This window comes from Phacochoerus africanus, unplaced genomic scaffold (assembly GCF_016906955.1).
Source record: "Phacochoerus africanus isolate WHEZ1 unplaced genomic scaffold, ROS_Pafr_v1 Scaffold_129, whole genome shotgun sequence".
NCBI lineage: Eukaryota > Metazoa > Chordata > Mammalia > Artiodactyla > Suidae > Phacochoerus > Phacochoerus africanus.
Genome location: NW_025927321.1, coordinates 1 through 70,448, shown reverse-complemented (window position 1 = coordinate 70,448; position 70,448 = coordinate 1). Strand labels below are relative to the sequence as shown.

Sequence of the window (70,448 nt, the reverse complement as noted above, 5' to 3'; positions counted from 1 at the left end):
CACATTCTGGGTGGCGATGGCTTCTCCCTTGTCCTTCATGCACGGATGTCATCTCAAAGTCACAAAAGGGCCAGATACATGCGCCCTCATTGGACCATGAACTGTTTCCATACTCGCAGAAAATTTTATTTATGTCATTCTTTCAGAAAAATATGACTTTTCAATTTTTTGAGAATTTTCCAGTTGAGTATGGATGTCCTTTTACCTGAAGAAATTTGAATCTTGATTGTGAACAGAGATTAAGAATATTCATGGCAGGCAGAATTTCTCCTATGAACAAACAAATGTTTAATCAACATTTTGATTGAAGGGAAAGTTTTAAATTTTGGATGAATTGTTTAGATTAAAAAAAATACTATTTGAGTTTTACCAATCAAATTGAAATAGTGAAACAGCCTTTGCCATGTTTTGATTCTCAACTAGTTATAATATCTGGTTTTCATTCCATATTGTTGAACTTTGGGTTTCTTGGAGGATGAAGAATAATTTTGTATACATACTCTATTGTTTTGATTAAATCATTTGTGAAAAAGCCAGTCAAGTCATTACTGGTACAGGCAAATACTCTCTGAGGTAAGGGCAAAGGTCTGGAAACACTTTATCTACATTTAACTGCAGCACATATTATTGAGTCATTCATTTGGGGCATCTACAAGGGTGATCATTATCTAATTAAATTCTTAGGGACCTTAGTCATAATTTTGAAGGTAGACTCTTTATCTCCAGATATGCCACTATGATAATCACCTTATATAATAGGACTTACAAAAAATTATAAAAGAATAACTAGAGGTCAGATCACCAAAAGGGAAAAGCCCAGCCTGGGTAGAAATGAAATATGTACAAATTTTCTTATTTAAATCATTACCCTCAAAATAGGCAAAACTGTTTAAAAATTGTCTCTGCAGATGACATCTGACCTCATTTCCAGAAGATTATGAATGCAAACTTCAGAACAAATCATTTAAAACTTGTTTCTAATGCAGATAAAGTCTGTCACAAAATTTGCCCCAGATTTTCAAGTGGCATGTTGATAGAATTTGTGTTTATGTAGGAGTGGAGATAGAGAAACATTTGTGGGACTAATTGTATTTATCTCAATGTGCTTCTTATGAAGGATTCACAAAAAAAACCCTATATATATATATATATATATATATATATACACACACACACACATTATATATACACACACACACACACATATATATATATGCCACAAAAGATGTTGCAATACATTTCAAAGGACTTAAACCATACAGACTATCTATCTATAGAGATAGATGTATAGATATATAATATAGAAAATGTAATTCAACTAGAAATTGCTAACAAAAATATAATATTTTCCAAATATATGCAAATTAAGCAACACAAGTCTAATTTAACCATGAACATTTTGAAAAATAAAATTTCAAGAGAAATATAATGGTATACATATATACAAGATATATTAAAGATATTGATGAATTATATGTATAAACTACATACAATTTGTGTTACATATTATATATGTAATATTAACTAGGTGCAGCTAAAGGAGTGGCTAGAGAGACATTTACAGCTTTAAAATCAAGTATTAGAAAACAAGAAATATTACAAGAAATGACCTAAGCTTCTATGTCAAAAAGCTAGAAAAGGAAAATAAAATAAGTATAGAAAACATTATAGCATAGAAATAGGATATAGGAGAAATAAATCATTGAAATAAGTATTGATTGAGGAGTTCCTGTGGTGCCTCAGCAGCAATGAACCCAACTAGTATCCATGAGGACATGGGTTCAATCCCTGGCCTCACTCAGTGGGTTAAGGATTCAGCATTGCTGTGGGCTGTAGTGGAGGTCACAGACGTGGCTCAGATCTGGCATTGCTATAGCTGTGGCAACTACAACTTTGATTTCTTCCCTAGGCCAGGAACTTCCATATGCCACAGGCATGGCCCTAAAAAGACTCTCTCTCTATCTGTCTCTCTCTCTATATATAAAACATATGAAGATATATGTAAAACATACGAATATGTTTATATCCCTATATAAACACACACACGCACACACATATATATAATATGTTTATATCTATAAAACATATGAATCCAGGAATTGGTTCAATGAAAGTTTGATAAAATTGGTAAGCTTCTAGCAAAGTGGATTTAGAAGAATACAGAAAAAATAAATTATCAATCAAGAATCAAGAAAATGTCATCACTGCAGATCGTACAGAACTTAAAAAGATACTAAAGCATATGATAAATGAATTTATGATAAAATACTTCTCAACTAAGTAAATTGTCACTGCTTTGAAACACACAACCTTCTAAATAAACACACTAATAAAATGATGTAAAGCTAAAATAATCTACTACCCAATACAATCAATTATTTGGAATCCTTCCTTTCCCTAAACAGAATTCTATTCCCATAGAGCTTTACTAATGAATTCTATACAAAAATTAAACAAGAAATAGTACCAATCCTACCTAAATAATTTTAGAAATGGGAGGAAATTATTATGTACCCCAACTCATCTTATGCACCCAGCATAACCTTTATACTAGAATGAAACAAGGGATCAAAACAAAAATAATCAAATTGATATCCCACATCAATATAAACACAAAATTCTAAACATAATACTTATGAGTTTTTTTGGATGTTTTATTTTGGGATTTTTTTGTTGTTGTAATGGTTTATGAGGCAGGTCTGGAGCAGTGCTTGGTCAGGGGCTAATTATGTACCACTACTGATGCAAAATCTTTCTAATATTCAGCCCATTGCAATGGCCCTGTGAACCACACATTTTTCTAGCTGGTGAGAATAGGCACCATTCCTGGTCCAATGTGAGCATCAGGGACCCTTCTCTCTAATCCAACTCAGTAAAACTTTCATCAGCCTCTAGCAGTTTCCTCAAATCCATGAATTGCTGGGGATCCTCTCCAGATCTCCAACATCCCCTCCCTCAATCTCTCTTAATCTCTCTCTCAACCCTCCAAGTATGGCCTATGTAATACTCTACCATCAGAATTCTAGCTGCCTTGGTTCATTGGTTTCCTCAGACACTCAACACCATCTCAACTCAGAAAGTCTACCAGGATCTTCTGAGGTATCTCTCACTGTATCAAAACTTAGAAACATTTTAAAGGTAATAAAGTGGAAAAATCCTAGAGCCCTACTTGTTTGTTTCCCATTGCTCAATGTTCACTGGAAATTGCTTCTGGCATCCAGTGTTTTGAAAATCATCATTTCATATTATTTGTTTCCTTGGTTTTACAAAAACCTATACATGAATATTTATAGCAGTTTTATTCACAATCTCAAATAGCTAGAAACTATCTCTTAATAGAGAAAAGTATAAACACTGATACAGGGGATACAGTTTAGACTACTACTCAACAATGAAATTAACTACTGGTAAATATAATAATATGTATAAATTTCAAATGCAGGATACTAGGAACAAGAAGCCAGATTTAAAAGACAAAATACTGGGCATGACCTTACATACAGAAAATGCAAAAAAAAAAAAGAAAAAAGAAAAAGAAAAAGAGAAAAAAACCTCACCAAAAATTGTTAGAACTAATAACCAAATTCAACAAAGCTACAAGATACAAAAATCAACAAAAAATAATTTCATTTATATACTTCTATATGAATCATTGGAAAAGCAATTTCATTTTAATTTTGCAAATAGTCCCATTTACAATGGAAACAAAAAAAATAAAATGATTAGGTATTCACGTGAGTTGAGGGATATATAAGTTAATTTGACTGTGGTAATCATTTCACAGTATGTATATATATATGTAAAGTCATGACATCATACACCTTAAATACATACAATTATTTTAGTGGCCACAACCATGGCATACGGAGATTCCCCAGGCAGGTATTGAATCCAAGCCCTAGCTGAGAACTATGCCACAGCTATGGCAAGGGCAGTTTCTTTAACCCACTGTGCCAGGCCTGGAATGGAACCTGTGCCTCTACAGCAACCCTAGTCACTGCAGTTGATTTGTAACCAATCACAACACAGAAGGAACTCCAAATATATGCAATTTTAATTTCTCAATTATACTTCAATAAAGCTGGAAGACAAAAAGACAAAACTGTTAGAATGGAAATGAGTCAGTGTTTTCCAAGACAAGTGTTTTCCAAGGTACAGGCAGGAGGTGATACAAAGAGGCATGGGGAGATACTTGTGGTGATAAAATATTTTGCATATTGATTAATATGGTGAGTACACTACTATATGTATTTGTTAATACTTGCAGAACTTTCACTAAAAATGATGAATGGTATACTGTGATGATTGTAACTTAATACACATGTTACACAGCCACTGACACTGGCCCCAAGTTAATGATGGTCCCTAGTGTTGGTATAAGTGCAAAAGCTCTGCAGTGTCCTGTGGGCAGGAACAGAGCACGACTGTGATACACACCCCCCCAAGAGGTGCTGGACACCTGGGGAGGTGGGCCAAGGGACAGTGGGACAAGGCCAGGCCTCCTGGGGGAGATCACTTTGGTCACAGGACCCTCCCCCGAAGGCAAGAGCTTTCAGGTAAAGGGCTCGGGGCTGATGCCGACCAATGAGATGGGCCCTCATGGATGGAATGGCAGTGACATCATAGTTCCGATGCTGCCTGGCACCCACTCTGCTTCGTGTCCGAAGGCAGTTGGGAGCTCTTGTGGTCTCTGACCTGCTCTGGAGCTTGCTTGTCTGTCCTGTTCTGACCCACCATCCCCCTCATCCACCTTGCCATTGTTTCTAGAGGAGAGGCGCACCTCCAACAGCGAGAGCTCAGAAAGGTGAGCAAGAGAGGCACCCTCATCCCTAATGGGCACCTTGGGCACAGAGGCCACTTGGCAGGTGACCTTCCCCATGAGCTGTGGCTGAGCTGACACCAACACTGGAGCACAGAAGGTGAGCCAGAGGGATGCAGCCCCTCAGGGAGCCGAGGGGTGCCACCTGCAGCCACAGCGCTCAGGCTCATGAAGGTGGCCAAGGTCAGAGCTAAGATTTCTGGAGTGGGGAAGGGGGGTAGGTGAAAGGAAAATGAGGATGAAGAGAAATGGAAGTGGGAGGATGGGGGCAGGAGGAGGTGATGCAGGGGAGAAGGAGGAAAGATGAACAGTGAAGGAACAGGGCAAGAAGGATGAGCAGGAGGAGAACCAGCACAGAAAAGAGGAGCAGGAGGACAGGAGGCCAAGACCAGCCCAAGCCAGCTCCTTGAGGGTCATGTTGGGGTCCCTGCAAATGTTTTACTTGAGTGATCCCTTGGTTTGATGCTCAGACGTGGGGAACCTCAAGGTACTGATTGAGGCCTGAGGGGAAACCACTGGCCTGATTCAAGACTAACCACAACAGCTTACTGTTCACATCAGTATCCTCCTGACACTGCTAACAAGCAGTGGGAGAGGAGGAGTGAAGGAAGGTCAGGGTTCAGGGACAGCTGGTTGTGAGGGTCCAGGTGCCCAGGTCCATCCCATCCCAGTCACCCTCCCCTGCATGGAGAGATGACCCTCCCCCTAAGGAAAGTCAAATTTCAGGCCAACGGTTCAGGGCTGCTCCTGGCCAATGGGGTGGGCTCCACTGTGGGTGGAATGGCAGTGACCCCAGAGTTCTGTCTGTTGCCTGGCACCCACTCTGCTTCCTGTGCCCAGGCAGTTGGAGGCCCTTGTGGTTGCTGACCTGCTCTGAAGCTCGCTCGCCTGCCTGCCCTGCTCTGACCCACCTGATTCCCACACCTTCCTGGTTGACTTGTTATCATTTTGAGAGGAGAGGCCCACATCCAACAGCGAGAGTCAGAAAGGTGAGCATAAGCTGCACCCTTGACCTTACCAACACCTCAAGGAAGGAGAGGCGACTGGTTGGTGTGTGGACCACTCAGGTCTGGGCCTGAGGTGACAGGGACCTCCAGCACCAAGCCCCTGAGCATGTAGCCCACTCAGGGCTCTGGGGGGTGTGGGCTGCTGCCAGAGATGCCTGAGTCCCTGTCAGGAGCCTGAGGTGAGAGCTCAGAACCCAGGCCCAGTAAAGGAGGAGTGGGAGAAGGAAGGAGGAGAGATGATGCAGGAAGAGGAAGAGGAGAATGTGGAGGAAGAGCGGTCTAGCCAAGGAGAGATGAAAGTAGGAGGAAGGGTGGATACAGGAGGTGAATTAAGAGGAGTTAAAAAGACAGGAGTGAGAGCAAGAAGAGTAAGGATGAAGGAATTAGAGCAGGTAGATGGAAGAGGACTAGATGAAGGAGGGGGAGAACTAAGCAGGAGAAGATGGGTGGATGGAAGTAATGGATAGAAGAGGAAGAAGGAGAGATGGAGGAGGGGGAGGAGGGGAAATAGGGGGCCCAGGCCAGCCCAGAGCAGGTGGTACTGCAATCCAGATGGGGTTGCTTCAGTGGTGTAGTGAGCCCCAGGTTTGATGCTTGGACCCTGGGTACCTCAGGGAGCTGTGTGAGGCCTGGGTGGAAAGTCTCTGGCCTGATTTAAGTCCATTGGCAAGGGATTAGTGGCCCCATCACTACTGTCCTGGAACCCCTAATAGGGAGGGGGAGAGGAGGAGTGAAGAAAGGTCATGGTCGGGGGACCAAGTGTTTCTGAGGGGCCCTGTGCCCGGGTTCATTGCCTGCCACACTACAGCTGGCCCAGTCACCTTCCACTGCCAGCTGACTGTCCTGTCCCTGGAGGGGATGACCTCCTTGGTTATGGATTCAGTGCTAACACTGACCTCTGACCTTGGTCCTATTTTGGGTGGAATGGCAGCAACCCCCAAGTTCCACCCTCTGCATAGCACCCTCTCTGCTTTGTGTCCCCAGGCAGTTGGAGGCCCTTGTGGTCTCTGACCTGCTCTGACACTCGCCTGCCCTCCATGTTCTGACCCACCGACCTGAACCTGGGTCCATTTATACAGCAGAGACCAGCTCTAACAGCAAGAGGTCAGAAAGGTAAGAAAAACCTGCACTGCACACTGACTCTTGGGGACAGGGGCAAGCGGGTCGGTGACTCAGTCCTCCCTGGTCTCGGCCAAGATGATGCCAAACCCAGCCCTGACCATGAGCCAGCTGCGTGCAGTCTCTTGTGTCTCCAAGGGGTGAAGGCTGCTGCCCACAGTGCCTGATTCCATGTGAGGGGCCCAAGGTCAGAATTCAGAAAACTGACTCCAGGTGGGGGGCACGGTGGGAAGAAGATTAGACAGAGAGGTTTCAGGAGGAGATGAAGTGGAGGAAAGAGGGAGGGGAAGGGGAGGAAGGAACAAAGGAGCAGGAGGAAAAGTGTAGCAGGAGGAGGACAAAGGAGCAGGAGGAGATGGATGGATGGAGGCAGAGCAGGGGGTCCAGGCCAGCCCAGAGCCAGCTCTATGGGTTCCAGGAAGGGTCCCTGCAAAAGCCATGCCTGAATGAGCCCCTGGTTTGATGGTTGGACCTCAGGAACCTCAGGGAGCTGGGTGAGGAGGAGGTGGGAAATCATTGGCCTGATGCCAGTCCAACTGCAAGGGCTTAGTGTCCACATCCGTATCCACCTGGCACTGCTGACAAGCAGTGGGAGAGGAGGAGTTAAAGAAGGGCAGGGTTGGAGGACCAGCTGGTCATGAGAGTCCAGGTGCCCATTTCCAGTTCAGCCAGGCTCCACCTGCCCCTGGTCCCACTCCCCTGTGTGGAGAGAGGATCTCATACCAAAGGGAAGTCATTTTATAGGTCAACAGTTCAATGCTGCTCCTGGCCAATGGGATGGCCCATTTCCACTGTGAGTGGAAAGGCAGGGACCCCAGAGTTCTGTGCTCTGCCCTGTACCCACTCTGCTTCATGTCACCAGGCTACTGGAGTCTCTCAGAGTTTCTGATCTGCTCTGACACTCACTCGCCTGCCCACCCTGCTCTGACCCACCTGATCCACACACCCGCCTGGTTACCTTTTTACCGTTTTGAGAGGAGAGGCCCAAGTCCAACAGTGAGAGTCAGAAAGGTGAGCTTGAACTTCTCCCTCACCCACTACCAACACCTCAAGGACAGAGGCCACTGGTGGGTGCCTGCACCACTCAGGTCTGGGGCTGAGGTGACAAGGACTGCCAGCACCAACCACTGAGCATGCAGCACCCCTCAGGGCCAGAATGCCCAAGTCCCTTTGAGGAGCCTGAGGTGACAGCTCAGACTCCTGGCCCAGAAAGGAAGAGGGGGAGGAGGAAGGAGGGGAGAGAATCCAGGTGCTGGAGGAGGAAGAGGGGAAGGATGGGGAGGAAGGAAGGTCTAGCTGGACCAGAATTGGATGGAGAAAGGAGGAAGGACGAGGTGATTGAAGAGGAGTATAAAATACAGGAGGGTGAGGTAGTAAAAGACAGATGGTTGGGGGGAGGGGAATAGCAGGAGGAAGGAAGCGGAGAAGAAGTGGGGAGATGGAGGTGGATGGAAGAGAATGAAGGTGAGATGGAGAGGGGAGTGAAAGAGAAGCAGGGTGTCCAGACCAGCCCAGGGTCTGCTGTATTGAGTTCCAAATGGTGTTTCTTAAAAGTTGTACCTGAGGGAACACCTTGTTTGATGCTGTGACCCAGGGAACCTCAGGCAGCTGCGTGAGGCCTGGGTGGGAAATCTCTGTCCTGATTCAAATCCAAAGGCAAAAATGTAGGGTCCACATCACTATCCTCCCAGAAACCTCTAAGATGGAGGAGTGAAGGAAGGTCAGGGTTAGGAGACCAAGTGTTCCTGAGGGTTGATATGCCCAAGTCCATTGCCTGCCAGGCTACAGCTGCCCCAGTCACCTTCTCCTGAGAGCCTTGTACCTGGAGAGGAGGACTTCCCTGGTTATGCCCTCAATGTTGACCCTGATCTCTGCCATCAACTCTACTGTGGGGGGAATGACAGGGAACTCACAATTCTGCCTGCTGTCTGACAGCCACTCTGCTTTGTGTCCCCAGGCAGTTGGAGGCCCTCGTGGTCACTGACCTGCTCTGACGCCTGCTCATCTGTCTGCCCAACCTTCTCTGACCCACTTGATTCCCCCACCTGACTGGTTATCTTGTTACCGTTTTGTGAGGAGAGGCCCATATCCAACTGTGAGAGTGAGAAAGGTGAGAGTGAGAAAGGTGAGCAGGAGCTGCACCCTCACCCCATACCAACACCTCAAGAACAGAGGTCACTGGTGGGTACCCAGACCACTCAGGGCTGGGGGGGAGGTGACAATGACCTCCAGCACCAACCACTGAGCATGCACCCCCCTCAGGGATCCCTGCAGTGCAGGCTGCTACCAGAGGTGCCTGAGTCCCTGTCAGGAGCCTGAGGTCAGAGCAAAAGACACCTGGCCCAGAAAAGGAAGGTTCAGAGTAGGAGGGAGGGAAGCAGATGCAGGAGAGGAGAAGGATGGGAGGAAGGAAGGTCCAGCTACACCAGAGTTGGATGTAGGTGAGGGAGGAGGTGGTGAGTGAGGACAAGAAATGAAGACAGGAGTGAGAGAAAGAAGAAAAAAGATGGATGAAGTGTTAGGCAATTGATGGAGGAGGAGGAGTTAGAGGAAGGGGAGGACTGAGCAGGAGGAGATGGATGGTGCAAGAAGTGGATGGAAGAGGATGAAGCAGAGATGGAAGAGGATGTGGAGGAGAAGCAGGGGGTCCAGGCCAGCCCTGAGAGTTGGTCTTGGGTTCCAAGTTGAGTTGCTAGAGAGTACACTTGATTTACATCCTGATTTAATGCTGCAAACTCACTAGCCACAGGGAGCTGGGGGAGGCCTGGGTGGGAAATTGCTGGTCTAATTCTAGTCCAATGGCAATGACTTAGGGTTCACCATGGAACCCCTAGGATGGAGGGGAGAGGAGGAGTGAAGGAAGAGCAGGGTTAGGGAGCAGGTGTTCCTGAGTTTTCATGTGCCCGAGTCTATCACCTGTCAGGCTACACCTGTCTGTGGTCATCCTCCCCTGCTGGGTTACAGCCCTGTCCCTGAAAAGGATGACCTCCTTCATTTTGGGCTCAGTACTGACCCTTACGTCTGACCTTAGCCCAATATTGTGTGGAATTAGAATGAACTTGCAGTTATGCCAGCTGCCTGGAACCCACTCTGCTTCATGTCCCCAGGCAGGTGGAGGTTCTTGCGGTCACTGACCTGCTCTGAAGCTCGCTCATCTTCTGGCCCTGATCGAACCCACCTGATCTCCACACCCACCTGCTTACCTTCTTACCATCTTGAGAGGAGAGGCCCACATCCAACAGGGAGTGTCAGAAAGGTGGGCTTGAGCTGCACCCTCATCCTCTACCAATATCTCAAGGGAAGAGGACTGTGGTGGGTGCCTGGAGCACGTGGTTCTGAGGTCGAGGTGACAAGGACCTCTAGCACCAATCCCTGAGCATGAAGCCCCTTCTGGGTTCCATGAACTACGGGCTGCTGCCAGAGGTGCCTGACGACCTGGAGGAGCCCAAGGTTAGAGGTCAGACTCTTGGCCAGAAAAGGAAGAGAGGGAGAAGGATGGACATGTGAGGCTGAAGGAGGTGCAGGAGGGGAGAGGATGCAGGAGGAGGAGGAGGATGGGAAGAAAGGAAGGAAGGTCTAGCAAGAGGAAAGATGGATTCAGGAGAAAAGGTGGATGCAGCAGGATGGAGGGAGGAGGTGAATGAGGATAAGAAATAGGGACAAGAGTGAGAAGAAGAGGAGAAAACATGAATGGAGGTGAGGAGGAGGATGCAAGGAAGATGGATCAGGAAGAGCATGAAGAGCAGGAGGAGGAAGAGGAATAGATAGAGGAGGGGGAGGAAAGGACTGAGTAGGAGGAGATGGATGGATGGAAGAGGTTGAAGGACAGATGGAAGAGGGGGGAGGGGAAGCAGGGGGTCCAGGCCATCCCAGAGCAGGTGGTATTGGGAGCATGTGTGGGGTCTCTTAAAGGGTGTACCTGAGTGAGCTCCTGGCTTGATGCTTGGACCTGGTGAAATCCAGCAGTGTGGTGCGGCCTGGGTGGCACATTGCTGGCCTGAGTCAAGTCAAACTGCAAGGGCTTAGAGTCCACATGAGTACTTTCTTGGAAACCCTAAGTAGGAGGGGAGAGGAGGAATGAATGAAGGTCAGAGTTGGGGTCCAAATGTTAGTGAAGGCCTATTTTCCCAGGTCCCTCACCTGCCAGCTGACACCTGCTCCTGTCAACTTCTCCTGCCATGTTACAGCCCTGTCCCTGGAGAGGATAACCTCCTTGGTTATGTGCTTAATACTGACCCAGACATCTGACCTTTGTCCTAGATGGATGGATGGAGCGGGGAGCAGGGGGTCCATGCCAGCCCAGAACCAGCTCTATTGGGATCTGGATGGGGTCCCTGCAATGCTTGTACCCTACTGAGACCCTGGGTTGATGCTAAGTCCCAGGGACCTCAGGAAGCTGGGTGAGGACAAGGTCGTATGAAATAGCTGGCCTGATTCAAGTCCAACGGCAAGGGCTTAGGGTCCACATCAGAATCCTCCTGGCACTGCTATCAGGCAGGGGAGAGGAGGAGTGCAAGAAGGGTTGGTGGACCAGCTGGTTGCAAGTTTCCAGCACAGCCAGTCTCCATCTCCCCCTGCTGATGCTCCCCTGTGTGGACAGAGGACCCTCCCAGAAAAGAAAGTCACTTTTCAGGTCAAGAAGTCAGTGATGCTCCTGGCCAGTGGGATGGGCACCATATTGGTTGGAATGGCAGAGACCCCAGAGTTGTATCTGCTGCTCTGAACCCATTCTGATTCCTGTCCCCAGGCAGTTGGAGGCCCTCGTGGTCACTGACCTGCTCTGACGCTCACTCACCTGCCTGCCCTGCTCTGACCCACCTGATCCCCACACCCGCCTGGTTACCTCGTTACCATCTTGAGGAGAGGCCCACATCCAACAGCGAGAGTCAGAAAGGTGAGCAAGAGCTGTACCCTCAGCCCCTACTGACACTTCAAGTAAAGAAGCCCATGGTGGGTGCCTGGACCACTCTGGTCTGAGGTTGAGGTGACAAGGACATCCAGCACCAACCACCATGTGTGTAGCCCCCTTAGGTCTCTGTGAAATGTGGGCTGCTGACAGAGGTGCCTCAGTCCCTGTCAGGAGCCTGAGGTCAGAGCTCAGAATCCTGGACCAGAAGTGGAAGGGGGGGAATAGGAGGGAGGGCAGAGGTTGTAGGAGGAGGAGGAGGGGAGAGGATGCAGGCACAGGAGGAGAAGGAGGATGGGGAGGAAGGAAGGTCAAGTCAGAGGAGAGTTGGATGTAGGAGAAAAGGTGGATGCAGGAGGATGGAGAAAGCAGGTGAGTGATGAGGAGCATTAAAGACAGGACTGTGAGGAAGAAAATAAAATTTTGATGGATGGGGAGGGGGATGATGGAGGAAATGTAGATGGAGGAGGGAGAGTGGGAGGACCATGCACTGAGGAGATGGAGGAGTGGGAGGTGGATGGAAGAGAATGAAGGTGAGATGGAGAAGGGGCTGAAGTACACTTTCAGGTCCAGGCCAGCCAACAGCCTCATCTACTGGGATCCAGGTGGTGTCACTTAAAAGTGTACCCATGTGAGCCACTGGTTTGATGCTCAGACCCAGAGAAATCTGGGAGCTGCTTTTACCTGGGTGGTCCATCGCTGGCCTGAGTCATGTCAAACCCAGGAGCTTAGAGTCCATGTCATTATCTTCCCTGAATTCCTAAGACGGAATGGAGAGAGGAAGAGTGAGGAAGGTGAGGGTTGGGGGACCAAGCCTTCCTGAGTTTCCATGTGCCTGGGTCCATCACCTGACAGGTTACAGCTTCCCCTGTCATCTTCCCCTGCCATCTTGTCCTGCTGGGTTACAGCCCTGCCCCTGGAGATGATGAGTCTTTAGTTATGGGCTCAGCATGAACTGTGACCTCTGCCTTCAGCCCTATTGTTGTTGGAATAACAGTGACCCAAGAGTTCTGTCTTCTGCCTGGCACTCACTTTTATCTTGTCCCCAGGCAGTTGGAGGCCCTGTGGTCTCTGACCTGCTCTGACGCTCGTCCATTTCTCCACCTCTCCCACCCCGTCCCTGGGTGCATTTCCACCAAAGAGGCACAGCTCCAGCAGCGAGAGGACACAAAGGTAAGTGTGACTTGCTCCCTCACCACATACTGACACTAGGGGACAGGGGCCTCTGGTGGGAGCCTGGACCACTCTGGTCTGTAGCCAATGTGACAAGGATCTACAGCACCAACCACTGAGGATGCAGCCTGCTCAGGGCTCCATGGGGTGTGGGATGCTTCCAGAGGTGCCTGAATACCTGTGAGGAACCTGAGGTCTGAGCTCAGACCCCTGGCCCAGAAAAGGAAGGTGGGGAGGAGTAGTGAGGAGAGAGGATGCAGGAGGAGGAGGAAGAGGTGGACTTACAAAGAAGCTGGATCAGGTGGAGAGATGGATGTAGGAGGTAGAAGGATGAATGGCTGGTGGAGGAGCCATGGATGGGGAGGAGGAACGTGGAGGACTGTTGCGGAGGTGGATGGAGGAGACACGGGCCCTGGGGAATGGGCAGAATGTAGCATTGAGACCACTGTGGATGAGTGTGGATGTTGGAGGAATGTGGAAAAGTGGTGGTGGGAGGCGGGCATTAGGGAGACAGAGGAGGAAGAGGTCGAGAGGCATGAATGGAAGGACGAGGAGCAACATGGGGCAATTGCAGAGGAGGAGGTCTGAGTTCAGGCAACTCTCCAGGTCCCAATGGTCCCTCCAAGCCTCTTCTTTGGCCTGGATCCTGGAGGTTTCCCATCCAACCCACTGAGATCAGGGACACCAGCTGGGTGAGCATGTGTGGCCTGTGGGCTGGGGACATAAGAGCCTCACCCAGTTCAGCATCCTGTCCCCCATTGCTCCATGTGTCATCTGACCCACAGACTCCAGCTGTGTTCCTCATTGGCTAGACCCTCTTTGTGTTGTCCCAGAACAGATGTGTCCCACCATGTGAACAGGGAAAATGAGGCCCTTCCCCCTGTGACTTGTTCAGAACTGTGAACCTAGGGATGATCTCATAGCACAGAGGCTGCCTATGGTCAAATATATTATCCTTTTACCAATTCCACCACCCCCCCAATGGGCTGGTGCTCTTCCCTGATTCACCAGGAAGAATCAGCTGAGAGTTAAGAGGAATGGAGCAGGAGTTTGTCATGGCTCAGTGGTTAAGGAATCCAACTAGAAACCATGAGGTTGAGGGTTCGATCTCTGACCTTGCTCAGTGGGTTAAGGATCCAGCATTGCAGGGAGCTGTGTTGTAGGTCACAGACTTGGCTCAGATCTGGCATTGCTGTGGCTGTGGCATTGGCCGTAGCTACAGCTCCAATTGGACCCCTGGCCTGGGAACCTCCATATGCCACAGGTGTGGCCCCAGAAAAGACAAAATGACAAAAAAAAAAAAAAAAAGGAATGGAACCGATGGGAGCCTCTTGTCCTAGAGATCTCTGGTGCCCACACCCCACCCTGCCTCCCTAGTGGACACATCCAGAGTGGGTACATGGTCAGGGAAGAGCTTAGTGGGCTGGAGCAAAGGGCTCTCCTTGGATGGGAGAATACTGGGCCTTATATTCACCTGTGCACCTTCCACTTCCAACTTCAGTGCCTCCTGGGGCCCAGAAGGCAGGGAATCTGGCTCAGAGCTTTTTTCTTAAAATTTACACATCAAATGTAGGTGCTAAACTATACCACTCAGTGGCACTTAGTGTATTAGCAGAGCCATGCCACCATCACCACTATTTCCACCTTCCTCTACCTCGTGAAAAAAAATCTCAGTACATACCCCCACTGGACCCTCCCCCAGCACTGGGGGCCACTGACCTCTTTCTGTCTGGGCTTGGCTCTGCTGGACACAGCACCTCCATGGAACCTCACAGCATGTGGTCTCCGTGTCTGCTTTCTTTCCTGAGCATCATATCCATCCATGTTGCAGCACGTGGCAGTGTTTCCCTCTTTTTCTGGTTGAATGCTGTACCACCACATCCTGGTCCTCCAGCCACCTGTCCAGGGCTACTTAGATGGGGCCCTCTTTTTGCTCTTGGGAGTAGCTCTGCTATGAGTGTGCATGTACATCTATCTGTGTCCCTGTCTTCCTCTCTCTTGGGTGTATACCTGGGAAAGGACCTGTTGTATCATGTGGCAACTCTTCATTTAACTTTTGGAGAAAGGCCTGGTTTTCCAAAGAAATTGCCCCATTTTACAATCCTGCCAGCCAAACAGGAAGGTGCCAGCTTTTCCACATCCTCATTTGATCAGTAACAGCCACTCCAGTGGGTGAGAAGTTTGGTCCTCTGCTGGCTTTGATTTGCATCCCCCTGATGCTAATGTTGAGATTGGTCTCCTGTGCCCTTTGGCCTTGATTTTGCAGAAAAGTCTATTCAGGCCCTCTGCCCAATGTCTACTTGGGCCATTTCTATAGTGGACTTAGGAGTTTGGCCATATTCCGTATACTGGGCTCTTATCTGTCAGGTCAGTCTCACATTTTTATTCATTGTAGGGGTTGTCATTTTCTTGACAGTGTCACTTGTCACTTGAGGCACAGCTGTTTTAATTTTAATCAAGTCCACTTTATCAATGTTTATCTTTTGTTCCCTGGGCTTTTGATGCCTAAGCAAAATATGAGTCCTAAGAGCCTGTGAGGCCCTCCACAGCCGGCAGCTTCCCTTCCCTCAGTTCCCCTGGCCCAGGGAGCTCACACCCCGGTGCTGCAGGACAGCTGCTGGCCTTGGCCTCCTGGCCGCCTTCTTTTTCCTCCTCATCTCATTGTGACAGGATCTCCAGGCTGCTGGCAAGGGTCTGTAAGTGGAAGTGTTAGGATGTTTGGGATGTCACCCACCCAGGCAGCATGGTTTTCTCCTGTCTGATCAGATAGAAGGGGAGCTGCCAACAGGGGGCCCACTTCAACCTGTTGGTTCTCTGAAGCTCTTTCATGCACTGGAATATTTGCATTTTTTCTTTCAGCATCAGACATGGTAAAGCTGGAGACCCTGCTGGCCCTGGAACGAGCAGATATCATTGCCAGCTATGAACAGGTGAGGCACCAGAGGGAGCTTAGCCATTAGGAGCAGCTGCAGCCCTGGAAGGGGTCAGAGCCAAGGGCAGGCAGAGAGGCCTGGTGGGGACAAGACCCAAGTAGAACAAGTGAGGCCCAAAGGTCATTGTCATCAGCAGGAGCAGGAACATCCCCCAATGGGAATCAAAATATTCCAGGTGTGGACCACTCCCTGAGGGGGAAGGTGAGGCCCAAGGTGGGGAATCACAGCCCAAGGGGGCAAGTGTGTCCCTGGGGGATCAGAGCAAAGGCTGACCATGTAAAGCTCAGAGGCAGCAGGAGCAGGTGTGTCCCATGCAGGATCAGAGAAGGTAGGAGCAGATGAGGTGCAGGTGGCTCTCCTTGGGGCAGGTTCTCATGCTGGGCCACCAGCAGAGGTTCCTGGGCTCCTGAGGACACTCTGCTTGTGCCCTCACCTTGGTGCCCCATCTGGGTTTCAGGGGCGCCGGTCAGGGCCTCCAGCGGACCCATGGGATGATGCTGACCTGTCGCTCTACAAGGCCACAGACAGGCTAGGCTTTTTGCCGTGAGTCATCTTGATACCCACTCCCCCCTCCCCAGGGAGGGTTACCATTTGCAGAAACACCTCTGGAGGCAGAACCCTTCTGTCTAGCTCAGGGCCTCAAATCCTGGTGGCCACTGGGGACCAGGGTCCACACTAGGCTTGGGGTGAGAGAGCTTAAAGAATATACAGGAAAAACTGGAGGCTGAGCCAGCCTGGGCCTTAGCCCTGTGGCCTCTACACCCACACTGGGGAGAGCCCAGGGCAGCCATCCAGCAGGGTCAGGGTCAGGGCTCAGCCTGATCTGCAGTGGCTCTACAGAGCCTGGCCACAGGGGGAGGGGCACCTGGCCCACAGGTCTCCAAGGGCGGTGGGCCCAGCCAGGGGGCCATGTGGGGACACTGTGAAGGGCAGTGAGATGTTGCTTCAGATATTGGACAGATGGTTAGGAGGTGGTAATGTAGGACCTAAAAGCTCACAGGAAGGTGACAGTGGCAGGGGGAGTTTGACTCCTTGTGTGGTGCCAGGAGGAGATTCAGGGTAGGATGGCTGGCCTGGCCGTGATGGGGGAGGGGAGACTGGGATGAAGTTGCTGGGTCTGCTCTGGGAGGGGCCACACACCTGTCAGGTCAGGAGTGGGGGTGCACAGTGCAGAAGGGGTGGCCAGCCTCAGTGGAAGTAGGGGCACTGCCTGGGGTGCTGCAGTCTGCTCCAGAGCTGGCACCCACCTTGGGTCCTCCTCTGTCAGGGTATCCCTGGTTAGGATGGGGGGTGGCAGGGGCTGGGGGCCTCCAGACACCTGGTCCTCACAGCTCTACTTCTCTTGCCTTGTAGTCAGGAGCAGCCTAGCCTCAGCACCCAGGGCCTCGGCATCCACAGCCTCAGCACCCACGAGGCAAGGGTGAGAGCCAGTCCATGCTATGCTGGTGGGAGGTGGGAGGTGGCCAAGCAGTGGCTGTGGTTCCTTGCTGCCTGACCGCAGAGTTGTTGGGGGTCCTTGGGCTGTGAGGGGCCTGTGCCTTCATGCCTCCTCTAAGATCAGAGCCCTGAGTCAGGGCCACTTTAGGGAAGCAGGAAGCTTGGCTAACACCACCATGTCCCCTTTTCCAGCAAAGAGCCAAGGACATCAGGCGAGCCCCTAAGTGGGTGAAGATGCTGAGGAACTGGGGCAAATACGGGGACAGTCAAAAGGTAGAAACCTGAGCATTCTGACCCTGAAGGAGGCTGGTCTGGGTCCCCTGGGGCTTTCCTGGCCACCCTAGCCCAGGACCCCACAGAGTGGACCAGCCATGCCCACACCACAGCCTATCCTCAGCTGGGGGAGACTGGGCCAGGCCCGGGCAGAGCCAGCCTCTCCTGAGCAACTTCTGCATGAGTCTTGCTTCATGTCACTGGGTGTCACTTGCACCAGTCTTAGGGCCCCTTCTTACCTGCAGATGCGCCGGCGGGTCTACAAGGGGATCCCCCCACAGGTGAGAGGACAGGCATGGTCTCTGCTGTTGGACCTGGAGAAGGTGAAGGCAGAGAACCAAGGGAAATACCAGGTATGGCCCCTCCACCTGTGCCTCAGGGACCCTCGCCTGTCCCCAGATTTCCTGGCACCTCCCAGGCTTATAGGCCCAGGGCCCACCTGCCAGCAAAGCCATGCCAACCATGCAGACACTGAGTCCAGGGTTGCACAGGTGCCACCTAGCATCACACTAAGGCCTCCCATACCCCTGAGGGGGACAGAGTCACAGGGCAAGGGACAGAAGCCAAGAGGAAAGAGCAAGGTGACCCCACAGAAACCATGGATAGAGACCACCAGGCCAGATGAACACAGCCCTGACTGACTTGGGTCAAGAAACAGGTCTCAATCCATTGACCAAGAGAGGTCCCTACCCATGGCCAGTTCCTGCCACTCAGCTCCCATCTGCACCATGGGCACCCTAAGTCCCACAGCTCAGGGTGGGTGCTCTATGCACCCGGCTGAGCGGCATCAGCAGGAGAAGTGCAGGGGAGCAGGTGTGATAGTGGCCACAGGTGTCCAAGTTGCTCAATGATGGGTGATCTGAGAGGCCCCCAAGCATGGTGAACACCCACTGACACTGTGGGAAAAGAGCCAGCATCACACTTAGTCCTCAGGCTCTCAAAAGGCCCTGAAAACAAGGCATGGGCTCCCCTTCTGGCCCTCTGCTTCACCCAGCCTGTGTGTGGTGGGACTCAGAGGGGTCAAGGGACAGAGGCCCAGTTGCCCTCTCAGCATCCCACTGCCCTGGGACACACATACCTGGGAGCAGCCTCCCAGGGGACAAGCCCATCGCCAGGGCAGAGGCACTGTCATCCTGGACTGCCTTGTGTGGGGTGGGGGAGGAGGGGATCTGGTGGCCTGGCCAGTGTGTCACCACTGGGTGGGGGTCTGGGCCTGAAGAAGCCCCAGGCTGATTATCCACAGGGCTTCTGGGCACAGGCTGTGACCTGGGCACCCTTGGGATCCTGCCTGGCTTCCGAAACAAGCAAAAGAAAGGTTTCTCTAGAAACACTCATGTTGAGCTGGCAGCGCCTGCTCTGCTGGTTAGGGTTCCAGGCCTCTGACTTTGCCACCCCCCCCCCACCCCCGGCTCTACCCACAGAGAATGAAAGAGCAGGCCAGGCTCTACTCTCTGGACATCAAATTTATCGACATGGATGTGAGCTACACCTTCCAAAACAATATTATGTTCAGGGAGCGTTACGGCATCAAGTGAGGATGTTGGGCCACTGGTCCTGGGGCAGGAGAGCAGGGGAGCAGGGGTGTGGTGGCCCGGGGATCCTGGGGGAGAGGAGGCATGATGGTGAGGGCTGGACCTGAGATGGTGAGAGTGGGGCCCGTGCAGAGCACCTGCAGGAGTGGGAGCACACAGGGCTGGGGTGGCCCTGAGGGAGGACGGCTGTGCCCTCAGAAGTCAACAGGCCCCTGCAGGGATGGGAGGGGCACTGGGCAGCAGAGAGCAGGCTGGACCAGGACACAGAAGGATGGACTGAGAGTCAGATGAGTCAAAATGACACCTCATTTTGATGTTTGTCTACCTTTTTAAACAATTCGTATCATTTATAAAAGTAAAGTGGGATGGAACCCGCAATTCTATCACTCTGTCCTACATTAGCAATCCTTGCTCCATCCAGTGTCCCACACGCACCACACACTTGACCAGTGGAAGGTGTTTATAGTGAGCCTCATTGTCCCCTTTCCAGGCAGCAAGCCCTCTTCAACGTGCTTGCAGCTTACTCTGTCTACAACACGGTGAGTACCCGCCCCTGGTCAGCCATCCCACAGTGGCCCTGCTTCTTTAGTGGCCTATTGGCACCAGTCAGGATGTCAGCTCCCATGGCCACAGAGATGATGCAGGGGGACCTCTGCTCTGAAACTGACATGGATGGCTGGGGTGCAGACCCCACTTTTAAGGACAGAAATGGCACATGATACCTGGGCTGCATCAGCCCACGAGCTGATAGCAAGTTCACATGGCCCTAAAAAGCATTGCTGTGGTCACAACACTTAAGTTTGAATCCTGAAATGCCATTTTATGAATCAGAATCCTAGCAGGGATGAGAGGTCCCAGCAAACCAACTCCTGTGTGGCCCATGGGAGGCAGCTCCCGGCCCCATCTGCTCTTTCTGAAACAATCCCTCAAAAAACACAACCTGAGAGGACCCCACAGGCTGCCCACAATAGGGCCTGGGGCCACCCACACACCACCGCCACACAAAAGCCAGGCCCACACAGGCCACAGTCAGCAACCCTCCACCTCCCCTCATAGCAGGACATCCAGACCTTGCTGGTTCCCAGCACCCAGCATGCCTCATCTGGGAAAGGGGGTCTGGGATGGTGCCCAGGCATGAGTGGGAGCCCATCCAGAAGCTGAGGTGAAAGTGCCAGGGAGGGGATGGTGGAGGCCTCTGAAGTGGTCCCAGCAGCCATGTCTGACTCTTGCAGGAGGTGGGCTACTGCCATGGCATGAACCAGATTGTCGCCATCCTGCTCATGTTTCTTAATGAGGAGGATGCTTTCTGGGCACTGGCCCAACTGATGGAAAACAAAAGACATGCCATGCACGGTAGGTGACTGCCACAGAGCACTGGATGTTACTCAGAGTCGGGAGTCTCCCTGCAGAGTTCTCCCAGTTGTGGGGCTGCCAGGGAAGGACCTGGTCCCTCTCCCCATCAGCAAAGGTCACCAGCTCCCCCCGGCAGTCTGCGTCCTGTAACCACAGCCCTCAGCCCTGGCCTCATCCACACCACTCCATCCCTGCTGGTCCCTCTGCCTCTCTTCTGCTGCTACTGGGCCACCTCCAACCCCACCCCAAGCCCCTGATCAGAGGAGGCCCAGGTGGCAGCATCTCCCTGCTGTGCCCCCCACCTGACTCCCAGGCCCAGGAAATGTTCATGCACGACCCCACCCCCATCCCTTGGGCCACTCCCAGCCACTCAGTACTGGGACCCTTGTCCCCTGCTGTAGCCACAGTTCAGAGAGCCTGTGCCAGAGACAGATGCCTGCCTGATGCTCAGCACTGGGCACCTGCCAAGCTGGGCCTCAGTGGGCAGGTTCTCAACCCTGGGCCACCCCAAGCCTCAAAAGCAACCAGTCCTATCTGGGAAGAGCCATCCAGTCAGGCTGGAGTGGGCCCTGCACACCGGGGACACTGTGCAGGGAGGAGGCCCGGGTTCCCAGGGCACATAAGCCCCTGCCAGGTACACCTTTGACTTTTTTGGGGTGATTCTTGTGGATTCTCAGGCTTCTTCACTCCGGGGTTCCCGAAACTGCAGAGACTGCAGGCCCATCATGATAAGATTCTGGAAAGGACCCTCCCCAAGCTGAAGCAGCACCTGGTGAGTAGAAGCAGCCCTCACAGGGCCTAGCCTGCCTGCATTTTCATGTTCTTGGCCCTGGTGAGGCCAGGCCTGAGCTGGGGTCCACTGGCCAGGGGGGTGGCTGCATGGGGCCTCTGGGGGGGAGGTTTGAGGCCAAGCAGGCCAGCCCCGATCCCTTGTGCCTCTGTCAGGACAAGGAATACATGTCCACAGCAATTTACACTACGCCATGGTTTCAGCGCTGCTTTATTGACCATGTAAGTGTGCCCAGGGAGACCAGTTCCCTGAGGGGCATCCCAGGGGAAGCCCAGAACCCTGGGGAGGGGGGAACTGGGGTCCTTGGGCAAACCGTCTTTCCCTGGGCTCCTGGAGGGAAGGCTGGGTCAGCCCAGGAGGAGGGCAAGCCCGTGCCCACCCTGCAGTCAGCCCCAGGCTTCTTGGAGGTGCTCCTGTGGAGCCTGGGGCAGTCTTTTATCTCTAGGTCAGCAGATGTGCAGGCCAGGCCTTTAGGACCCCAGGTGGCCTGGTGGGGACCTCTTCAGTCCACTCAGCTAAGAGCTGTAGGGCCTGTTTGGAGGCAGCCTGTGGGACCGCAGGACCCAGAGGCAGTGGGGGGCTCCTACCCTGTTCTAGGACACTCCCTCAACACACACCTTGTGCCCTGCTCAATCTGCCCCTCCTGGGCCTGCTGTCCCCACAGACACCATTCTCACTCACACTGAGACTACTGGACGCATACATCCTGGAGGGTGAGCGAATGCTCACAGCCATGGCCTATACAATCATCAAGATTCACCAAAGTGAGTAAGCCTGAGCCTGGGATGCTCAGCCACAGAGGTGGGCCAGCTGACACACAGGTTGGGTAGGGGCCCTGAGAGAGGTGGCAAGAATGGGGCCAGCTGCTGGATGTGACACTGCCTTGGTTCTCCTGGGGCCAGCAGAGCGTGTCTGCTGCCCCCAGGGAAAGGCCCCAGGGTGGGGGCTGAACCTTCCCAGTGGGGCCCCTGTTGGCCTGATGGCATCCTTATCCTCAGAACGCCTCCTGAAGCTGCCCCTGGAGGGATTGCATGAGTTTTTCCAGTACTCGATCTCCAAGCCATGGGCCCTGGATGATGACACAGTGATCAAAAGGTTACAAGCCACAATGACTGAGCTGCAAAAGAAGAAATATGGCCTACTCCCTCCAGGTGGGCTCAGCAGGGGTCGCCTCCTGATACCCCTTCCAGGGCAGTGACCCATGGATCATCCAGGGCCTTCCTGCTCCCCCCGTCCACCTGCTCATCTGCTCTAAGGCTCAGCCTGCATGGGTTGGGCCCCAGGGCAGCCTCCACAGATACTGACCATAACCTTCCCAGGCACAAAGGATGTTCTCAGGGTGGGGCCAGGGTGGCCATTTGGGCCACCAGGAGCCCCACCCTGCACAGATCACAGAGCCTGGGGGAGACACTGACCTGGTGTGCTCACTTCCAGCAGAACCTGAGGAGTTCCCCACAAGGCCCCTGGGTCTGGAGCGACCATCCCTGGAACCCAGGCCTTGCCCTATCACTACAAGCATCAAGGAACTCCCTGGAGAGGACGGGCCAGCTCTCCATGGCCCACCTGCCCAGCACCAGCAGCCAAGACCCTCACCCATTCAGGGCTGCCTACAGGCTGAAGAGCACCATCAAGAGGGGCCGTGGCATCAGGATGCCACCTCAGAGGGCCCAAGAGTCCCTGAGTCTGTCCTGCCTATTCCCATCCCTCTGCATACCTCAGGACCGAATGTGGCCCTGGAGATGGACCTCCCTTCCCAACATCCCCAAGAACTATGAGTGTCCAGTGAAGTGGCAGGTTGACATCGGGTTTGAGCCCGAGTGTTGGGACCTTTGCCCCTCAGCACGGGCCAAGGTCGCCCTCAGGGCAACACTGCAGGCCTAGCCCTGCAGCCCCACCAAGGCCCCAGACACAAGTCCTTCCTGGGCCCATTGAACATGCAGCCACAGGGCCCAGGACAACCCTCCTGACCCATGACAAGTGCAGCCACTGCCCTTCCTGGGACAGTGACCACCATGGCCAAAACAGGATATGCTATTTCAACTTCATTAAGATTTGTAATGCTACTCCATCATTTTGCAAATGACCCGTTGACATTATCCATGACACAACGGGCATTTGTGATGAAGTTAAATTTTCCTCAAAAATCCAGTGATTTCTAAGATTTGTCTTTCAAATGAGATGCATCTTGCCACTTGCAGCACTAAAGCATTGAATCCCAAATCCCGGTGTTCACCACAGGGTGGCAGAATTCATCTTCTGCCTCAGTCATCCAGCTGCAAGTATTCATAGAGCAGACAGACACTTTGAAAAACATGTAAGCTTTTGTATTAAGGAGCTCCAATGGCAAAGCGTGAATAATTTCCCACTATAAATCTCCTAGAGCTCCTTTTATTTCTTTCTTGTTACTATGAGGCAAGAATGGTAGTGGTGAATTTGGTAGGGTTTATAACATGTCTCTAATGATCTTGGACCATGGTATTCCCAGAAATGTTCCTGACTGCTCTAAGCCCTTTTGTTTGGCTAAACTGAACAGTTCTACTTGGCTAATTCTACTTACCATAGCTTGCATAGCCTCTCAAGCTTCTCCCTTTGAGACAGAAACTATTATGAAGTTGTCAATATAATATAATAACTTACTTTAGGTATGGTCATATATACATTTCTAGTCTAAAAACACGGCAGTACATTAAATCTATATCTTTGGGGGAAAATGGTACAACTATACTGTATTCCTTTCCATACAAAATGAACTATGCCTGATAGCTCTTTGTTTCTAAAAGTTCACCTAACAGCATAAATGTATGCAAATTGCATTTAACTTTTAAAAGAGTAATGAGTCATTCCAGAAGACAACACAAATTATAATGTTACAATTAAAATCATATAGTGGTTAAGAAATCTTAATGGATACTGCAGAAATAGGAAAAAAAAAACCATAAAAAGGAATACTATGAGGCACTAATATAGCCAACAAATTTTCACAACCTAGAAGGAAATGGACAACTTTCTAGAGACTTACAGCCTGCCAAAACCGAATCAAAATGAAACAGATTAACTGAAACAGATCCATCACTAGAAATGAAATTGAATATATAATGAACACACTCCTACGAAACGAAAGTGCAGAACCAGGTGGCTTCACAGTGGATTCGATCTACCAAACATACAAAGAGGAACTTATACCCATACCTTCTTAAAACTTTTCCAAAAGGTTGAAGAAGGAACATTCCCAAGACATTCTATGAAGCCACCAGCACCCTAATACCAAAACCAGACAAAGATACTACCAAAAAAGGAAAACTATAGGCCAATATCTTTGATGAACGTAAATGCAAAAATTCTCAACAAAATTTTAGCCAACTGAATCCAACAACATATAAAAAAGATGATACAACCATGAATGACCAAGTGGGACCCATCCCAGGTCCACAAGGATGGTTCAACATGTGCAAATCAATCAACATCATATACCACGCTAACAAAGGAAAAGTCAAAACCACATGTAGAAAAAAGCAGTTGATGAAAGTCCAACATTTATTTGTGATAAAACTCTTACCAAAGTGGTATAGAGGGAACATACTTTAACATAATAAAAGCCATTTATGACAAACCCACAGCAAATATAATACTCAATGGGGCAAAGCCTGAAAGCATTTCTGCTAAAATCTGGAACAAGACAAGGATGCCCACTCTCACCACTTTTATTCAACATAGTATTGGAAGTCCTAACCTGAGCAATCAGATAAACAAAAGAAATAAAATGTATCCAATTGAAGAGAAGAGGTAAAATCAGTCATCTGCATACAGATGACATGATATACAAATAGAAAACCCTAAGACTCCCCACAAAAAGTACTTGAACTGATCAACAAATTCAGCAATGTATCAGGGCACAAGATTAACATTCAGAAAAACAGTTACATTTCTGTATACTAACAATGAAATATTAGAAAAGGGATTCAAGGAGTTCCTGTAGTTGCGCAGTGGTTAACGAATCCGACTAAGAACCATGAGGTTGTGGGTTCGGGTCCCTGCCCTTGCTCAGTGGGTTAAAGGTCAGGCGTTGGGGTGAGCTGTGGTGTAGGTTGCAGACGCGGCTTGGATCCTGTGCTGCTGTGGCTCTGGCGTAGGCAGGTGGCTACAGCTCCGATTCGACCCCTAGCCTGGGAACCTCCAAATGCCACAGTAGCGGCCCAAAGAAATAGCAAAAAGACCAAAAAAAAAAAAGGATTCAAAATTACAATACCTTTTAAAATTGCACCCAAAAAAACCAGCTGCCTAGAAATAAACCTGACCTAGGAGGTTAAAGACTGATATGCTGAGAACTATAAATATTAATCAAGGAAATTAAAGAGGATTCAAAGAAATGGAGAGATACTCCATGCTCCTCAGGTTGGAAAAATTAATATCATAAAATGTCCATACTACCAAAGCAATCTACAGATTCAGTGTAATCTCCATCAAGTTATCAATTACATTTTTCATAGAACTAAAATAAACAATCCAATGATTTATATGGAAGCATAAGAGATCCAGAACTGCCTAGGCAACCTGAGGAACAACAACAACAACAACAACAACAACCAAGCAGGAGGCATAACTCTCCCAGACTTCAGACAATATTACAAAACTAAAGTAATTAAGACAGTGTGGTGCTGGTACCAAAACAGACATACAGACCAAAGGAACAGAATAGAGAACCCAGAAATAAACACAGACACCTCTGGTCAATTAATCTTTGACAAAGGAGGCAGGAATATAAAATGGGAAAAAGTCTTTTCATTAAGTGGTGCTGGGAAAACCAGACAGATGCATGCAAATCAATGAAACTGGAAGACACCCTCACACCACGGACAAACATAAACTCAAAATGGAGTAAAGACTTAAAAGCTAAGACAAGACACCATCAAACACCTAGAAGAGAACATATTATATATTAATTCTCTGCACAAATCTGTGTGCTGGCCATAACCAAACTTGGTCCTAGAGGGAGGGTCAGACTGTTCCTTGGAGGAGCATCTCTGGATTACCCAGGGCACTTGCTTGTCTCCTACTTCGCAGTTGGCTGCCGGAGCTGCAGGAAGATCCCTGACCCAAGGCAGGGGGACAGAGCGCCAACCCTGCACCAGGTGTGAATCCTGCTTCTAGGGAAAGTCAGGTTGAAACTCCACTGTGGAGAAAGCAAACCGGCATTTGTGGGCGTGGCCATGGGCAGAGGGATATGCCCTCTATTCTGTGCACTGGGATCCTGAGGCACGGGAGACTAGCAGGTGGCCTAGGAGCTGGGTGGGTGGAGAGCAAATGCAGATCACTGGGCATGCGCGCCTGCACGCATGGCCATGCGTGACTGCCCGCTGAAGAACAAAGGGTGACCTAGGAGCCTTCCGGGAGGCCCTGCGGAGGACTTGCCGCCAAGCAATGCCCCTTGCCCACCTGCCCCCCCCCCACCCCGGAGGGCGCGCTGAAAGGAAGAGTACCCCTGGTGAACTCCGCCTCAGCTTGAGGCCAACTTTAAGGTAAGCTTAAGAGAAACCACATTGCGACCTGTGTGGTGGGTGAGGGGTAAGCGGTGCCGCACTCCTTAGGAATGCCTGGCCAAGCCCCCGAGCCCTTTGTGCCTGTGGCAGGGGCAACTTGCTGCAGCACTGTTGTGGGTTTTCAGCTCTGTGGGGCCTTGCTTCTGCCCAGCCCTGGGCAGTAGACCTCTTAAGTTTGGGGAAGTGGATGGAAAGAAAGCGCCCTACCAGATTGCAGGGGTGCCTAGGTGCTGGTCCACTTGGAGAGTTCAGGGCTGGCCCTGGATTTCGGCAGGTTTGGGGGGAGGCAGAGCGGCAGGAGCAGATAATTTGTCTTTGATCAGAATGGTACTCACCCTAGAGCTGGAGCGAGGAGCAGCCGGTGGCGACCCAGGGGCACACCAGGTTTGGCCCTGGAGCCATTGCTGGAAAGCAGAGTGTCGGCCCAGGCAGGAGAACTTCTGGTGCAGAGGAGCTAGGAAATCTCACATGTGTGCCCTTCCCTGCTTTCGTAGGTAAAAGGTGAGTCAGCAAAGACTCCACTGATCTGAACCTGCACTTTGCTTCCAATTTGTGAAATATTCAGAATGTAGGTGTGACGTCAAGAGAGATCAACTGGTAAGGGATAGTATCTTGCGATGGAGTTACCGAGTTCCACTGGATGTTTTGTGACGTGAAGGAGTGCTGCTCTGAGGTTTGAGTTGGAGTTGGTTGAATGTACTTAGAATAGGTGTGGTTGGCCAAATCTCTGGGCTAAACATTTGCAACTGTGCTATCAGTTTATTGTGGTCTCTCTTTTGGAAGAGAAACTAGTAAGGTTATAAAAAAAAGAAAAGAAAAAGAGATCCTGGATCTTTCAGTGGTTTTTCTTACCCCAAGTGCTTTCTTCTAGGAAGTTAACTTTCTGTTGTGTCTGTAAGATTTTTTGTTCCCACTGATGTGACTTGTGGGGCTTTGAAAACAAGGACCAGATTTATGCATTAGGAAAGTAAACTCATAAGTATTTTCTATGCAGTTAAAGTTTTTTGTGTGTGTCTGAACTATGGTCTTATTAAATGGTTTTTGTCAAGCAACTCCCTGGTGCCTGGTAGAGAAGTTTTTTGTTCGTTTGTTTAATTGTGTATTTACAGTTGCTGCTAGAATCTGAAAAGATTTAAAAGAGATGATCTTCAGTTATTTTTATATATTTTACAAAATCAGATTCTTAAGGCTTCATACATTCAGAAAGAGATTTCAGTAGTTTAAGAAGATTTCTATCAGTAAGTGTTAAAAGTAGGTAAAGGTGATTTTTTCCATATTACTCTTAGAGTTGTGGTGCTCCAACACATCCACTTTCTGCAGTTACTCAGAAAATGTGTTTCTCCAGGTCTCTAGGTTAATTCTGATGTTTGGCTTTGTGTTTTAGAAGGACAACTGTGGTGCCACAAGTAGAATTACTATCCACCTTTCTTTGCTGTGTATTTAAACTTCATGATGAGTGCAAAAGTACTTAAAACATTACATAATTTTTAAAAGCAATTAATATAACCCTAAATTATGTCATACAGGAGTTCCCATCGTGGCTCAGTGGTTAACGAATCCGACTAGGAACCATGAGGTTGCAGGTTTGATCCCTGGCCTTGCTCAGTGGGTTAACGATCCGGCATTGCCATGAGCTGTAGTGTAGGTTGCAGACGCAGCTCGGATCCCATATTGCTGTGGCTCTGGCGTAGGCTGGCAGCTGCAGCTCCGATTAGACCCCTAGCCTGGGAATCTCCATATGCCGTGGGAGTGGCCCTAGAAAAGGCAAAGAGACAAAAAAAAAAAGTAAAAAAAAATTATGTTATACATGGCACTTAACACATTCATTCTAACGTTTGACTTGACTAAAGTGTGCATTTGTGTATTCATTCCTTGAAAAATGACTAGCTTAAATGAGCCAAATTCCTTGTCACTCTGAAAGGAAGTGAGATTGTTAGAAAACTTCAGAAAATCTCTCAGGCCACCTGTTTATGTATTCATTTGTATCTTTTCAGTAGTTACTAGAAATACTTCTAATGGGGTCTCATCATGTTAATAGATCATTTAGATCCATGTTATGGACAGGTGCGAGAAGAGGAATCTAAAAATTATGTGCAGGAGTTCCTGTCATAGCTCAGTGGTTAAAAAACCCAACTAGTATCCATGAGGATGTGGGTTCAATCCCTGGCATCACTTGGACGGTTAGGATCCTGTGTTGCTGTGAGCTATAGTGTAGGTTGCAGAAGTGGCTCAGATCCTGTGTTGCTGTGGCTGTGGCTAAAGGTGGCAGCTGTAGCTCTGATTCCATCCCTAGACCGGGAATCTCCTTATGCCCTGGCCGTGGGCCCAAAAGACAAAAGAATAAAAAATTCAAATTAAAAAATAAAAATTGCATGTAAAGTAATACTGTTTTTGTTCCATGGATCCCATGCCTTCCTAGTGTATGACTCTAGGCTTAGCTGTTGAGTCATCTCTGAAGCAGTCATTTCTTTGAATGTTAGACAGACATGAAAGGGATATTACAGGATATTTTAACTGCCTCATCAGACCTACTTGCACCTGTTTTCCAACCAAGTTGGCTGATTTTACATAGAATCAAGAAACCTAAGCAAATTTGTGCATTACTGCTGCATTAAACGTTGTCTGCATGGCCTAATTTGTGGCCTAAAGGACCTGGTTTAATAGAAGGAAGCCATAAGGCCAGGTGTCAGTTTAATCTTTATGAGTGGTAAATTGCTGTAGGTGAGCTTTCTTTTTTTTTTCTTTTTTCTTTTTTTTTTTTTGGTCAAAGCCAAATTATATAGATGATGAAGCCAACCTGTGTCTTTTTTTTTCAGTTGTTCAATTTGTAGGTGTTTATCCTGAGACCCTGGTAAGGAGCTTTTGAAATGAGTGATGCAGCTAATAGCTAAGATCAGAAAGTTGCTTTCTTTTTTTTTTTTCCTCATCTCCTAGCTGAGAGGATCTCTTTATTTCAAAAAATGTATTCAAGCATAGGAAGACTCAGTATATGTCACATTTTAAGTGTTTTTTTTTTTTTTTTAATCTTTAAGTCCAAGATTTAAATATTGTGCCAGGGAGTTCCCATTGTGATGTAGTGGAAAAAAAATCTGACTAGTATCCGTGAGGATGCGGGTTCCATCCCTGGCCTCAATCAGTAGGTTAAAGCAGCTGGCATTGCAGTGAACTGTGGTATAGGTTAAAGACGTGGCTTGGATCCTGAGTGGCTGTGGCTGTGGCATACACAAGCAGCTGTAGCTCCAATTCAACCCTTAGCCTGGGAACTTCTTTATGCTTCAAGTACAGCCTTAAAAAGCAACAGATAACTATTTGGCCAAAATTCTTGCTTAATTCCAAAGGTTTATGTTCTATATGGAGCTAAATTTATGATTGTCTTCTACAGACAACATGGGAAAATCAGCCATTCTTTACTCCTTATCTTGTTAGGATATTCAAGCATAGTGCTTATAAGAAACTCTGCAGTAGGGACACTGATCTGGCATCACTTGAAGCCACACTGGAAGCATTTTTAGGTGGGTGGTGACATGTTTCTCAGCTGCTGGAAATTAGAGCCATATTCAGGGCATTCATCTGCAACATTTTCATTGGCCTGGTGGCTGCACCAGGATTTTCTGTGATGCTTACAATGATGGATGGATGTTCCCATGTTACCACTCCTTACTTCCCCACCCCTGTTTCAGTCCTGCCTTCCAGCCTTAATCCAAATCCATCTGTCCACTCATGAACCCAGCAAGTGTGGATCTCCTCTGTGCCAGACACTGGGCCAGACACAGTAAAGACAGGTGAACAAAGCATTTTACCTTATACTCTGGGTAGAAGTGGTAAGAACATACAAACAGTTCTCTCCATGGTGATGAGAGAGATCCATCAGGGTCTGGGTGGTTCATCACTGCACTTCAGTGAGTTGGGGATCTGGGGTGGGTTGGTATGAGGATTGGGTGGGATCTGAGGGAAGAGTTAATCAGGAGGGGACAGTTCAGGGAGAGCAAATATAAGTAAAGTAAATTGTACAAGCCTTAGTTGCGACTTGATTTGTGGTTTGATGAATGGCGAGTAAAGAGACTTAAGCATCCCATGTTATCATTCAGACGATGGTTAGTTTGTTTATTATCAGTATTTCTTTAATTCTGTTTTCACATGACTTATGACTTGCATTTTTCCTTTTGATAGAACATAGAAAATCTCTGACCAGGGCTTACATTGGCTTATAAAGACAGAGAAGATAATTTGTATGGGGGATAAGAAGAGAGGAAAGATAGAAATGCTGAAGAGAAATAACTCTATACGAGATGTGAAGGGCAGGGGGAAAAAGTCATGTTTGCCTTATCTCTTAGAAGTGAAGGGGTGAAGATGTTACAAGTTTAGAGGCCCCACCACTAGGTGGTGGCATCGGCCTGGGATAGCTTGGTGGTTTCAAGCCTATGGAAAGGATACCTTTTTGGTTTGAAATAGAAAATAATCTTGGGAGATTAAATTAGGAAAGTAGGTAAAAGTCAGATAATCAAAGATCTTTATTACAACACTACAAAGGATACTTAATTAGGCTAAGGGGAAACACTGAATATTTGCAAATGAGGGACTAATACTACAAAGAAGTTTTGTTATTTTGTTTTTTTGTCTTTTTTTTTTTTTTGCCATTTCTTGGGCCGCTCCCATGGCATATGGAGGTTCCCAGGCTAGGGGTCTAATCGAAGCTGCAGCTGCCAGCCTACGCCAGAGCCACAGAACGCGGGATCCGAGCCGCGTCTGCAACCTACACCACAGCTCACGGCAATGCCGGATCGTTAACCCACTGAGCGAGGCCAGGGATCGAACCCGAAACCTCAGGGTTCCTAGCCGGATTCGTTAACCACTGCGCCACGATGGGAACTCCATCCTGTCCATTTCTAATCTGCCCTAAATTTGCTAGTAAGAAGTATCATGCACTGAGCTCTTATTATTTGCAATCCCTTTTCATATTTCATCTCAACATAAATTTATGACATGAATGCATTTTTTCCAATATATAGAGATGAAAGCTGAAGCTTAGAATAATTTATTTCACTTGTCCAGGATGCTGTAACCAGTAAGTTGTGGAATTGAAAGGTTGATTCTGCTGTTTCAGTTCCAAGCTCTTAGCCTCCTAATTTAAAAACCTTCAAAAGCAGAAGTCTCTGCAAAGTATCAGGCATGATTCCCCACAAGAAGGATATTTATCCTGTCTTTTAGATCATATTATAAATAAGCTTTCTGAGAATTCATCTACATGGAGACCAGTATTTGACCTACACATAAACAATAAAATCTTAGGCATTGAGTATTGAGTGTTTTGTGGGAGAGTATCTATTTCATTCTCTTTACATTTCATCAAAAGAAACTGTGACATGAAAAAGGAAAGGAACATTTCTAAAACTGCACATTCTGATGCTGGCAGAATCACGTTAACTACTCAGGTTTCCTAAATCCCAACCTCTTTTATTTTTCCCCTACCTGGCATCACTGATGTACCAACTTGTTATAGAGCAATTCAAACAAAAGACAGTTTAGTTTTTCCAATTGATCTATGTAATTACTTAAATGAGGCTTATCATTTTCCAGGTGAGACCTGCCTAGGGAAAAGAAGAGGTTAAAAGATGATAATCAAACACATCCTTTGACACTGCCTTGCAGCATTTTATCATATAAAGAAAACTCACACAAAGAAAACATTTATGATACAGGATTTTTTTTAAGCTTCCATTTTCCACATGGATTTAACTTGTCTCTCCATTTTATTCCTAAATCATATAAGTAAGTTGTGTGGGAATATGACAAGACTTACTCTCTGCATCTATCAAATCTTTTGGTATCACAAGAATATGGTGCTTCTTTTTCCTATTTTGGAAAAGGAGATTTGTTCCAAATACCTCTACTCAGTCCTTTACAACAAGTTTACTCAGGAATCTGGGACACAAGATGGAAATTTATGCCTCTGAAGAAGACACATGGTCTACTAGATATGAAGAACTGGTCCACTATAAGAGTGCTGAATCAATATTCCCTGCCTTTGTTGTTAAAATTAATTAACATATACTCAATTCAATGGAATTAGGTGACCAGAAGGAAGAACTTTTATGGCCTGTAACATAGCAGAGCCCAGCAGGAATAAGATAGACTTCTTTCCTTGCAAGTTGTTCAGCCCATGAAGAGCCATGGGCTCATTATTTATTTACTTAACTCTCCAAACTCTCTTTTCTTCCTTTTTTTAATTTATTTTTTATTCTTATTTACCCCAACACACTCCCCCCCCCCACTGTACAGCCTGGGGACCCAGTTACACATACATGTATACGTAATTTTTTTTCCCACTGTCATGATGCGTTGTAAGTATCTAGACATAGTTCTCAGTCCAAACTCTCTTTTATCCTCTGTAGAGCATTCACCTTTTCTTGCTCTGATGGGGATTGCATATGGTTTGTCATGATTTCAGGCCTCAAATTGAAATTCTTGCTGACCCCCAGTAAACACGTCTTTCTGCAAAAATATCTAGCATTCTTCTTATTTCACATCAACAACCAATGGAGGATGCTAGTATAGTGCCACCCATGAGTGAGTGTTAGCTTAGAACCTACTTCATGGAACCTCCTGAATGATTTGAGTATTTCCATTTGCACAGAGCACAATTCCTTTGGTAAATGCTCTCAGATTCCTCAGAGGAAGGTTAGGTTGAAGATGTACACCAGTTATTTTTGGATGATATTTCAGATTTCTTATTCAAAATATCTGATGTGTTATTTATTCCAAAATCTATGGATATGGAAAATATCCACCTTTGATGATGGGTTGAGAGTGAAGATTGTTCTGAATCAAATCTGGCAGTTCATTCATCCTTCTGTATTCACCAATTCAGGTTAAATTGCATCATCACCACCATCATCATCATTGTCAGATTACTGGCTAGGGTTTCCACAACAAAACACTACTGACTGGGAAAGTTTATTAACACAACGGTTATTTTCTCACAGTTGTGGAGGCTGGACCTCCAAGATCAAGGTGACAACAACAGGGTTGGCTTCTAGTGGGTCCTTTCTTCCCTGCTTGTAGATGGCCAACTTCTCACTCTGTCCTCACATGGCCTTCCCTCCAAGAAAACATGCGAACACTAGTGCTATTCTATTAGTACCCCACCCTTGTATTAGGAAGCAACACCTATTTCGGTCTCCCCTGTTCGAAGCTCTCCAGCCTAAACATCTAGTATACGAATAAATCATTTTAGATTACTTCAGTCTCACCCAATTTCTTTTATTTATTTACTTATTCATTCATTCATTCACTCATTCATTTTTAAGGCCACACCTGTGGCATATGGAAGTTCCCAGGTTAGGGGTCAATCAGAGCTGCAACTGATGGTCTGTAGCACAGCAACATGGGATCTAAGCCACATCTGAGTCCTACGCCACAGCTCACAGCAACACCTGGTCCCCAACCTGCTGAGAGAGACCAGCGATCAAACCCACATCCTCATGGATTGGACTCATTTCTGCTGCTCCACAATGGCAACTCAGACCTTAGCAAATTTCTAACTGCAACCTCCTAAGAGATGCTGAGCCTGAAGTACCCAAATGAACTGATCAAATTCCAAACCCACTGGAAACATATGAAATAATAGCACATGTTGAGGTTTTAAGCCACTATTTGGGGGGTGATTTTTTTTATAAGGCAGTGGTGTCTGAAATAGTGCAGTAATTTAGACACTCTAGTATTAGATACACTAATTGAACTAGATGGAAACCTGAGAAAATAGAAAAATAGGTAAATAGAGATTGTATATGAAAGCAGTGGTATTGCTGGGAAGTGGGAAACAGAAGGATTATTATGGAACAATATTCAGCTGATTGCCTCTTAAAAAAATCAATTTTTGCAAAAGTTGGTAGAAAGGAAAGGTGCTTTAAATCAGAATGTGATATTGGTCATTCTTTTCATTCAGTTTTATGGTCACTGTGCAATGTGGCAGAGAAGAAAGCTCTGTATAGACACAATGAGCAATAGAATCTACCTGTTCCCAGTTCTTGTCTGGCTCCTGTCACTGCTGAGTGTCCAAAATTCCATTAGTAAAGGCCACCACTAACTCCCTCATAGGGCACAATCCTCTAGAGAAAAAAATTTTGTGGCATCTTAGGTCATTAAAACTCCTCAATTTGAGAGTTCTCTTGTGGAAAAATGGATGAAAGATCCTGTTTTCACTGCTGTGGCTCAGGTCACAGATATGGTGTGGGTTTCACTGCTGGCTCAGGAAGTTCCACCTGCCATTGGCACAGCCAACAAGCAAACAAATGAACACACAGAAACAAAAAAAACAAAACCGTCTCAACCTGAGGGAGACAGCATCGTGTCATAATATACTCTGGGTGTATATTTGTTCCCTCTGTTGCAGTTCTTCTGTCTGTGTTATTATTCAAGGAACATAATCCATGATCCACTGCCAGGCTACTCCACTCACCATCATCTCTAAAAAGTTCACATAATATGTAGTAAATTAAATCAAATCACTTGCCATCATAGAATTCACTGGTGTCATTATACCTTCCATCACCAAGAATCATTAACTGAGTGGAAAATTGGTATTTCCTGCTGAAGGCTGAGCTGTAGAACCATGTGGGACACCCTAGACTGAAAGTTTGGAATACCCTCCTGTATGTTTAGTATACAGTATGTGCTAAGTAAGCTTTGGCCATTTTGTACTTCATGGTAGCCATACTCATGGGGGAAAACCCCCATGCTAATGGAATTTCCCATGTGAAGGCTTATATTTTCCCTTCTCCATTCCAATAGCTAAAAGGTCCATTTCCACATATGTTCCTAGATTCTGCAATTTTTGGTTGAACAAGCGACTTCCTTCTTGAACAAGACTCTGTTTCCTATTTGATCTCTAGTGATGCCTGAAACTTTCTTGATCCAAAAGCCATGAGAGACAGCTCTGGATAAGGACATGAGGTCTCTGATGAGGAGGCATATTCAAATCTTCAAGAGGTTGTCTGCTACCAGCACTGCCAGCAATAGGAGCAATATATTATTCTTTTCGAAAGGGGAGCTGGGCAATACATTACCATATTCACCGTAGTCCACCCCTTATGCCCCTTATGGCACCTCTAGGGTCCTGTTTCTGAGGGTAAATTAAAAGAAATGGTTAGAGTGGTGAACTCTTTCCTTTGCTACTGCAGTTGATCTTAGAGCTGCATTTTCTACTTCTCATCTTCTTCCTTCAGTGTCAGTTCTTCCTGGCTTCACTTTTCACCCACAGCTCAACTGATCTCTGTAACTTAGCTGGAGGTCTAGTCCAGAACCTTACCATACAAGGTCTAATCACTTCTTCAAAAATATTCTTCCCAACACCAGTGTTATAGCATCTCCTTTTCCACCTAATATTCAGGGTCAATTACCTCTGCCAGTGTCATAGAAAGAGGCTCTTCTCTGAATTATTACAGATTGTACTCCTTCTAGTGCTCAGGCTGTAAGATTTAAGATAAATTCAATACTGACAAGTGGGATAAGAATACAAAAAGTCAAGGATTTTATTATAGTATAATTGATCATTTTTATCAATGCATTCTGAGGCTGTCCAGGTTTTGGAGTTTGTATTTACATAAGCCAGTCAACCAATATCCTTACATTTAAAAACAATTTCATTTGATCTTCCTTTCATTTACAACTAAAATGATCCTAATTGAAACATTTTTTTGTGGCATATGGAGTGCCCAGGCCTGGGGTCATATTTGAGATGCAGTTGCAGCCTACTCCACAGCTGTGGCAACAAAGGATCTTTTATTTAACCTACTGTGCCAGGCCAGGGATTGAACCTGTGCCCTTGGTGCTGCCAGTCCTATTGTGCCACAGCAGGGATTCCATATTTTATATTGAAATATCCTTATTCTAAATATATCTTTGTGAAATTGGCTAATTCATGTTTTGTTAATCATTTGCATTCGATATGTATTTCTGAGCCAGGATATGATTCTAATTCTAACATTATAATTCGTTTTGTCTTCTAGAAAGACTCATTACTCTTTTAAAAATTAATTGCAATTTGCATACATTTATGCTTCCAGATTAACTTTTAGAAACAAAGAACTGTCAGGCATAGTTTACTTTTCTATACAAAAGAATACAGTATAGGTTTACTCTTTTCCCCCAAAGATATAGATTTAGCATACTGTCATACTTTTTAAAAAAGATTTATGTATTACCATACCTAAAGTAAGTTAATTCATTATATTGACAACTTCATAATAGTTTTTGTCTCAAAGAGAGAAGCTTGGGAGACTATGCAAGCTGTGGTAAATAGAATTAGCCAAATAGAACTCTTGTTTAGCCAAACTAAAGGGTTTGACGTAATTAGGCCAGTTTCTGGAAATAACATGGTCTAAGGTCATTAGAGACATGCTGCAAACCCTACCAAATTCACCACTACCATTTTTGCATCATAGTAACAAGAAAGAAATGAAACTAGCTCTAGGAGATTTATAGTGGGAAATTATTGGTACAGTGCCATTAGAGCTCCTTTATAGGAATGCTTAGATGTTTTTGGAAGTGTCTGCTCCACGAATACTTGCAGCCTGATGACTGTGGCAGAAGATGAATTCTGCCACCCTGTGGTGGACACTGGGATTTGGGATTCAATAATTTCATGCTACAAGTGGCTAGATGCATGTCATTTGAAAGACAAATCCTAGAAGTCACTGGATTTTTGTCAAAAACTTCATCACAAATGCCCTTTATGTCATAGATAATGTCAGAGAGTCATTTGCAAAACGATGGAGTAGCATTACAATTTGTAATGCAATTGAAATCACGTATCCTATCTTGGTCGTGCTGATCACGGCCCTGGGAGGGGCATTGGCTGCACTTGCTATGGGTCAGGAGGGGTGTCCTGGGCCACGTGGCTGCGTGTTCAGTGGGCCTGGGCAGGACCTGTGGCTGGGGCCTTGGTGGGACTGCAGGGCTAGGCCTGCAATGTGGCCCTGAGGGCGACCTTGGCCCGTGCTGAGGGGCAAAGGTCCCAACACTCGGGCTCGAATCCTATATCAATTGGCCACTTGAGGGGACACTCATAGTTCTTGGGGATGTTGGGAAGAGAAGCCCATCTCCACGGCCACATCCGGTCCTGAGGTATGTCCAGGGGTGGAAATGGGCAGGCCAGACGTGGTGGCTCTCGGGCCCTCCAACGGAGTTGTGGTACCATGGCCCGCTCTTGCTGGTGTTCCTCAGCCTTTAGGCAGGCCTGGCCGTGTGAGGGTCCAGGCTGCTGGTGCTTAGCAGGTGGGCCAGGGAGGTCAGGCCCGTCCTCTACAGAGAGTTCCTTTATGCTTATAATGGTTGGGCAAGGCTTGGGTTCCAGGGATGATCGCTCCAGGCCCAGGGTCCTCGTGGGGAACTCCTCAGGTTTTGCTAGAAGTGAGCACACCGGATCAGAATCTCCCCCAGGCTGCGTTGTCTGTGCAGGGTGGGCCTCCTGGTGGCCCAAATGGCCACCCTGGCCTCACCCTAAGACCATCCCTCAGGCTGGGTAAGGTTAGGGTCAGCATCTGCTTAGGCTGCCCTGGGGCCCAACCCCTGCCAGCCAAGCCTTAGAGCAGACCAGGAGGTGGACAGGGTGAACAGGAAGGCTCTGGGATGCTCCACAGGTCACGGCCCTGGAGGGGGAATCAGGAGAAGACCCCTGCTGAGCCCACCTGGGGGAGGCAGGTCCCAATTCTTCCTGTGCAGTTCAGCCATTGATGCCTGTAGCTTTTTGATCACTGCATCATCCTCTAGGGCCCAGGGCCCGGAGATCTTGTCCTGAAGAAACTCATACAGGCCTTGCAGGGGCAGCTTCAGGAGGTGTTCTGGGGATGGGGATGTCATCAAGCCAACACGGCCCCCACTGGGAAGGCTCAGCCCCCACCCTGGGGTCCCTCCCTGGGGGCAGCATGCATGATCGGCTGGGCCCAGGAGAGCCACAGCAGTGCCACAACCAGGAGCCAGCCCCATTCCTGCCACCTCTCCAGGGGCCCTGACCAGCCTGAGTCCTGGCTGGTCCTCCTCTGTGGCCTGAGTGGCCCAGGCTCAGGCTTACTCACTTCTGTGCAGCTTGATGATTGTATAGGCCATGGCTGTGAGCATTCGCTCCCCCTCCAGGATGTATACATCCCATAGTCTTAGTGTGAGTGAGAAAGGTGTCTGTGGGGACAGCAGGCCCAGGAAGGGCGGTTTGAGCAGGGCATGAAGTTGGGGGGGGGTGTCCCAGCACAGGTTAGGAGCTCCCACTGCCTCTGGGTTCTGCAGTCCCACAGGCTGCCTCCAAAAGAGCCCTACAGCTCTTAACTGAGTGGACTGAGGAGGTCCCAGCCAGCCTGGCCTGTACCTCCACTGTCCTGGGGACAAAAGACAGCCCCATGCTCTGCAGGAGATATTCAGAGGAGCCTGGGGTTGACTGCAGTGTGGGCACATGCTTGCCCTCCCCCCAGCCTGACCCAGCCTTCCCTACAGGAGGCCAGGGGAAGATGGCTCAGCCTCAGGACCCCAGATGCCCCCTCCCCAGGGCTCTGGGCTTGCCTGGGGGGATGCCTCTTGGGGACCTAGTCTCCCTGGGTACACTTACCTGGTCAATAAAGCAATGTTGGAACCACAGCTTAGTATAAATTTCTGTGTACATGTATTCCTTGTCCTGACAGAGGAAAGAATGTTTAGGGCTGGCCTGAATGGCCCCAGTCCTCCCCGCCTGGGGACCCTGTGCAGGCACCCCCTTCAACCAGTGGATCCCAGCTCAGACCTGGCTGCACCAGGACAAGAAAGATGAAAGTGCAGGCAGGCCAGGCTCTCTGAGGGCTGCCTCTACTCACCAGGTGCCTCTTCAGCTTGGGGAGAGTCCTCTCCAGAATCTTATCATGATGGGCCTGCAATCTCTGAAGTTTCGGGAACTCCGGAATGAAGAAGCCTGAGAAGCCCCAAGGACCGCCCCCACTGGAAGTCAGAGGTGAGCCTGGCAAGGGCTTGTGTGTCCTGGGAGCCCAAGGCCTCCTCCCCAGGTAGTGACTCCAGTGTGCAAGGCCCACCCCAGCCTGGCTACATGGATCTTCCCAGACATGACTGACTGCCTTTGAGGCTTGGGGTGGCCCAGGGTTGAGAACCTGCTCACAGAGGCCCAGCTTGGCAGGTGCTCAGTGCTGAGCATCAGGCAGGCCTCTGTTTCTGGCACAGCCCCTCCCCACTGTGGCTGCAGAAGGGGATGAGGACCCCAGTACTGAGGGGCAGGTTGTGTGGCCCATGGGATGGGGGTTGGGGTGTGCATGAACATTTCCTGGGCTTGAGAGTCAGGCGGGGGGAGGGGGTACAGCAGGGAGATACTGCCACCTGGGCCTCCTCTGATCAGGGGCTTGGGGTGGGGTTGGAGGTGGCCTGGTGGGTGGCAGAAGAGAGGCAGAGAGACCAGCAGGGATGGTGTGGTCTGGACAAGGACAGGGCTGAGGGCCATGGCTGTGGGACACAGAGGACTGTGGGGGGAGTTGGTGCCCTTTGCTGATGGGGAGATGGACCAAGCCAGTCCCTGTTAGCTGGGGGGAACTCTGCAGGGAGACTCCTGTCGCCGAGTCACATCCAGCTCTCCAGGGTAGTCACCTACCATGCATCGCATGTCTTTTGTTGTCCATCAGTTGGGCCAGTGCCCAGAAAGCATCCTCCTCATTAAGAAACATGAGCAGGATGGCGACAATCTGGTTCATGCCATGGCAGTAGCCCACCTCCTGCAAGAGTCAGATATGGCTGCAGGGACCCCCTGGGAGGCCTCCACCACCCTCTCCCTGGCACTTGCTCCTCAGCTACTTACTGGATGGGCTCCCATTTGTGCCTGGGCACCATCCCATGGCCCCCTTTTTCAGACGAGGCATGCCGGGTGCTGAGGACCAGCAAGGTTTGGAGGTCCTGCCATGAGGGCAGGTGGGGGTTGCTTACAGGCATATGTGGGGCTTGGAGGGCCATGGTGGTGGTGGAGCAGCCGCAGACCCCACTTTGGTCATCCTGTGTGGTCATCTCAGCTGGTGCTCCTTGAGGGAATATTCTGGAAAGTGCAGGTGGGGTGCGGAGCCACCTCCAGGGAGCCACGCAGGAGTTTGGGTTGCTGGGAACTCTCATCCCTGTTAAGACTCTGGTTCATGAAATGGCATCTTCAGGATTCAAACTCAAGTGTCACCACCATAGCAATGCTTTTTAGGCCCATGTGAACTTTCTATAAAACATTCCCAAGCTCACGGGCTGGCACAGCCTAGGCATAATGTGCCATTTCTGTCCTAAAAGTGGGGTCTGCACCCCAGCCATCCATGTCAGCTTGACAGCAGAGCTCCCCTTGCATCACCTCTGTGGCTGTTGGAGCTGGCATGCTGACTGGTGCCAACAGGCCACTTAAGAAGCAGGGCCACTGTGGGATGGCTGGCCAGGGGTGGGTACTCACTGTGTTGTAGACAGAGTAAGCTGTGAGCACATTGAAGAGGGCTTGCTGCCTGGAAAGGGGACAATGGGGCTCGCTATAAACATAGCCTTCCACTGGTCAAGTGTGTGGTGTGTGTGGAACACTGGATGGAGCAAGGATCACTAATGTAGGATGGGGTGATAGAATTGCAGGTTCCATCCCACTTTACTTTTAGAAATGATGCAGATGGTCTAAAAAAGTAAGGATCACTAATGTAGGATGGGGTGATAGAATTGCAGGTTCCATCCCACTTTACTTTTAGAAATGATGCAGATGGTCTAAAAAAGTAGACAAAGATCTAAATGAGGTGACATTTGGACCCATCTGACACTCACTCTATCCTCTTACGTCCTGGTGCAGCCTGCTCTCTGCTGCCCAGGGACCCTCCCCTCCCCATGGGGGCCTTTTGACCTATGAAGGCACAGCCAACCTCCCTCAGGGTGCCTGCCCTGTGCATTTTACTTCTGCAGGTGCTCTGCACAGGCCCCACTCTTGCCACCTCAGCTCCAGCCTCATCCTCGAGCCTCCCCTCCCCCAGGACCCCTGGCCATCACCCCCTGCCCCTCTGCCCAGGGACCAGTGGCTCAGCATCCTCACTTGATGCCGTACCGCTCCTGGAACATAATATTGTTTTGGAAGGTGCGGCTCACGTCCATGTCAATATATTTGATGTCCCGAGAGTAGAGCCTGGCCTGCTCCTTCATTCTCTGTGGGTAGAGTCAGGGGTAGGGGATAGCGAGGTGAAAAGCCTAAAACTCCAACCAACTGCCACAGCAGAGCAGGTGCTGCTGGTTCAACACAAGTGTTTTCTGGAGAAATCTTTCTTTTGCCTGTTTCTGAAGCCAGGTAGGGTCACAAGGGTGCCCAGGTCACAGCCTGTGTCCAGCATCACTGGGCAGGGGACGTCAGCCTGTGGATGATCAGCCTGTGGCTTCTCGAAGGCTCAGACCCCCACCCAATAGTGACACAATGACCAGGCCAACAGCCTCCCTCCTCCCCCAGCCCACACAAGGCAGTCCAGGATGACAGTGCTGCCACCCTGGCCCTGGGCTTATCTCCTGGGAGGCTTCCCCCAGGTGTGGGTGTCCCAGGGCAGTGGGGAGGCTGGGAGGGCAGCTGGGCCTCTGTCCCTTGACCCCTCTCAGTCCCACCACATACAGGCTGGGTGAGGCAGAGGGCCAGAAAGGGAGCCCATGCCTGGTTTTCAGGGCCTTTTGAGAGCATGAGGACCGAGTGTGATGCTGGCTCTTTTCCCACAGTGTCAGTGGATGTCCACCATGCTCTGGGCCTCTCAGACTGCCCATCATTGAGCAACTCAGACACCTGTGGCCACTGTCACACCTGCTCCCCCTTCACTTCCCCTGATGATGCTGCTCAACCAGGTGCATAGAGCATCCACCCTGGGCTGTGGGACCTCGGGTACACTGGGGACAGGGGCTGAGTGTCAGGAACTGGCTGGGGGCAGGGACCTCTCTGGGTCAATGGTTTGAGACCTGTTTCTTGTCCCAAGTTAGTCAGGCCTGTGTTCATCTGGTCTGGCCATCTCCTTCCAAGATTTGTGTGAGGGTCTCCTTGCTCTTTCCTCCTGGCTTCTGTTCCTTTCTGTGTGACTCTGTCCCCCTCAGGTTTCTGGGAGGCCTTAGTGTGAAGCCAGGTGGTACCTGTCCATCTGTGGACTCAGTGACTGCACTGGGCCGGGGGGACTCAGTGAGGATGTGGGCAGGGACTTCCTGACAAGTGGGCCCTGGGCCTGTGAGCCTGGGAGGTGCCAGGAAATCTGGGGATGGGTGAAGGGTCCCTGAGGCACAGGTGGATGGGCCATACCTGGTATTTCCCTTGGTTCTCCACCTTCACCTTCTCCAGATCCAAGAGCAGAGACCATGCCTGTCCTCTCACCTGTGGGGGGATCCCCTTGTAGACTCGCCGGCGCATCTGCGGGAAAGAAGGGGCCCTAAAACAGGTGCAGGTGACACCCGGCACAATGGATGCTCAGGAGAAGTTGCCTCTGCCTGGACCTGGGCTGGTCTCTACATGTGGCGTGGGCGTGTCTGGTCCACCCTGTGGTGTCCTGGGCCAGAGTGGCCAGGGAAGCCCCAGGGGACCCAGGGCAGCTCTCTTCAGGGTCAGGATGTTCAGGTTTCTACCTTTCGACTGCCCTGGTATTTACTCCAGTTCCTCAGCATCTTCACCCACTTAGTGGCTCGCCTAATGTCCTGGGCTCTTTGCTGGAAAAGGGGACATGGTGGTGTTAGCCAAGCTGCCAGCTTCCCTAGAGTGGCCCTGACTCAGGGCCATGATCTTAGAGGAGGCAAGAAAGCACAGACCCCTCACAGCCCAAGGACCCTTTGGCTGCTCTGGGGTCAGGCAGGGAACCACAGCCACACCCCTTGGCTACCTCCCACCAGCATAGCACAGATGGTTTCTCACCCTCGCCTTGTGGGTGCTGAGGCCATGGATGCTGAGGCCCTGGGTACTGAGGCCAGGCTGTTCCCATCTGCAAGGCAGGAGAAGTAGAGCTGTGGGAACCAGGTGCCTGGAAACCCCTGCCCCTGCCACCCCCCATCTTAACCAGAGACACCCAGAAACAGAGGAGGACCCAAGGAGGATGCCAGCTCTGGAGCAGACTGCAGCACCCCAGGTGGAGCCCCTACTTCCACTGGGGCTGGCCACCCCCTCTGCACTGTGCACCCCCACTCCTGACCTGACAGGTGAGCAGCCTCTCCCAGAGCTGACTCAGCAACTTTAGCCCAGTCTCCCCTCACCCATCATGGCTGGGCCATGCCTCCTACCCTGTGTCTCCTGGCACCAGACAAGGGATCAAACTCCACCTGCCTCTGTCACCTACCCATGAGCTTCCAGGTTCTGCAAGACTGTCCTCTGACCATCTCTCTAAAGCAATATCTCACTGCCCTTTGTGCTGTCCCCACATGGCCCCCTGTCTGGGAGACTTGTTGGCCAGGTGCCCCCTCCCTGTGGCCACGCTCTGTAGGGCCACTGCAGACCAGCCTGGCCCTGACCCTGCTGGATGGATGCCCTGGGCTCTCCCCAGTATGGATGTGGAGGCCACAGAGCTGAGGCCCATGTTGGCCCATCCCCTAGTTCTGCCTGTACTATCTCCCCTGTGCACTCTTGTCAAAAGTCTATTGTGGACCTTGGTCCCCAGTGGCCACCAGGGCTAGAGGCCCTGAGCTAGGCTGAAGGGTCCTGCCTCCAGAGTTGATTCCCCAAATGCAACCCTCCCCAAGGAGAGAGGGAGGGGGTGTCCAGATGACTCATAGTGAAAATACTAACCTGTAGGTGACCTTGTAGCACGAGAGGTCAGAATCATCCCACGGGTCCGGGTCCGCGGGAGACCCTGACTGGTGCCCCTGAAACCCAGATGGTGCAATGAGATGAAGTTACATGCATGGTGTCCTTGGGCGCCAAGGAACATCTGACAACAGGCCCAGCATAAGACCCTGCCTCTTACCTGCTCCTACCTGTTCTGATCCTGCCTGGAACACATCTGCTCCTGCTGCCTCTGGTCCCCACATGGGCCTCACCTGCTCAACCTTGGATCTGATCCTACCAGGAATATACCTGCCCCCATGGGCTGTGACTCCATTCCTGGGCCTCACCTGCCTCTTCAGGCTGTGGTCTGCACCTGGGCTATTATAATTCCCACTTGGGTGATGTACCTGCTCCTGCTAATGATGATGCCCCTTTGGGCCTCACCTGTTACCTGGCTTTGGTCCCCACCAGGCCTCCCTGTCTGTTCTTGTCTCTGACCCCTGCCACAGCTGCACCTGCTCCTAGTGACTTCACTCCCTCTGGGGCCTCACCTGCTCATACTTGGCCACTATTTCTGTTTGTTCCAGGGCCAGCAGAGTCTCCAGCTTCACCATGTTTGATGCTGCAAGACAAAAATCATAATATTCCACTTCATGGAAGAGCTCCAGAGCACCAACAGGTTAAAGTGGGCTCCCTGTTGGAGGCTCCCCATCTATCTGATCAGAGGGGAGAAAACCGTGCTGCCTAGGTAGGTGACAACCCAAACATCCTAACACTTCCACTTAATAGACCCCTCCCAGCAGCCTGGGAGAGCCTATCACAATGAGATGATGGAGATCAAGAAGGGGGCCCAGAGGTCCATGGAAATGGCTGTCCTGCAGCACATGGGGGTGCACTCCTGGCTCAGGTGTGCCAAGGGGAGGGCAGCTGCCAGGTGGGGAGGCTCCTGCTGGCTCATGGGACTCACATTTTGCTTAGGCATCAAAAGCCCAGGCAACAAAAAGTAAATATGGATAAATTGGACTTGATTAAAATTAAGGCAGCTGCACCTCAAGTGACACTGCCAAGGAAAAGACAACCCACACAATTCATAAAAATATGAGAATGACCTGACCTCATATAAGGGGCCGGTGTACAGAATATGGCTAAACTCCTAACTCCACTATAGAAACGGACCAAGTAGACAATGGGCAGAGGGCCTGGATAGATATTTCTCCAAAGTCAACCCAACTTTAGAGAACAAGCCCAGCAGGCACAGGAGACGTGGCTCAATATTAGCATCAGGGGTATGCAAATCAAAGCCACCAGAGGGCTGAACTTCTCCCCACTGGAGTGAATGTTACTGATTAAATGAGGATGTGAGAAGCTGGAAACTTCTTATATGGCTGACAGGATTGTAAAGTGGTGCAATGTCTATGGAAAACAAATCCTTTCTCCAAAAGTTAAATGAAGAGCCGCCGCATGACCCAACAGTTCTACTCCCAGATATAAACCCAAGAGAGAGGAAGACAGGGATGCAGACGTCTAAACATGTACGTTCATAGCAGAGCAACTCACAAGAACAAAAAGGTGGGCCCCATCTAAGTTTTCTTGGACAGATGGCCTGATGACCAGAATGTGGTGGAACATCATTCAACCAGAGAGGGAGTGAAACACTGCCACATGCTGCAACGTGGACAGAGATGATGCTCAGGAAAGAAAGAAGGCACAGAGACTGCCTGTTTTGAGTTTCCAAGGAGGAGCCCGATCCAGCAGAGCCACGCCCAGAGATACAGGAAGAGGTCAGCAGTCCCCAGGGCTGCAGGAGGGCTGAGTGGCAGTATCTGATACTAAGAGATTTACTTGATGAGGTAGTGGAAGGTGGAGATAGTGGTGGTCGTGGCATGGATCTGCTAATACACTAAAAACCTCTCAGTCATACACTTTAGCAATTGCATTTGATGTGTGAATTTAAGAAAAAAGCTCTGAGCCAGATTCCCCACTTTCTGGGCCCCAAGAGGCTCTGAAGGTGGGAGCGGAAGTTGCACAGGTTTAAATAATGTCAGGTGCTCACCCAGCCAAGAACAGCCCTTTGCTCCTGCCCAGTAAGCTCTTCCCTAACCATGCCCCTACCCCAGATGTGCCCACTGGGGAGGCAGATTGGGATGTGGGGACCAGAGGTCTCTAGGACAGGAGGCTCCCATCTGCTCCATTCTTCTTAACTCTCAGCTGATTCTGGCTGGTGAATCAGAGTAGAGTGCTAGCCTATCAGGAGGAGGGCAGGATTGGGGACAGGATGACATATTTGACCACAGGTGGCCACTGTGCTATGAGACCATCCCTAGGTTCACACTTGTGAACAAGTCACAGGGGGAAGTGGCTCATTTTCCCTGTTGATGTGGTGGGACACATCTGTTGTGGGACAACACAAAGAGGGTCTAGCCAATGGGGAACACAGCTGGGTTCTGTGGGTCAGATGACACATGGAACGATGGGGGACAGGATGCTGAACTGGGTGAGGCTCTATGTCCCCACCCCAGATCACAGACCACATGTGCTCACCTAGCTGGGGTCTCTGATCTCAGGCAGGATGGATGAGCAACCTCTAGGATTTAGGCCAAAGAAGGGGCTTTGAGGAACAAGTGGGCCCTGGAGAGTTGCCTGAACTCAGACCTCCTCCTCTGCAGTTGCCCCGTGCTGCTCCTCCTCCCTCCATTCACCCCTCTTGACCTCCTCCTCCTCCTCTGTCTCCCTAATGTCCACCTCCCAACACCACTTTTCCACATTCCCCCAACATCCACACTCATCCACAATGGTCTCAATGCTACATTCTGCCCATTCCCCAGGGCCCGTGTCTCCTCCATCCACCTCCGCAACAGTCCTCCACGTTCCTCCTCCCCAACCACTGCTCCTCCGCCAGCCATTCATCCTTCCACCTCCTACATCCATCTCTCCACCTGATCCAGCTTCCTTGCACGTCCACCTCTTCCTCCTCCTCCTGCATCCTCTCTCCTCACTACTCCTCCCCACCTTCCTTTTCTGGGCCAAGGGTCTGAGCTCAGACCTCAGGCTCCTCACAGGTATTCAGGCACCTCTGAAAGCATCCCACACACCACAGATCCCTGAGTGGGCTGCATCTTCAGTTGGTTGGTGCTGAAGGTCCTTGTCACTTAGGCTACAGACCAGAGCAGTCCAGGCTCCCACCAGAGGCCTGTCCCCTAGTGTCAGTATGTGGTGAGAGTGCAAGTCACACTTACTTTTGTGACCTCTCGCTGCTGGAGCTGTGCCTCTTTGGTGGAAATGCACCCAGGGATGGGGTGGGAGAGGTGGAGAAATGGACGAGCGTCAGAGCAGGTCAGAGAACACAGGGCCTCCAACTGCCTGGGGACAAGATAAAAATGAGTGCCAGGCAGAAGACAGAACTCTTGGGTCACTGTCATTCCAACAAAAATAGGGCTGAGGGCAGAGGTCACAGTTCATGCTGAGCCTATATCTAGAGATTCATTATCTCCAGGGGCAGGGCTGTAACCCAGCAGGACAGGATGGCAGGGGAAGATGACAGGGGAAGCTCTAACCTGTCAGGTGATGGACCCAGGCACATGGAAACTCAGGAAGGCTTGGTCCCCCAACCCTCACCTTCCTTACTCCTCCTCTCTCCATCCCTCTTAGGAGTTCAGGGAACATAATGATGTAGACTCTTAAGTTCCTGGGTTTGACATGACTCAGGCCAGGGATGGACCACCCAGGTAAGAGCAGCTCCCAGATTTCTCTGGGTCTGAGCATCAAACCAGTGGCTCACATGGGTACACTTTTAAGTGACACCACCTGGATCCCAGTAGATGAGGCTGTTGGCTGGCCTGGACCTGAAAGTGTACTTCAGCCCCTTCTCCATCTCACCTTCATTCTCTTCCATCCACCTCCCACTCCTCCATCTCCTCGTGCATGGTCCTCCCACTCTCCCTCCTCCATCTACATTTCCTCCATCATCCCCCTCCCCATCCATCAAAATTTTATTTTCTTCCTCACAGTCCTGTCGTTAATGCTCCTCATCGCTCACCTGCTTTCTCCATCCTCCTGCATCCACCTTTTCTCCTACATCCATCTCTCCTCTGACTTGACCTTCCTTCCTCCCCATCCTCCTTCTCCTCCTGTGCCTGCATCCTCTATTCTCTTCCTCCTCCTACAACCTCTCCCCTCCCTCCTATTCCCCCCCTTCCACTTCTGGTCCAGGATTCTGAGCTCTGACCTCAGGCTCCTGACAGGGACTGAGGCACCTCTGTCAGCAGCCCACATTTCACAGAGGCCTAAGGGGACTGTGCATATGGTGGTTGGTGCTGGGTGTCCTTGTCACCTCAACCTCAGACCAGAGTGGTCCAGGCACCCACACCATGGGCTTCTTTACTTGAAGTGTCAGTAGGGGCTGAGGGCAGAGCTCTTGCTCACCTTTCTGACTCTCGCTGTTGGATGTGGGCCTCTCCTCTCAAGATGGTAAGAAGGTAAGCAGGTGGGTGTGGAGATAAGGTGGGTTCGATCAGGGCCAGAAGATGTGCAGGCTTCAGAGCAGGTCAGTGACCACAAGAGCCTCCACCTGCCTGGGGACATGAAGCAGAGTGGGTTCCAGGCAGCTGGCATAACTGCAAGTTCATTCTAATTCCTCACAATATTGGGCTAAGATCATAAGTAAGGGTCAGTACTGAGCCCAAAATGAAGGAGGTCATCCTTTTCAGGGACAGGGCTGTAACCCAGCAGGGGAGGATGACCACAGACAGGTGTAGCCTGACAGGTGATAGACTCGGGCACATGAAAACTTAGGAACACCTGCTCCCTAACCCTGCTCTACCTTCACTCCTCCTCTCCCCTCCATCCTAGGGGTTCCATGGTGAACCCTAAGTCATTGCCACTGGACTAGATTTAGACCAGCAATTTCCCACCCAGGCCTCCCCCAGCTCCCTGTGGCTAGTGAGTTTGCAGCATTAAATCAGGATGTAAATCAAGTATACTTTCTAGCAACTCAACTTGGAACCCAAGACCAACTCTCAGGGCTGGCCTGGACCCCCTGCTTCTCCTCCACATCCTCTTCCATCTCTGCTTCATCCTCTTCCATTCACTTCTTGCACCATCCATCTCCTCCTGCTCAGTCCTCCCCCTCTTTTAACTCTTCCTCCTCCATCAGTTGCCTAACACTTCATCCATCTTTTTTCTTCTTTCTCTCACTCCTGTCTTCATTTCTCGTCCTCACTCACCACTCCTCCCTCCCTCATCCTACATCCAACTCTGGTGTAGCTGGACTTTCTTTCCTCCCATCCTTCTCTTCTCCTGCATCTGCTTCCCTCCCTCCTTCTCCATGTCTTCCTTTTCTGGGCCAGGTGTCTGAGGTGCAAGCTCTGTGCTTGGTGCTGGAGGTTCTTATCACCTCCTTCCCAGCCCTGAATCATCCAGGTACCCACCAGTGACCTCTGTTCTTGAGGTGTTGGTATGGGGTGAGGGTGCAGCTCCAGCTCACCTTTCTCACTCACTGTTGAATGTGGGCCTCTCCTTTCAAAATTGTAACAAGGTATCCAGTCGGGTGGGGGATCAAGTAGGCCAGAGAATGTTGGGCAGACAGACAAGCAGGCGTCAGAGCAGGTCAGTGACCACGAGGGCCTCCAACTGCCTGGGGACACAAAGCAGAGTGGCTGTCAGACAGCAGGCAGAATTGTGAGTTCCCTGTCATTCCCCCCACAGTAGAGTTGATATCAGAGATCAGGGTCAACATTGAGCGCATAACCAGGGAGGTCATCCTCTCCAGGTACAAGGCTCTCAGGAGAAGGTGACTGGGGCAGCTGTAGCCTGGCAGGCAATGGACTTGGGCATATCAACCCTCAGGAACACTTGGTCTCCTAACCCTGACCTTCCTTCACTCCTCCATCTCAGAGGTTTCTGGGAGGATAGTGATGTGGACCCTCAGTTTTTGCCTTTGGATTTGAATCAGGACAGAGATTTCCCACCCAGGCCTCATGCAGCTGCCTGAGGTTCCCTGGGTCACAGCATCAAACAAGGTGCTCCCTCAGGTACAACTTTTAAGAAACACCATTTGGAACTCAATACAGCAGACCCTGGGCTGGTCTGGACACCCTGCTTCTCTTTCACTCCCCTCTCCATCTCACCTTCATTCTCTTCCATCCACCTCCATCTCCCCACTTCTCCTCCGCTTCCTTCCTCCTGCTATTCCCCAACCATCTGTCTTTTACTACCTCACCCTCCTGTATTTTATACTCCTCTTCAATCATCTCGTCCTTCCTCCTTTCTCCATCCAATTCTGGTCCAGCTAGACCTTCCTTCTTCCCCATCCTTCCCCTCTTCCTCCTCCAGGACCTGGATTCTCTCCCCTCCTTCCTCCTCCCCCTCTTCCTTTCTGGGCCAGGAGTCTGAGCTGTCACCTCAGGCTCCTCAAAGGGACTTGGGCATTCTGGCCCTGAGGGGTGCTGCATGCTCAGTGGTTGGTGCTGGCAGTCCTTGTCACCTCAGCCCCAGACCTGAGTGGTGCAGGCACCCACCAGTGGCCTCTGTCCTTGAGGTGTTGGTAGTGGGTGAGGGAGAAGTTCAAGCTCACCTTTCTGACTCTCACTGTTGGACTTGGGCCTCTCCTCTCAAAATGGTAAAAAGGTAACCAGGCGGGTGTGAGGATCAGGTGGGCAGACAAGTGAGTGTCAGAGCAGATCAGCAACTCTGAGGGACTCCAGTAGCCTGGTGACGTGAAGCAGAGTGGGTATAAAGCAGGGTGCAGAACTCTGGGATCCCTGCCTTTCCACTCACAGTGGAAATGGGCCATCCCCTTGGCCAGGAGCAGCATTGAACTCTTGACCTATAAAATGACGTTCCTTTGGTATGAAGTCCTCTCTCCACACAGGGGAGTGGGACCAGGAGCAGGTGGAGCCTGGCTGAACTGGTCATGGGCACCTGGACTCTCATGACCAGCTGGTCCTCCAACCCTGCCCTTCTTTAACTCCTCCTCTCCCACTGCTTGTCAGAAGTGCCAAGTGGATACGGACGTGGACACTAAGCCCTTGCAGTTGGACTGGCATCAGGCCAATGATTTCCCACCTCCTCCTCACCCAGCTCCCTGAGGTTCCTGAGGTCCAACCATCAAACCAGGGGCTCATTCAGGCATGGCTTTTGCAGGGACCCTTCCTGGAACCCATAGAGCTGGCTCTGGGCTGGCCTGGACCCCCTGCTCCGCCTCCATCCATCCATCTCCTCCTGCTCCTTTGTCCTCCTCCTGCTACACTTTTCCTCCTGCTCCTTTGTTCCTTCCTCCCCTTCCCCTCCCTCTTTCCTCCACTTCATCTCCTCCTGAAACCTCTCTGTCTAATCTTCTTCCCACCGTGCCCCCCACCTGGAGTCAGTTTTCTGAACTCTGACCTTGGGCCCCTCACATGGAATCAGGCACTGTGGGCAGCAGCCTTCACCCCTTGGAGACACAAGGGACTGCACGCAGCTGGCTCATGGTCAGGGCTGGGTTTGGCATCATCTTGGCCGAGACCAGGGAGGACTAAGTCACCGACCTGCTTGCCCCTGTCCCCAAGAGTCAGTATGCAGTGCAGGTTTTTCTTACCTTTCTGGCCTCTTGCTGTTAGAGCTGGTCTCTGCTGTACAAATGGACCCAGGTTCAGGTCGGTGGGTCAGAACAGGGAGGGCAGGCGAGTGTCAGAGCAGGTCAGAGACCACAAGGGCCTCCAACTGCCTGGGGACACAAAGCAGAGAGGGTGCTATGCAGAGGGTTGAACTTGGAGGTTGTTGCCAATCCACCCAAAATAGGACCAAGGTCAGAGGTCAGTGTTAGCACTGAATTCATAACCATGGAGGTCATCCTCTCCAGGGACACTGCAGTCAGCTGGCAGTGGAAGGTGACTGGGCCAGCTGTAGTATGGCAGGCAATGGACCCGGGCACAGAGCCCCTCAGAAACCATGGCCTTTCTTCACTTCTCCTCTCCCCCTCCCTATTAGGGGTTCCAGGACAGTAGTGATGTGGACACTAATCCCTTGCCAATGGACTTAAATCAGGCCAGAGACTTTCCACCCAGGCCTCACACAGCTCCCTGAGGTTCCCAGAGTCCAAGCATCAAACCTGGGGCTCACTGCACCACTGAAGCAACCTCATCCAGATTGCAGTGCCACCTGCTCTAGGCTGGCATAGATGCCCTATTTCCCCTCCTCCTGGTCCTCCACCTCTCCTTCTTCCTCTTCTATCCATCACTTCCATCCATCCGTCTTGTCCTGTTTAGTTCTCCCCCTCCTCCATCTACTCCTCCTCTATCTACTTCTCCTCCTCCTCCATCTTTCTGCTCTACTTCCTTCATCCTTACTCTTCTTGCTCTCACTCCTGTCTTTTTAACTCCTCCTAATTCACCTCCTCTCTTGAGCTTCCTGTATCCACCCTTCTACTTTCATCTCTTCTTGGCTAGACCTCCCTTCCTCCACCTCCTCCTCCTCTTCCTGCATCATCTCTCCTCCTTCCTTCTCCCCCTCTTCCTTTTCTGGGCCAGGGTTCTGAGCTCTCACCTCAGGCTCCTCACAGGGATTCAGGCTCTCTGGCAGCAGCCCACACCCCACAGAGCCCTGAGTGGGCTACACACTCAGTGATTGGTGCTGGAGGTCCCTGTCACCTCAGGCCCAGACCTGAGTAGTCCAGGCACCAACCAGTGGCCTCTCTGTCCTTGAGGCCTTGATAGGGTCAAGGGTGCAGCTCATGCTCACCTTTCTGACTCTCACTGTTGGATATGGGCCTCTCCTCTCAAAATGATAATAAGTCAACCAGGAAGGTGTGGGGATCAGGTGTGTCAGAGCAGGGCGGGCAGGCAAGCGAGCGTCAGAGCAGGTCAGCAACCACAAGGGCCTCCAACTGCCTTGGCACAGGAAGCAGAGTGGGTGCCAGGCAACAGACAGAACTCTGGGGTCACTGCCATTCCACCCACAGTGGAGCCCACCCATTGGCCAGGAGCAGCCCTGAACCGTTGGCCCGAAATTCGACTTTCCTTTGGGGAGGGTCGTCTCTCCACGCAGGGGAGGGTGGCCGGGATGCAGTGGAACTGGGCACCTGGACCCTCACAACCAGCTGTCCCTGAACCCTGATCTTCCTTCACTCCTCCTCTCCCACTGCTTGTTAGCAGTGTCAGGAGAATACTGATGTGAACAGTAAGCTCTTGTGGTGAGTCTTGAATCAGGCCAGTGATTTCCCACACAGGCCTCAATCAGTACCTTGAGGTTCCCCAGGTCTGAGCATCAAACCAAGGGATCACTCAAGTAAAACATCTACAGGGACCCCAACATGACTCTCAAGGAACTGGCTTGGGTTGGTCTTGGCCTCCTGTCCTCCTGCTCCCCCTTTCTGTGCTGGTCCTCTTCCTGCTCATCCTTCTTGCCCTGTTCCTTCACTGTTCATCTTTCCTCCTTCTTCCCTGCACCACCTCCTCCTGCCCCCACCCTCCCACCTCCATTTATCCTCATCTTCATTTTCCTCTCACCTACCCCCTTTCCCCACTCCAGAAATCTAAGCTCTGACCTTGGCCACCTTCATGAGCCTGGGCGCTGTGGCTGCAGCTGGCACCCCTCAGCTCCCTGAGGGGCTGCATCCCCCTGGCTCACCTTCTGTGCTCCAGTGTTGGTGTCAGCTCAGCCACAGCTCATGGGGAAGGGGGTCACCTGCCAAGTGGCCTCTGTGCCCAAGGTGCCCATTAGGGATGAGGGTGCCTCTCTTGCTCACCTTTCTGAGCTCTCGCTGTTGCAGGTGCGCCTCTCCTCTAGAAACAATGACAAGGTGGATGAGGGGGACAGTGGGTCAGAACAGGATAGACAGGCAATCTCCAGAGAAGGTCAGAGACCACAAGGGCTCCCAACTGCCTTCGGACACGAAGCAGAGTGGGCGCCAGGCAGCATCGGAACTATGATGTCACTGCCATTCCATCCATGAGGGGCCATCTCATTGGTCAGCATCAGCCCTGAGCCCCTTACCTGGAAGCTCTTGCCTTCTGGGGAGGGTCCTGTGACCAAACTGATCTCCCCCAGGAGGCCTGGCCTTGTCCCACTGTCCCTTGGCCCATCTCCCCAGGTGTCCAGCACCCCTTGGCGGGGGGTGGTATCACAGTCGTGCTCTGTTCCTGCCCACAGGACACTGCAGTGCTTTTGCACTTATACCAACACTAGGGACTATCATTACCTTGGGGCCAGTGTCAGTGGCTGTGCAACATGTGCATTATGGATCTATCATGATTTTATTAAAGGTCCTTATTTTGGAGCTCTCGGGTCTTTCCATTTGGCAAATACCCAGGAGCCCAGGGGGAGCCCCAGGCCCTTGCTGCTCCCCCATGTGGAGGTCCTGTCAGTCACCTCTGCCTGTGGTTATAAATAAGGGTATTTGTGGTGCTCCACTGACCCCAGCTTCACTCTCTCAGACCTCCTGACCCTCAGACCTTTCCTCCCAGCTCTGACTTTAAAAGCTGTTGAGCTAAGTGCCTGCTGTCAGGGCTTTTGCGCTCCATCTGCATATTTCTTAGTAGTGAGGTCAATAGGCATATTTTCTCTCTCCTCCCTTTGTGTTGTGATCTATATGTCACATCATTTCCCAGCTGTTTGCCATTATAAAGTTTATCTGTAGAAATTCCTCACTCAATAAGGACTTTAGAAGTGCAAAAGTCTTTTCAGTTTCAAATTTTCTTTTACTTCATTGAGGGGCCCCCATGCACATACTTGACTTCTGTGTGTTTTGAACCTGTCCCTTTTTATAAGTAGCCTCTAGGATTTTGTCTGACTTAGCAAGACTTTTCCTATGTATGTTAGCCTTCTATTAGATTTATCTTCTTAGCTGCCAGGGCCTCCCCTCTTGAACATTTTTTTCCAGTTTTTCTAGCTACTGCTGCTTAGTTACTCTGCAGGTGAACTTTTAAAGCTGCCCAAGCAGGCCTCAAAAGAGCTGGCATGACATTTTCCCTGGGGTCATCTGTGTCATCCACTTAGGGAGAAGCAGGTCCATGGAGGCAGTGGACATTGATGGTGGTGGGCTTGAGAATTTCCTGTCTGGGCCTGGGGTGGGGTCTGCAGGCTGCATAGTCACCTTCCTACAGGGAGGGGTGGGTTTGTGGGGGCCTCTGTAGCTTCACTGACACCAAGAGCCTCCTAAAGTATAGCAACCTGGGAGTTCCCATTGTGGCTCATTGGGAATGAATCTGTCTTGTATCCATGAGGATGTGGATTTGACCCCTAATTCTGCTCAGTGAGTTAAGGATCCAGCATTCCTAGAAGTTTTTGTGTGGGTTTCAGGCTTGGCTCTGGCTGTGACATAGACTTGGAGCTGCAGCTGTGATTCAGTCCATAGCCTGGGAACTTCCTCATGCCACACCTGAGGCCCTAAAAAAAATAAGTTAAAAAAAAAAGTGATTAAGGCCACTGGTGGACCCAGGCCAGCCCATAGGGCTGGTGGCCTGGATTACAGCAAAGTCACCTGGTACAGGTGCCCCCTCTAGCCCTGCCTCTGACAGTGGCACATGTATGCTTTCTGCATGTGATCATGCAAATGTGCTGTGTGGGTGGGCATCTGGCTCCTCCTCTGGGCCCAGCTGACCCACCCTGCACACAAGAAACTCATCACTTTCACCCACAGCATGGGGTGGAGCAGGCATGGCTGCTGCCCATTCTCCCTCCCTCCCTCACCTAGGTATGTGCTGAGGGTACAGAGGGGTATGGGCACTGGTCCAGTACTGTCCAGCAGGCCAGGAATCCACAGCCCTTCCCATCACCTACCCTCCTGGCTGCCGGGGTTTGGATATGGCGACCACATGAGGGAAGTTCAGTCCCGTATGGGTCAGCAGGAGGGGTTGCCCACCTCCCAAGGCTTGAGTGGCTGGGGATCCTGGAGCATCAACTCACTGCCTCTTCCCCTAAGGGTGTCAGATGAGGTCCCCCACTGTCAAGGAAATAGAGGAGAACTGAGGTTGACCATGGCCATGGGTTGATCCTGCTCAGCCAGTCCTCCTGCTTTGGGCTCTTGCCCTTTAACTTGTATCCTGCCCCTAGAACAGCAGCCACACAGGCCTGGATACCCTACCAATCACACCCACCATCACCACCTTCCTTGGGACAATGTCTCAGGGAGCCCTGCTCCCACTCCCCTGCTCCAGTTTTCTCTTCACTCAGCACCCATGAACCACTTTAAAATATTCTGATTTCCACTGTTTCTAAGTTCACATGGGCTGGGTGGCCTCTGTTCTAGTTCTCTGTGCCCTGGACAGCTCCTGGACACAGAGCACAGGCCCCAGAATGAAATCAGTTTAAACATGTGTGGCAGAAAGCATCAGTTCTAGAGATGCTCCTGTCCTGTGCATGCAAAAGTCAAAAGGATAGATTTCATGATTATATCACAGAAAACAAAAGAAAGATGAGGTGCAAACGATGTAAAGTAAGACATTAAAAATAAAGCCCAGTATGGCAGTCACTACAATAATTGTAAAACAGCCTCACTTACTCTTTGAAAGTAGTGATTCTAAGCAAAAAAAAAAAAAAAGTTCTACCTAAATGCATGTAAGGCTGGCATTTTTTGGGGGGGGTTCAGGATTCTGTGTTGTCAGTGCAGGGGCTTGGGTTGCTACTGTGGCATAGGTTTGATTCCTGGCCCAGAAATTTATGCATGCTGCAGACATGGCCAAACAAACAAAAGCAAAAACAAACACATTTCAGAAACACATGTGTAGGTATTTCCCATTGTAGGTCAGCAGGTTAAGACCCTGAATAATATCCATGAGGAAGCAGGTTTGATCCCTGACCCTGCTCAGTGGGTTAAGATTCCTGCATTGCCACAAGCTATGGCATATGTTGCAGATGTGGTTCAGATCTGGTATTGGCGTGGCTGTGCCATAAGCTGGCAGCTGTAGCTCCAATTGTACTCATAGCCTGGAAACTTCAATATGATGCAGGTGTGGCCTTAAAAAGACAAAAAACAAAAACAAACATACAAAACAAAACACATGTATAGCCAAAAATATACAAGTTTAGTGGGGAGTGGCCCTCTTGGGTATTTCAGACCCAGAACACAGTGACTTCTCTGTGGTGCCCTCCATACTTCCTTGTTGATGGATTAAAAACCCACAGATTTGGAAGCAAAGATGCATTTCTCAATGGATCACAGGCCTGAGCAGGATTCACAATGGGAATTAGAAATACTTAGAGTGACTACATCAACAGGCATGTGGGATGTAGCTCAAGTGGATTTCAGGAGAAGAGTGGATGCAGTGTGGTTGAACCAGGTGACAAGGAACACTGCAGGTCCATGAGTGGGTCATGAACTCATGGGGCTGGATGCAGAATAGGCTGAGTCAGTGGCAGGAGAAGAGTTTTGAAGAGGGCCCAGGAGCTGGTCCTTCCAAAAACCCTGGAGTCCATGAGCATGCAGATGAGCACACAACTTGGGGGCCTGGTGGTGGGTGAAAACTCCCCATGAGCCATGGAGGAGGCAGGGAACCACCTGCTCACCTGAGGCTCGAGAGTTTTGCCCAGGGGTCCAGTGGATGTGGCCTCGCTGCTAGTTTTCACTGAGCTCGCTGAATGCAGTGGGAGCCTTGTTGTTGGCAGAAAGCGATTTGTGGTCTTGGCCAGATGGATGTGCACCAAGTGATGCCCACCAGGCCACCAGATGCCATGAAATTCTGGAGAGAGTGAGGGGAGTCTGGGGGCCTCTTCAGGACACGTGATTTTTCAGTGACAAGCAGGTCCCCGAAGCCTGTGGGGCCAGGCAACCAGAGTGCCTGGCCCCCTTCCACCTTGCCTGGTCCCTGCAGAGGCACTAGGCTCTCCATCCCTCTGCATATTCTGCCCTGCGAATGACCAGCACTGGGAGGCTGGCCAAAGCTCCACTCTTCTGACTGTTCCCAGACTGGCTCAGGCTGGAAAGTTCTGAGGGGATGCTACAAAGATACATCCAGGGTCCTGAGAGGATGCTACAAAGATACATCCAGTTCACTGCCATGTGTGATCATCATCCACTTCGGATTTTCTGATCCCTACAGAGTTGAAAGTGCCAATGGAAATCAAAGGAACTGCACTACTTGCCCCTACCAGGTACTGGATGACACCTGCTGTGGCCCCAGGAGGCGTCCTAAACCTGATGCCTCAGGAGTGCTGAGACCCAGCTGGGGTGGGTGAGTAGTGGGAACTCGATCTGTGTCCAGAGCTCTGTTATAGCTGGTCAGTGTAAGTCCCACCCCAGGTCACACTGCAAAGGGACAGAGTCACAAAAGAGGACCTCCTCTGCCACCACATCTTCTGTCCATGTCTCTCTCTGTCCATCTGTCTCTCTGTCTCTGTATCTCTCTCTAGCTTGAACTCCACCAGCTCTTGGACTGAGTCCAGGCCCCTCACTTGCTGGCTGCCAAGGCTGAGTAATCTGGTCCTGTGGTGCCCATACAGTGGCACCATCTCTTCCCGTCTGGGGAGCCAGCCACACCATGATCACTGCAGAAAAGTACCAGCCCTGTGTTGCAGGTGACACGATGCCACATCTGTGTTCTCTTTGGATGGAGGTTTGGCAGGTCCCAACTCTGGCCCCAGCCTTTCCCTGGAGTGGGCATGACCCAGCAAGTCTTCTCCCCCTGCACAGCAGCCCCAAGAAACCCAGCTGCTTCCAAAAGCAAGCAAAACAGACAAACTGGGAGAGAAGAATCAAACTCCCCATTTGCAGAGGACATGGCTGACTAGACAATCTCAGGGCAGGTGCATGTGTCTTTTTCAAGGAAAGTTTTGTCTGGATGTATGCCCAAGAGTGGGATTGCTGGGTCATATGGTAGTTCTATGTATAGATTTCTAAGGTACATCCATCCTGTTCTCCATAGTGGTTGTTCAAGCTTACATTCCCACCAACAGTGCAGGAGGGTTCCCTTTTCTCCACAACCCCTCCAGCATTTGGTATTTGTGGACTTCTTTCTGACTGGTGTGAGGTAGTATCTTATAGTAGCTTTGATTTGCATTTCTATAATAATCAGTGATGTGCATTTTTTCCTGAGCTTGATGGCCATTTGTACATCTTCCTTGGAAAATGTCTATTCAGATATTTTGCCCATTTTTAAATTGGGCTGTTGGCTTTTTTGCTGTTGAATTTTATAAGTCGCTTGTATATTCTAGGGATTAAGCTCTTGTCAGTTGTATCATTTGAAACTATTTTTCTCCCATTCTGTAAATTGTCTGTTTTCTTTTTGGTTTCCTTTGCTGTATAAAAGCTTGCCCATTTGATTAGGTCCCGTTGGTTTATTTTTTCTTTTATTTCTGTTGCTTTGGGAGACTCTGACCTGAGAAAACATTTGTAAGTTTGATATCAGAGAATGTTTTGCCTATGTTCTCTTCCCAGAGTTTGATGGTGTCTTCTCTTATATTTAAGTCTTTAATCCATTTTGAGTTTATTTTCATGCATGGTGTGAGGGTATGTTCTAGTTTCACTGATTTGCATGTAGCTGCCCAGGTTTCCCAGCAATGCTTGCTGAAAAGATGGTCTTCTTCCCATTTAATGTTCTTGCTTCCCTTGTCAAAGATTAATTAACTGTAGGTGTCTGGGTTTATTTCTGGGTTCTCTATTCTGTTCCATTGGTCTGTCTGTCTGTTTTGGTACCAGTACCACCCTGTCTTGATGACTTTGGCTTTGTAATGTTGCCTGAAGTCTGGGAGAGTTACGCCTCCTGCTTGGCTTCTGTTCCTCAGGATTGCTTTGGCAATTCTGGGGCTTTTGTGGTTCCATATAAATTTTTGGATTGTTTGTTCTAGTTCTGTGAAATGAAACATGTCATGGGTAATTTGATAGGGATTGCATTGAATCTGTAGATTGCTTTGGGTAGAATGGCCATTTTTACAATATTTATTTTTCCATCCCAGGAGCATGGATTATCTTCATTGATTTTTAACTTTCCACTGGTGGACACAGAATGATGATGACCTGAGGAATAAAAGAGGTGGTTGGATTGTAAGCCTGCATTCTAGACTGTCTCAATTAATTTTACTTTATTTTATTAGCTTTTAGAGCATATCTGCCGCATATGGAGGTTCCCAGGTTAGGGGTCAAATGGGAGCTGAAGCTGCCGGCCTATACCTCAGCCACAGCAATGCCAGCTCTGAGCCGTATCTGCAACCTATGTCAGAGCTCACAGCAGTGTCAGATCCTTAACCCACTGAGTGAGTCCAGGGATCAATCCCATATCCTCATGGATACTAGTCAGGTTTGTAAACCTCTGAGCCACAACAGGAACTCTTAGACCTCTTTCAACCAAGTCTTCAGGCAAACAGTTGCCCCAGTGTCCCATCATGGAGGCAGTCCTGAGCACACGAACTCCTGGTGCTCCAGGGCTGACTGCATGACCATGTCCTCAAACAACAGAACAGATGGGAAGGAGTGACTCATATTCCCAAGACTTGTGTTTATAAAACCAGCCCCTACAGCAGAGACCCAGCAACCAAGCCAGCAGTTCTGAGGCAGAAGTAGGCCAGGCTGAGCTGTAAGCTCAAGATGAGTTTTCTATTTGGAGCCTCCTTGACAAAAGCAGCATCTACAAATGTGGGCCTTTAGGAAACTGAGAGCTTGGAGGTCCTGCATGGCTGCAAAAGAGCTGCCTCCTGGATGCCCTCAATCCCAAGGCCCAAGGAGCACAGCCAGCCTCCTGCAGCATGTGCCCTCATGGAAAAGCCCCACCTGGATTCAAATCTGCCTTTGGCTATGGGGAAGCTGCAGATACCAGGGCTTGCCAGGGGAATACCAGTGCCTGGGGATAAAAGTACATTTTTTCAAGGGTGCACTAGTGCTTGCAAAGAGTTTCTTCCAGGCCAACTTCCAGAGCTCCCTTGTGGTGCAGGTGGCCATCCTCACACCCTGTCCCCAGTGGGTCCTGCGCTGCCTCTCGTGAACCCTCAGCCACATCAGGCCTGTGTGTTGCTCCTGCCACCCTGCACCCAGTACACTGTGACACTCTAAGTGTCACTCCTTTACATTTATTAAGCACCTACTATGTTCTCAGTGCCATGCTGGGTGCCTAACACTCTCTAAATGAACCAGCCCTTCCAAACCCACTAATAGTGGAAACAGATTTTACTCTAAAAGAGCCTGTTCCTCTTAAAGTCCTTCAGGGTCTTTGGGCAGGGGGAAGGCCCTCCTTGCTGGAGCAGTGCCCACCTGGCAGGCAGGAAGGCTACCACACCAGAAGGCTGACTGAGGTGCTGGCCTAGCTCTCAGTGCCCATACCACTGTGAAGAGTACTCAAGAGTCAGGGAAGTGTGCCCCGCTGTGCTCTCCTGAATTCAGGCACCTAAGCAGCACTTCCACTGGCCAGGGCTTATCTTTTCCCTCACTTCACCTGACAAGTGCTCTCCCCAATATGTGAGTGTGCAGAGATGCCGTCTTTCAGGTGGCTTTATTTTACTTTAAAATATATTTATTTATTTAGGGGTATATAAAAGTTCCTTGTACAGAGATTGAATTCAAGCCACAGCTGCCAAAATGCAGAACCATTCAACCCACTGTGCCAGGCAGGGAGAACCTATACCTCTGCAGTGACATGCTCCAAGCCACTGCAGTAGGATTCTTAACCCACTGCACCCTACAGAAACTCCTTTCATGAGGTTTTCTGCTTTGGTTTTGCTTTCATTTATTTATGGCCACACCCGTGGCATATGGAAGTTACCAGGCTAGGGGGTGCAATCAGAGCAGCCAGCCTACGACACAACTTGTAAGTTGCAGTTTTTGGTAGATGACCCTTGCTGTTGCCAATTAGAAAGTTCTGGCAGTTACTCATGGAGTCCCACAGAATCAGGTTTGCCATTATCATTCTTACTTGGTTGCATAAGTTGAGCAAATGAAACAGCAAGGATATTTTTACTTTCCTAAGTGTTTAATCCAGTTTACATAATTTGTGTTAACAATTTAGAGGGGAAAAAAGAAATAGAATAGCTTAATCCTGGAAATGTGATCACATTACATTTACAATTTTAACAGAATAATTGCCAGTGAGCACCATATAATCATTTGTATTTAAATGCAACCAAACTACTTTTATTTAAATATTGACCATAGAATAGTACAGAAAGAATCATAATCCAAAGGATACCCAGACGTTTCAACTGTGGGTGTACATCCACCAGCATTTGCTTACTGTTATGTTTCACTATGAAGTTACTATTGAATCAGGAGAAGACCCATGAGGAGGCATTCTTGCCAATCCATTCATTCTTAGGAGCTGATTTGTAGGCAATTCCAATTGCATACCTGTGAGACAGTGAACAAAAGAATAAACATTTATTAATGATCTGAGTTGTGCTAGACACCATATATATAAGAAATAGAATACATGTTTCTTCCTTAAATAGTTTACATTTAGATTCGTGATACTGACAACACTAGAGCTTTAAAAAAGTTAGCAATTAGAGTGTTGTAATTTTCAAGTCCTAGATCAGTATATTTTCCAAGATTTTACTTTTAAAACCTGGCAAATTTTTCTAGAAGTGGTTCCCATCACATACATACCTTTTAACCCTGACTTACTGGTATTATGTTTGTGCTATAGAACTGAATTGCCCAAGACACTGACAACAGGGGCGAGAAAAGAAAAGTGGGGTATACTTACCATGTGGAGAAACCCATGACCACCTCCCAATAGTGGCAGCCACTGCCAATGAATATATTTCCTGCTGCCCCATAGCACCCTGTGCCACTAAACCTCTCTGAGGTACGGCTGTTCTTCAGAGAGCTTTCATCTTTCTCCATCTGCAATCCATCATTGGAGATCTTCAACTTCTTGTGAGTCATTCTGGGATCCAGTTTAAAGGGTGGGCGTGAAGAAAGTAGAAACAAGATAAATGCATGAGGGGAGTTCCAGTTGTGGCTCAGCAGTAACGAACCTGACTAGTATTCATGAGGATGTGAGTTCAATCCCTGGCTTCACTCAGTGGGTTTAGGATGCAGCATTTCAGTGAGCTGTGGTGTAGGTCAAACACACAGTTCAGATCTGGCATTGCTGTGGCTATTGGGTAGGCCGGCAGCTGCAGTTCTGATTTGAGCCCTAGGCTGGGAAGTTCCATATCCTGCAGGTGTGGCCTAAAAAGACAAAAAAAAAAAAAGAAAGAGAAAGGAAAAGTAAGAAAAGTAAGAAAGGAAAGAAAGGAAAGAAGGAAGAAGAAAGGAAGAAATAAAGGAAGAAGGGAAGGGAGGGAAGGGAAGGGAGAAAAGAAAGAAAGAAGAAGGAAAGAAGGAAGGAAGGAAGAAAAGAAGAAAGAAAGAAAGAGAGAGAAGAAAGAAAGAAAGAAAGAAAGAAAGAAAGAAAGAAAGAAAGAGAGAGAGAGAGAAAGAAAGAAAGAAAGAAATTCTTTTTATTGAAGTATAGTTGATTTACAACGGTGTGATAATTTCTGTGGGAATGAAGTTAGAGTTGTAACTAAAGAAACAACCTCCTGGCTGAAGAAGCAGCTAAGTGCCTGTCAGCTGCCTCTGCTGTCCACACACCACCCTTCTTGTAATCTTGTAGCAACTATGTACCTTATGTCCTTGATAGCAGACCTGCTTACCAAGCATTCCTTGTCAGTTTCACTTTTGTAACCCTGTTTACTCAGCTTCTTAGGAACACTGTCTGCTCAGGGAAGGGGGAGGGCCAGACTGCTTGGGCAGGAAAAACAAGACCTGGAAGTCTGTAAAGTCTGTATGGCATAAAAGCTACCCAGAACAAAGACCTGAGGCTCAGACTCTAGAGGCCACTTTTCTGAGCCAGCATCCTGTGCTGAAAAAGCCTGGCTATTCTGCATCTCCAAGTGCAGCTTGCCTCTTTCCGCTGCCCTGGTTTCTGCAACAGTAGCAAAAAGTGATTCATTATACAGGTACCCACATCCATTCTCTTTAGATTCTTTCCCCACATTATCACAGAATATTGAGTTGAATTCTCTGTGACATACAGCAGGTCCCCACTGGCCAATCATTCCATATACAAGAGTGTGCATATGCCAATCCAAACACACCCAGTCCATCTCCCCCTCAACCTGCCCCCTTTGATAACCAGAAGTTTTTCAAAGTCTGTGAATCTGTTTCTGTTTTGCAAATAAGTTCATTTGTATCCTTTTGTAAAGATTCCACATATAAGAAACCGCACTTATAGGCTAATTAAGGAAGAAATGATTTTCCTTGTATTATAGACAAATAGATTGCAATTCTGAGATATTCCACTTTCCATAAAATAGCTCCAATTTTCCATACATATGCACAGGGTGTTAAGTGACTATATAAACCAAATATGTAATGCCACAAACATACACACACAGGAAAATACTGAACATAGTATTATTAACAATGTCTTCTTTCCACAAAAGGAGAAAAAGCCATTTGAAAGATAAACACAGGTTAGGAAATTGTTTTCTGTCTGGGAATAAGACAAATCATACAGACGGTAATAGATGCTCTTAGTATGGAAACAGCAGGAAATGTCAAAAATTTTAAAGAACCCTCTGTCACTACTTCCTCAACACTCACAATTAAGCAAAATACAGAATAATCAGAATATTCAGAGAAGACAAGGTTTTCCACAATTCTTAAAGACTTATTGAGAGTAGAGATTTTATTATCTTTGATTTTTTTCTTTTGAGGATAAAGCAGTAGTTCTTACATAGATGTGAACCTCAGATGTCCACAGGTTGGATCAGGAACATCTTTTCTGTTCTCTTGAGACTGAAAGTAATCAGAACTACAGGTCCTCTCAGCAACTGTATCTGCTCTCACTGTGATAAAGTATACTTTCTTTTATGAATAACATTTTGAAAACATGTGTTCTCTAAAACATCTTGGGATGAAGGAAGGCACACACAGAGAACACATGCAGTTGTCAGGAACTAAAGAAATGTGTTCCAATGACATGGACACTACTCAGACAGTGTTTGAATGTTCTAAAACAGCTGATGTTTCCATTCCTATAGAATGGTAACATTTATACATGCTTTATTGACCACATTGTTATGAAATTGATATAAATTAATGCATGACATCATACTACCAAAACTCTAGTAATCATTCACTTTAAAGTTTTTGAGTGATTATACAGACCCACAAACACAAACAGAGAGAGAGAGAGATGAGAGAGAATTAATTAACTTGTGTGCCTTCCTTTTGGCTTATCAGTATAAAATTTATATCCAGATTCCCAACTATCATTCACAAAACTCTAGTGATACTGGATTTAAAAATTTATAGTTGTGCCCCCATGAAATCTAATACTAAATAAGAACAAGAAACAGAGAGGCAGAGAGAAAGAAAAAGAAGAAAGGGAGGAAGGACGGAAGGAAAGAAGAACGGAGTCTCCACATGTATTTAAGACAACAGCAACCTGGAATGACATTACAAACTTCATATATAGATATGAAATAAGTATATGTATATAAGTATTTTCTACTTAGACCTAGGTTTTTTATGGAGGTGAAGTTCATGTTACATAAATTATTTTAAAGGGAATGATTCAGTGACATTCCACTCATTCACAATGTTGTTCAATCACTACTTCTCTCTGGTTGCAAAACACTTTCATCACCCGAAAATAAAACTTCATACCCATTAAACAAGTTTTCTCCATCCCTTTCTCTCCCTGTTCCCTGGTAATCACCAATCCCATCTATTTCCATGGATTTCTCCATTCTGGATATTTCATATAAATGAAATTATATAGTAGGTTACCTTTTATGACTAATATTTAATTTAATGTTTACAGATATTCTATGAAATAAATAATAGTATCATTGGTTCCCATTTCATAGGTACACTTAAGAGATTATCTAGTCAGTAGCAGAACTGCTACTCGGTTGGGTTATCTGACTCCAGCATCTACACTCTGAGTCACTACATCACAGAGGAAAGAAAACCTACACGTCTGTTAGGCCTCAGGAAACCTGTTTCCCCATCCGCACTTGAAGAACAGACTGTCTTATGAGCTTTAAACTTGATTCAGGAAAAAGAACCAGGAAAATTAATCTATAAAATAGAAGATAGACACTCTAGAATTTGCGTATGTGTCTCTCTGAAAAATAGCGCAATGTGATATTGTGTTCAGACAAGCCCACCATTATGTTCTCTTTGATTTCATTTTATATATAGCAATTATACTAAAAATAATGGATATTAAATGCTAAAAATGTTTTAATGGAGAACAAAACTTTTTTAATTTTCATTAGTGCCAAGTTTAATTACATAAAGAATGATTTACTACTCAAGTCTGATTGGAAATTGAAAACTTTAGGAGGAATTACTAGTATGTCATTCTGAGAATACACCTTGCCTTTTTTTATCCTCTAGACCTATGCTTAGTAAACTCTACCATCTAGAAAAAGATATTCTTTAACACAATTTTCTAGACACAGGTCCCCACATTCTACCTCATTGTACAAGTCTTTTATCAAATTCCCATAGGTGAAGATCTTTCTATGTTTAGCAGTGACTAATAGAATGTCTTATATGCTGCACTTTAAAAAAAAAGTTAGTTACCAAGGCTTCCCCTTGTGTCTTAACGGGTTATGAATCTTACTGGTGTACACAAAGATGCAGGTTTGAACCCTGGCCTTGCTCAGGTTAAGTGAGAATCCAGCATCGCCAGAGCTGTGGTGTTGGTTACTGACATAGCTTGGATCATTTTGCTGTGGCTGCGGTGTAGGCTGGCAGCTGCCACACCAATTGGACCCCTAACCTGGGAACTTCTATATGCTGCTGGTGCAGCACTTAAAAAAGGTGTTAACTATTAGTTTAAAAACTTAACATGATATTTCATATTCTTCTTTATATTTTACACATTATTTTATTTTTTTATATTTGTATTATTTTTTATATCTTTACAGTTTTAGGTAGAAAGAGATAGTAGTCGTGACAATTATGGGACAACCGGGGGCTGAGGTTCAGAGGCCAAAGTCTGGGGGCAGATGTGTGTCCTGGGCTTAGCACTGGGTGCTTGGCACGCTGAGGGGGTGGGCCCACTGCCTGTTGGTCAGGGAGTTCTTCACCTTACCTGTTTGAGGAAGAAACCCTAGGGCCTGAGCTTTGCATTGAGGAGGCTGTCCTGTTGGCCAGAAGGGGCAGGGTGCTCTGACCATGGGGGAAACATGGCAGCAGCCTTCTCCTGCAGTTTCTGGATCCAGGTCTCCAGGACCGTGTGCAAGTTTGCCCACAATGCCTGAGATAAACACAGACCACCTGGATGCAAAGAAGGTGCAGCTGCTGATGGAGATGTGCATCCTCATGGACAAGAAAGATTGCAGGATCAGGGTGGAGATCAAGAACTGTCACCTGAAGGAGAACACTGAGAAAGGATAACTGCATCAGGGTTTTAGTGTCTTCCTATTACTCAACATTGAAAATGAACTTGTGCCACAATAGCAATCAGATTCTAAAATTATTTTTCCATACTGTTTCACTGATACTTGTTTTAGTCATCCATTAAGTATCCCAAAAGAGCATGAAAAAAATGACACAACTGAAGTTAGAAGAGCAGCACAGAGGCCTGAACTGGGAATTCCTGTGGAAGAGGTTCTTCCAGAAGAAGGTAATTATCTGACACAAATGCACTTTAAGGATCAATCTGATGATATCTGGGGAGAACATGAAATTGGTGAGGGAAGAATGTAACCTTGAATCCAGAGCCTATTGAGACTAAAAGCTATCATTATGTATCAAAGGAAGAACTAAAGGAAGTTCTGAAAAAGGCAGCCACTGGTGAAATTAAGATAACCCTGTGGCTTCAAATAATTGCAGAGACTTTTCTCTTTCAATGGTGGGATAAGTTAAGTCATTTGAATCAGTTTATTGACCACAAGAAAATACAAAGAATGTAAACGTGGAGATGAATGACTGTAAAGTACTGAAGAATTCCTCTACTTGGTAAGCTTAAAATGAATTTTTAAAATGTGTTTCCCCATTGTACTCTCATTGGAAATACTGACATTTTACAACCAGAATTGGTATGGAACAGAATTCTTCATTTTTTATTCTACTCCCCATATATGTGCACTGCTATTTGAAAAAAAAAAAATCTGAGAAATGATTATTAAAAAAAGAGCAAATAAACTTAATTTAACCTATCTAAATAAGCAAATGGTCATGACAAATTTGGATAAGTGAGGCTCTTCATTTTTGATATATTATAAACATTTTTAGAAGGCCTGTAGTGCCTTTTACTATTTTCCTGGTACTTGGCATATCTTTAAATTTTTTCATAATCCAGAAAAATGAACAATGGAATATATTTTCTTTTCCACATCAACACAGGTCAAATTAACTTTCTATATTAGAAGATAATATAGTTGAACATGTTCAAAGGCATTAAATTGTATATATCCTGATTTCTGTCATGTAAGTTAATTCTGTGGTTTAATCATTCTAGAAACATTGCTTTTGGTAAACATTCATTAGGTTGTCATTAAAACAGCCTTTGTAGATTAGCAAATCTGCATTCAGAATTCCTGAGGACAGACCAGAAATCTGTAAAACACAGCTTGGCTCATATAGGTCATACTCTATAAGAGATGCTATGCTTGGGCTGGAGAAAAACTGAAAGTGCCCATGTTTTGGCTGGAGAAATCTTTGTTGGGGGCCATCTATTGCACTGTAGGACTGCAGCATCACTGCATTCTACCCCCAAATACCACTGGCACCCCTCCCTACATGGCAGTGACACTGGATGCCAAGGGTGACCTGGAGAACAGTATCACCCACAGTTGAGAACCACTGTCCAACATTCAGGCTGTACTTGTACAGGTGAAATTAACAAAACGGGCGCTAATGTTCATGTTCAATAGATCTGGATTATAGAATATGTTTATATTAACATTTAAGTTGCCCTTGACTGATATACTTTTTATACCCTTGCCATACATTTCTCACATTTGAAATCTCAAAACAGCTTTATTATCCTTGAAAGCTATGTAATAACTAATGAAAATGATAAAAAAATTTCTTACAAAGCTAAATGTTTTATAAATTCAATAGTAAAATCCATTTATTTTTAACCCTGAATGGTTCATTTCAGACAGGACTGTATAGCATATAATTAACTTTATTGAAATATAAACTCCCAAAAAAACACTAAATGGAAGGAACACACTGAGGTTTTGAGGCAGTGGTCTGGCCACAGGTTCTGACATGTCGTAAAGCTTCAGCCTCATCAACTGGACTCCATTCCCAACTGATCCATGCCTTAACCATGAAGACTAATGTTGACCAAACTCATGTATTTGCAAGAAAAAGGTTTGGACCATAGATCCTCGATCTTGGTTAGGTCTGGGGAAAGGCTGATGTTTCCTCATTTATAGATGTTGAGGTGGGAACTTTGGGCACCATTCTGCCTACCACAGCCATCTAAGTTAAAATAGAGAACCTGGTCACTGGTAGGGGCTTCTGAGCAATGATGCAGGTCCTGACACTGTAGCCAGTTTTCAGTCCTATCCTGCAATATTCACATCCATGATGGAAGTAACAACCCGGGCCTGGTTGACTCATGTGATGCCTTCAGTGGTGGACATATTCTTATAAGGCTAGTCTCCACATGTGAACAAATGTCTATCCTTATTAGCCACATGTGGACATAGCTGGTACTCTGGAGTTGGTGATTCAACCATGCTCATTTTTCCAAGTCTTTCCAACATCATAGTCATACTTTGGCTTCAACACTAATGGGCAGAATTTTGTAAGTACTATGACATACAAATTATCTACCTATAACTCAGTGATTTTACTTTTCAATGGAAGTATGGTTGATTTATAATGTCATGTCAATTCCTGATGTATAGTATAGTGATTCAGTTATACATACATACAAGTTACTTTTATATTCTTTTCCATTATGGTTTATCTGGGA

The 70,448-nt window shown here is 48.5% G+C and overlaps 2 protein-coding genes, 1 long non-coding RNA gene and 1 pseudogene across 21 annotated transcripts; 2 read left to right on the top strand and 2 right to left on the bottom strand.

The window, feature by feature from the left end:
• Nucleotides 1-10,067: 10,067 nt before the first annotated feature.
• LOC125119102 (uncharacterized) lies at nt 10,068-12,991 on the top strand. Its single transcript, XR_007133028.1, has 3 exons — nt 10,068-10,201; nt 11,693-11,839; nt 12,901-12,991. It is a non-coding gene; the product is annotated as an uncharacterized LOC125119102 (long non-coding RNA).
• Nucleotides 12,992-36,385: 23,394 nt separating this feature from the next.
• LOC125119103 (USP6 N-terminal-like protein) lies at nt 36,386-59,397 on the bottom strand. 19 transcript variants are annotated; one of them, XM_047765950.1, is made up of 21 exons: nt 58,087-59,397; nt 54,211-54,365; nt 53,323-53,471; nt 52,181-52,309; nt 51,179-51,312; nt 50,090-50,239; nt 49,030-49,178; nt 47,844-47,967; nt 45,159-45,229; nt 44,629-44,705; nt 43,765-43,831; nt 43,482-43,562; nt 43,162-43,269; nt 41,320-41,368; nt 40,824-41,005; nt 40,495-40,615; nt 39,716-39,810; nt 39,475-39,540; nt 38,954-39,053; nt 38,567-38,719; nt 36,386-38,282 (listed from the first exon to the last, which is right to left on the bottom strand). In XM_047765950.1, exons 9-21 carry the CDS (start codon nt 45,219-45,221, stop codon nt 37,837-37,839), a joined length of 1,608 nt encoding a protein of 535 aa, XP_047621906.1. In that variant the 5' UTR covers nt 45,222-45,229; nt 47,844-47,967; nt 49,030-49,178; nt 50,090-50,239; nt 51,179-51,312; nt 52,181-52,309; nt 53,323-53,471; nt 54,211-54,365; nt 58,087-59,397; the 3' UTR covers nt 36,386-37,836. The 19 variants fall into 19 exon arrangements, with proteins under 19 accessions (XP_047621906.1, XP_047621912.1, XP_047621910.1 ...); XM_047765956.1 differs by having other exon boundaries at nt 54,329-54,365; XM_047765954.1 differs by lacking the exon at nt 58,087-59,397 and adding an exon at nt 56,362-57,375.
• Nucleotides 59,398-62,607: 3,210 nt separating this feature from the next.
• LOC125119105 (probable E3 ubiquitin-protein ligase MID2) lies at nt 62,608-63,520 on the bottom strand. The gene is made up of 2 exons (XM_047765971.1): nt 63,207-63,520; nt 62,608-62,848 (listed from the first exon to the last, which is right to left on the bottom strand). The coding sequence occupies exons 1-2, from the start codon at nt 63,386-63,388 to the stop codon at nt 62,767-62,769; spliced, it is 264 nt and encodes an 87-aa protein (XP_047621927.1). The 5' UTR covers nt 63,389-63,520; the 3' UTR covers nt 62,608-62,766.
• Nucleotides 63,521-67,553: 4,033 nt separating this feature from the next.
• Nucleotides 67,554-68,548, top strand: LOC125119104 (isopentenyl-diphosphate Delta-isomerase 1-like; annotated as a pseudogene).
• Nucleotides 68,549-70,448: the final 1,900 nt, after the last annotated feature.

Bases quoted from the DNA above. Each gene is read 5' to 3' on its own strand.
- LOC125119105 (XM_047765971.1), bottom strand. From the start codon at position 63,388: ATGACTCACAAGAAGTTGAAGATCTCCAATGATGGATTGCAGATGGAG. The intron at 62,849-63,206 runs GTAAGTATACCC...ACTGTCTCACAG, and splicing joins GTCATGGGTTTCTCCACATG to GTATGCAATTGGAATTGCCT.
- LOC125119103 (XM_047765950.1), bottom strand. From the start codon at position 45,221: ATGGTGAAGCTGGAGACTCTGCTGGCCCTGGAACAAACAGAAATAGTG. The intron at 43,563-43,764 runs GTGAGAAACCAT...CCCCTTTTCCAG, and splicing joins TCAGCACCCACAAGGCGAGG to CAAAGAGCCCAGGACATTAG. The intron at 38,283-38,566 runs GTGGGCTCAGCA...GCTCACTTCTAG, and splicing joins TTGGGACCTGCCTCCCCCAG to CAAAACCTGAGGAGTTCCCC.